Below are 62,390 nucleotides of genomic sequence, written 5' to 3' on the forward strand. Positions count from 1 at the left end.
CGGCTGCCCACGGGCCGGCACTGCCCGGGGCCGCGCGCAACGGGGAGCGCGTCCACCCTGCTCGCCCCCGGCTGGCCAGGGGCCGGGCACCCAGAGCGGGGGCGCGGGGAGCCGCCGTCCTCGCCCCGGGCCCCTAAAGGGGGGTCGGAGCTGTGGCCCCGGCAGCCCGGGGCGGCCCCGCGCCCCCCACGCCCCCCAGCCCGACCCTCCCCGGCCGGGCCCGAGCGCGGGCGAGGGATCCGTGTGCCGGGGGTCCCCGCGCCCCCGCCCCGCTCACCCCAGCGTGCTGATGAAGCCGCTCACGGCGCCCTCGGCGTACAGGGACACGATGTCCCCGATGTACAGGAAGCTGGACATCTTCTCGGACATGCTGCCGCCGGGCGCCCGCGGGCCGAGCGCGCCGGACGCCGCCCGGGCAGGTTTCCTCTTCCTCGGCCGCGCTCCCCGACACCCCGCCCCGGCCCCGGCCCGCTCCCGCCGCCGCGCGCCCGGCCAGCAGGGGGCGCCCGCGACAAACGCCCCCCCCCCCCCCAGTCCGGGAACGCGGTCCCGGTGGCGGCGCCCATTGGGCCGCGGGGCGCGGGCGCGGGCGCCGCAGCCAATCAGCACTCGGCGGTAGGGGGGCGGGGCGGGGCGGAGCAGAGGGGCGTGGCCTTGGTGGGCGGGTCTCGCCTGGGGGCGGGGTCTGTGGGGCGGGTTCGGAGGCGGGTCTGACGGAGGGCGGGGCTTGAGGTGTGTCGGGGGCGTGGCCTGGCACAGGGGCGGGGTCTGGGCGGGGCGGGGCGCGGGCGGCGCTGCAGGCCTGGCCCTGGGCACCGTCCGCGGGCGAACGGAGGAAGCGCCGCCGAGGGGAAGTGGCCACCGCCGAGGAGGAGGGGCCGGGCTCGGGACTGGCGGATCCGGGCCCCCAGGAGGTGCTGAAGCCTGAGGAAAGCAGCTAAGGGGCCACCCGGGGGGGAGGGGCGGGTGCGGGACGGCGGGAAAGTGCTCGGCTGAAGCCTCTAGTAACTGTTGCAAGGCCAGATCCAGAAATGCGTTACCTAGTAGCTGCCACAGAGGCAGCTGGCGCGGGAGGGACACGGGGCACGCGGATGGTGAAAGGGTCGGTGTTGGGACTCTGAATGCCTGAAAGCCGATCATTAATTACTTTGGCATCCATGGTAACTATGAACATTTTATTTCTTTATTAGAAATAAATAGCAAAAGCACAGCGCGTAGGGCGTTTGCCTTGCGCGCGGCAGACCCGGGTTCGATTCCCAGCACCGCCAGGAGTAATTCCTGAGTGCAGAGCCAGGAGTAACTTCTGTGCATCACCGGGTATGACCAAAAAAAAAAAAATTAAAGAAATAAACGCTGGAGATAGAGCGCTGGGGAGAGGCCAGCACCCCATGGGAGGGAGTGAGCACCGAGCTGGGAGTAGCCCTTGCGCCCCTCAGGATGTGACCCCCAAACACACGGGGAAAAGCTGGTGGTGGAGGCAATATTGGCGGTGGAAAATGGCGGCTCTCTCTCCTACTGCCATCCCGAGGCACATGTGTGGTTCACACAGCCCAGGTCACCTCACGGTGCACAGACACGCACGGACACGCACAGCCATGCACAGCCTTGCCATTTCCGAGCAAAGCCCAGGAGGACCTGCCTTCTCCCTTACATCCTGCTGTGCCAGTGAACAGCACCAACTCACCCCTACTTCAGCAAAAACAAGCCCTTACACCCTGAGAACTGCGGCAAGGGTGGGGCAAACTGAGGACCCTCTGGACAGCGGCAGAGGGATACCGGCACTGGAGTGGTGGTACAGCATGCCAATGTCAAAGCCTGGAACATCAGCATCCCCCTCCTGTGACCTGGGCTACCTCGATAAAAAATAAGATGTTAGGAGACTGGAGACACAGTTGCACAGGGCGCTTGCCTCATACATGGCCGACTGGCACCCCATACCGTCCCCCCCAACCATGCCAGGGCTGACCCCTGAGCACAGAGCCAGGAGTAAACCCTGAGCACGGCACGTGTGGCCCAAAAACAGGAAGGAAGGAAGGAAGGAAGGAAGGAAGGAAGGAAGGAAGGAAGGAAGGAAGGAAGGAAGGAAGGGAGGGAGGGAGGGAGGGAGGGAGGGAGGGAGGGAGGAAGGAAGGAAGGAAGGAAGGGAGGGAGGGAGGGAGGGAGGGAGGGAGGGAGGAAGGAAGGAAGGGAGGAAGAAAGGGAGGGAGGGAGGGAGGAAGGAAGGAAGGAAGGGAGGAAGGAAGGAAGGAAGGAAGGAAGGAAGGAAGGAAGGAAGGAAGGGAGGGAGGGAGGGAGGGAGGGAGGGAGGGAGGGAGGGAGAGGGAGGGAGGGAGGGAGGGAGGTTGTGAGACTCCAGCCCAGCCCGGCAGCCACAGGTAGAATGCAGTTCCCCACGGCCTTATCAGTGCTGGCTGCCGGTTTCTGGGCAGCAGCTGCAGGAAGTGTTCTTACCGTTTATTACCGTTTTAGCCTTCAGCTGGGCTCCTATGGCTCAGCCAGGATCCCGCCAAAACTCAGCCTGACAACGACAGCCTCTGCTCATCCACTGAGGAGAACTGGGGGCGCTCTTGCAGAGACCCCAATGCTCAGCGCTCTGCCCTAAAGCTGGGCCCCAGCCACCCCGCCCCCCGCCACCTCCCTCACCTGACCCAACTACAACCACTTTTTTTTTAAATTTTGAATCATCGTGAGATACACAGTTACAAAGTTGTTCATGACTAGGTTTCAGTCATAGTGTTCCAACAACTGTCCCTTCACCAGTGCACATTTCCCTCCGCCAAAGTCCCCAGTCTCTCTCTCTCTCCCGCTGTCTCTCTCCTTCTCCCTCCATCCTCTCTCCTATCTCTCCCTCTCCCTCCCTCTCTCTCTCCCCCTCGCTCTCTCCTTCTCCCTCTCTCCTTCTCCCTCTCTCCTCTCTCCTATCTCTCTCTCCCTCTCTCTCTCTCTCTCTCTCCCTTTCTCTCTCTCTCTCTCTCTTTCTCTCTCTCCTCTTGGGCATTACGGTTTGCATACAGATACTGAAAGGTCATCATGCATATCCCTTTACTTACTTGAAACATTCAGTTCTTGTTCCGTTTATTTTCCCTCTTGTCTTGTTTTCGGCCACCCCTGAAGGGATGTGGCCTGGGGTCTGCTCCCACCTCTGGGCTCGGGAGTCTCTCCTGATCATGCTCAGGGGACCGTGTGGTGGCAGGGAGCGACCCCACGCAAAGCCTGCACTCTCTCCAGCCCCCGCTTCAGGATGGCTGAGGCGGCTCCCCTCCACTGTGGCCCCCCCCCCCCCCCCCGACTCACACCTCTCCTGCTGAGGTGGGTTTGTGCCTGGAGCACAGAGCCCCACCAGACTGCGGCATGACAACTGCTTCACACACAATTTCACGGCCCAGGAAGGGTGCTCACGGGCCCCAGGAGTCACTTCCGGTGTGGGTTTGTGTGTCACTGGTTGGGCCAGAGGTGGCCCAAGGGCGACTGCCCAGCCGTGTGTGTTTTAGTTACTCCTGAGCAACATGTGGTTTTAAAATTCTCTCTCATTTTTTTTTTTTGGTTTCAGTTACTAGTATTTTCCTTCAACTTAATAAGTAGCTATCTAGTCAATATTTCATATTATCATTCCTATTCTTGGTCCAAAGTCGGGAATGGGTGGGGGCCGCGGGAGGGGAGAACTCTACTGGCTTGTCTAAAACACAGCCCTAAAATTAAGGTGGGCTCGTCCCCCAGCTAATCACCACTCCCGTTTATTTCTGAAGCCACTTTTGTGCTGGCCCCAGGAGCCTTTCTGAGCAGGAGATGGGCACAGCCGCCCCTCTGGCAGACCCGCTGCAGTCTCACCCGACCAGACTCATGTTTGCTCTTGCCAACAAGATGACTAGTCAACGGGGACCCAATGTGACACGGATATGGAAACACAAAACAAAGTATGTTGTCATCCCCTGACGGTGCTCCGGTAAAGCAAGTAGACAGGGACACTGAGTGCAGGTACCTGGACTCAGCAGTGAAGGATGGTGGGTCATCCCCCCGCACTTGGGCCGCACCACACCACCAGTCTGACTCTGAGGCCAAGTAACATCAAGGACGACTTAAGGAAAACTCTGGGCAAACAGCTGGTGAATCAGACAGCCCACCTCCCCCTGGCTGAAGACGAAATTCTAAAACTGCAGGTAGGGTAGAAATCATAGCATTAGGACACCAGTTCCCTTTGGAACTAGGTGCACGAAGAGGAGCTGGAGCAAGAAAAGTCTCTGGCTGAGAGACAAAAAAAGAGAGACAAACAGAGACAAAGAGAAGTGTCTGCCATAGGGGCAGGCTGAGAGGTGGCTCGAAGGGAACCTGAGGACATTGGTGGTGGGGGACATACACTGGTGAAGGGAAGGTAGACATGCTCTGGTGTTGGAACATTGTACAACTGAACCCAAGCATGAAAAACTTTGTAACTGTGTATCTCAGGGTTATATCTTGTGGTTATGTGTGTATCATAAGCTTCTCCATTAGATAGTGCTGGGAAAACAGGTTAGCCACATGCCAAAAAAAAAAATCTGAATATCTGTCTCACACAAAACATAAAATTAACTCAAACTGGATCAAAGACCTCAAATCCATAAAACACACAAAGGAAAATGTAAGCTGATCTCTGCACGAAACTGTCTTCAGAGGCTTCTACAAGGACTTCGTGCCCCTGGCAAGGAAAACAGACGACATCAAACGAAAATGGGACTCTAGCAAACTAAACAGCACCGGAAAACTTTCCTTATTGCAAAGGAAATTATGGCTAAGACTAAAAGACACCCCACCGAGTGGGAGAAAATATTTGCTCAACATACAGCTGACAAAAGGCTAATATTTAAGATCATAAAAGCACTCACAAAACTCAACAGCAGAAAAACAAGCCACCCCATAGGGGGAGGGAGATGAATAGATGTTTTTCCACAGAAGACAGACAGATGGCTAACAAGCATATGGAAAATGTTCTTTCTCACTGCTGATCAGAGAAATGCAAATCAAAACGACAACGAGGCATCACCTCCCACCAGTGAGGATGGTCTGGTCAGAAAGACAGAAAACACCAAATGTTGGTGAAGGTGTGGAGAAAAGCAACTCTGGTCAGTGTGGCAAGGAATGGGAAACGGCATGAATTTCCTTGAAAAACAAAAACTAGCGACTGGAGTGATAAGACGGCAGGCAGGGCTTGCCTTCCGCATGGTTGACCCGGGTTCGAGTCCCAGCATCCCTCTGGTCCCTGAACTCTGTCAGAGGGGTAACTCCTGCATACAGAGCCAGAAATAACTCCTGATTATCACCGGGTATAGCTCCAAAGCAACAACAAAAAAATACAGAGGGGGAAGCATGTTTCAGTGGTCTGGTTCCTAAACACCTGAAGGACCGTGTTCATAGGAGCATTGATCCGAATCACCCAGATACGGAATCAGACTCAATGCCCTGCACCAGATGACGGCATAGGAAAGATGTTCTGTGCGCAGTGGAACGTGCTGTCTTTAGGAAAGATGCAGCCGTGCCTTTGGGGACAAGACACAAGAGCCTGGGACGATGCTCAGTGGCATAACCTAGAGAACAACAGGCAGCTGGGGTGGCTTCGCTCACGCGTGAACTATGAGTATCCAAAACCAGCTGGCCTCACAGAACTCCGCTGGGGAAAGGGAGGGGATGGAGGGAGGAGGGGGGGTCCTCCTGGGGGGGAGGCCTGGAAAGGTAGGTGGGTCTTTGGGGATGATGCAGGGAGTCCTGGACACCCGGTGTCCAGTGTCGCCGAGTGCTGCGATGACCGTGCGTGTGGAAGCGGGCAGGCGGGGCAGGCCGCCTCGGGCACATGGCGAAAGGGAATAGCAGCGCGTGCTTTCCCACGGCCGTTTCTGGCGCACTGTCTCTGTCTCCAGCCTGCAGGCGCCGTCCTTGATCGTGGTCAGCCCAGGGATAGCCCTCCCGGGCACCGCCAGAAGTCCAGAGCCAGGAGCCAGCCCCGAGTCCCACCAGGTGTGGCCAGAAACCCAAAAGAAAAGCAGTGTTGTTGTTGTTGTTGTTTTAATTTTTATTGTTTATTGAATCACCATGAGGCACACAGTTACAAAGTTGTTTGTGATTGGATTTCAGCCAATGTTCCAACACTCGTCGTCTCTTCACGTGCATTTCCCACCACCAGTGTCCTTTTCCCGCCTGCCACCCTCCACCCCCTGCTACCTACTGCCTATGGCACTTTTCCTCTCTCCCTCTCTCCCTCTCTCTCTTCCTCTCTCTCTCCCTCCTTCTCTCTCCCTCTCTCTCCCTCCTTCTCTCTCTCCTCTCTCTCCCTCTCTCCCTCTCTCTCTTTCTTTCTTCCTCTCTCTCCCTCTCTCTTTCACTCTCTCCCTCTCTCCCTCTCTCTCTTCCTCTCTCTCCCTCTCTTTTTCTCTCTCCCTCTCTCCCTCTCTTTCTCTCTCTCTCCCTCTCTCTTTCTCTCTTCCTCTCTTTCTCCCTCCTTCTCTCTCCCTCCTTCTCTCTCTCCCTCTCTCTCTCTCCCTCTCTCTCTCTCTCTTTCTCTCTCTCCCTCTCTCTTTCTCTCTCTTTCTCTCTCTCCCTCCTTCTCTCTCTCTCTCTCTCTCTCTCTCTCTCTCTCTCTCCCCTGCCCCCTTCCCCTTTGGCCATCATCGTTTTCAGAGCAGGGACAAAAGGGCCATCCTGTGTATCCCGTTCCCTCCTTTCAGCATCAGCTCTTGTCCAGAGTGATCATTTCCACCTGTCATTGCCTCGGTGGTCCCTTCTCCATCCTGCCTGCCCTCTGCCCCCCCCACCACCACCTGTGGGAGCTGCCAACAGAGAACCAGCCAGTCCTCCTGGCTCTTGTTTTCATTGTCCTTGGGTATGAGTTTCAAAATATTTCTTTTTAGATCCCACAAGTGAGTGCGATCATTCTGTGTCCGGCCCTCTCCATCTGACTCCTTTCAGCATGATACTCCCCATATCCACCCATTTACAGGTAAACTTCATGACTTCATTTTTTCCTGACAGCTGCGTAGTGTCCCATTGTGTAGCTGCGCCATTGTTTCTTTACCCACTTGTCTGTTCACGTGCACTCAGGTTGTTTCCAGACTCTGGCTATTGTGAACACTGCTGCAATGGGCAGTAGAGCTGCAGACAGATTATCTGCTGTGAACTTTTGGGGTCCTGGGGTATATTTCCAGAAGTGGTATTGCTGGGTCATATGGAAGCTCAATTTCTAGTTTTCTGAGGAATGCCCTTATTGAAAACACAATGCTTTGTTTTCTTTTTCATTATAAGTTTCCTAAAACTTTATGGGTTAAAGAGTTAGTATATTTAATATTGTGGATGTTTTGGATGCTATAATAATCATAATGATACAAAGCTGCAAGAATGCTCAGGCTTGGGGCTGGAGCAATAGCACAGCGGGTAGGGCGTTTGCCTTGCACGCGGCCGACCCGGGTTCGATTCCCAGCATCCCCTGAGCACCGCCAGGAGTGATTCCTGAGTGCAGAGCCAGGAGTAACCCCTGTGCATTGCCAGGTGTGACCCAAAAAGCAAAAAAAAAAAAAAAAAAGAATGCTCAGGCTGACTCGGAGAGAGTCAAACTCTAGGGATTGAGCTGAGTTATTTATTTTTGCTTTTTTTGATAGCCTCATTTTTAACTTAATTGTTTTGTTGATGTTGCACAATACTTCCAGTTGATAACAAACAGAAAACTCCCGGACTTGATAACATTTAGATGCAAGTGAAAAAAATTATGGGCTAAATGAATAAGGGGACTTCTTCATAAATCAGAAATTAAATCATGATCTTTCAATTTTCTTCTCTGATTACAATATCATGTACAAATCTATCATGTCCTTATTAATTCTAATAACTTTAACTATGGTTGATTTTTCTAATATATAAATAAATCATCTTTCAGTCAAAAACTTTTCATTTATGAAATAAAGTTAGCAGCAGGAAAGAACTACCTATTGCCTTTCCAGAGACAAGTGCTCTAGGCATTTTGCTGTGCCTCTAACCATTGATTATTTATGTATTTTTTTATAAATAATATTCTTCTACAACAATGAGACAACCCTCTCAAAACCGTTTGAGAGCCAGATGTTCTCACTAATATCATATTTCCATTATGAATATATTTTACATGATATGATTTCCAAATTTTAATTATAAAGAATGATTTTAATTATAAAGAAATAATCTTTGGGGCTGGAGCAATAGCACAGCGGGTGGGGCGTTTGCCTTGCACGCGGCCAACCCGGGTTCGGTTCCCAGCATCCCATATGGTCCCCTGAGCACCGCCAGGGGTAATTCCTGAGAGCAGAGCCAGGAGTAACCCCTGAGCACCGCTGGGTGTGACCCAAAAAAGAAAATGGAAAGTGCTAAAGACAGACAACCTTGGCAGAGTCCAGGCGACGGTCAGCTGGCGCCAGCGAGGGTGGCAGCCCTGAGGCCTGGGTGGGGCCTTGGGGAGCCCCGAGACCCCAGCTCCAGTAGGGCTGTGGGCGTGAGGGAGAGCGGATGGGGCTAAAGGCCTAGGGCTGGCGGCCACAATGCCGTGACTTGAATGCACCCAAATCCCGACGGCACAGTGGGAATCCTGGAATGATCTTCTCCGCTCACGTGTGACCTCCACATTCTTGCCCATCTCTGTCCCAGCCTGTCCCGATTCTTCACACGCAAAGAACTCGGCTCCCAGTGGCTTCACTCAGAGCTTCTCCAAACACTCAAAACTCCCGGCTGGATCCTCAGACAGACCAGCCACGCCGCTGCGGGGCGAGCGGGGCCCCTCGGAGTCCCCTGCCCACCTGTGGGAGAAGAGGAAGAAGGAGGAATTGGTCCCTCCCCGCCGAGCTGCAGGACAGGGGAAGTGAAGGGACGCAGAAATGGGTCTGTGGGTAGGAAACACGCCAGCACCTCTCAGCGCCTTTTTCCTCAACAGCTGGGGTGAAGGACAGGGGTCGGGGGAGAAAGTGAGAAAGTTAACTGGAGCACTGTCGTAGCACTCTCGTCCCACTGCTCATCGATTTGCTGGGGCGGGCACCAGTAACGTCTCCACTGTGAGACTTGCTGTGACTGTTTTTTGGCATATCGAATATGCCACAGGGGGCTCGCCAGGCTCTGCCGTGTGGGCGGGATACTCTCAATATGAGTGAGAAAGTTAAATAAGAGTGAAATATGTGAAACAATCAAAGCGGAGAGTTCCTAGAAAAAATCTTATTTGTGAAAAGAAAAAAGCAATAGGTGGAAAAGTCACACTTCTCAAGAGGGCTGTGGGGGTGCTCTGGGTAGGGAAAGTGCTAGAACCCTGTGTTCAGAATAAAGGGATCCATGCAAAGATTAGGCAAGTAACTGGAGGCTGTGTGAACACACTGCAGGTCTGTCCTCGAAACCAAGGCTCGGGCAGGTTCATTGCTCTGAAACGGGGCAACCTGGGTGCCGCTGCTGAAGGTAACGGCCGGGTCGGGGGAAACCGGCAGGGATGTTGGCGACGGTTCCTTAAGCAAGATCATTCTCTGCTTTGAGATCCGGCTGGAAACATCCTCGAGGCAAGGAGCTCGCTGCAGACCCCAAGGGGCACACACCCGTCCAGGGACACACACAGGAGTATTCCATCAGGAAGCCGCTCTCTTGCGGACCCTCTCTGCTCACTGGCTCCCCCGCCAGGAGGAACAGGCAGAAACAGGGACCGGAGGGACACTGAGGCTCTGTCCCTGTCCCCAGCGCCTGTCACTTCGCAGAACTGAAGCCATTCCCCAAAGTCCCAGTGTGGCGTGCCTTTACCTCTCTGGGCGTTTTTCACAGCTCAAATGCTGTTCCCTGTGCTTCCCCCTCCGGGGAGAGGACAGCTCTCGACCCTGCGAGTTCTTACACCCTGAGCAGACGCGTCTCTTGGATCACGTTCCTGTTTGGTTCTGTTTCAAGCTGTGGTGCCCAGAGGGCGTTTTCCACAGTCTTCTGTAAGGAAGGACTGGGAGAAACTCGGACCTCTTTCCTTGGAAGCATGAAGTCAGATCATAGTTATTGTCGGCTGCGTATCATCTCTCGTCCACCATAAAATAATATCGCAGACGAAATGTGCAGGCAGGCAATAAGGTCCCACTGTTGATGGCCCTGGCACGGAGACGGTGCTCCCCTGAAGAAAACGTGGCCTGACCCAGTAGCCTGAGAGGCAAAAGGACTTTGCAGCTGGAGCTAAATCAAGGGTCTTGGGCCCGAGAGATATCCCAGCGGGGAGGTGCCCAGGTTTAATCCCCGGCATCCCACAAGGTCCCCTGAGCACCACCAGGAGTAATTCCTGAGCACCGAGCCAGGAGTAAGCCCTGATCATTGCTGGGTGAAGCCCCAAAACAAAAGCAAATAAAAACTAAACTAAAGGAATCATTTTTTTTTTTTTTTGCTTTTAGGGTCACACCCGGCGATGCACAGGGGTTCCTCCCGGCTCTGCACTCAGGAATCACCCCTGGTGGTGCTCAGAGGACCATATGGGATGCTGGGAATTGAACCCGGGTTGGCCGCGTGCAAGGCAAATGCCCTCCCCACTGTGCTATCACTCCAGCCCCTAAATGAAGCATCTTGAAGAGATGAACTTGCCCAGGGTTCTGGGGGGTCCAAGTGTTTCCACAGAAGGACTGTGGGGGGGGCCCTGCCTCGCATACAAGGGGCCCAGGGTCACCCACACAGCCCCCAGGAGGGAGCCCTGCAGGAGGAGGCTGCTGCCACCAGAGGGAGTCACGTGGCTGACGATCGCCAGGGCTGGGGGGGGGGGGCAACACTCCACAGCTCCTGGTCGGAACCATCGAACCATCTCCCTCTCGACTCCCCCACCCCTCTGCCGGTCATCACACGCCTCTGGCTGAAGGTCACAGCTGACCACACTCCCGGTTAGCTGCGTTGAGGCCACAACCACGGGCATGTGCCGCTGTAGCCCAAACCCTGGGTTCCCATAAACTGTGAGATCATCCCTGGCACTCCTGAGCTTATCACTCAGTCGTTACTGTTTCTGCTGCATAAACGAGATGATGGTATTTCAAGTCTTTTTTTTTTTTTTTTTTGGTTTTTGGGTCACACCCAACAATGCTCAGGGGTTACTCCTGGCTCCTGGCTCGTGCACTCAGGAATTACTCCTGGCGGTGCTCGGGGGACCATATGGGATGCTAGGAATTGAACCCGGGTCGGCTGCATGCAAGGCAAACGCCCTCCCCGCTGTGCTATTGCTCCAGTCCCTCAAGTCATCTTAACTTTGACTTCTGTTTAACTTTGCTTGCAGGTTTTGTTTTGGTTTGGTGTTTGTTTGTTTGTTTTGCTTGAGGGTCTCTTAGTGTGTCTGTTCATCCCTTCTTCCCTTCCAGAACCCTCCAGGGCCCAGTTCCTCCTGGTTCATCCAGGATGGGAGAAGGAATCACTCCAGGGAGCTTCAGAGCCCTGCGACCACAGCCACCAAGGCAAGAACTAAATGCCGCCACGGGAACTTTAGCTGCCCCTTCACCGGCCAGTGCCAGTCTGAGACCCCGGGAAGGGAAGGGCCTTTGGAGCTGGCCCAGCGGGTCACAAGTCCTCGCGTCCTGAGGCGAGTCCCACAGCGATGCCTGCAGGTAGAGCAATGTAGAAGGAAAGCAACTTAGCCAGAGCGAAGGGATGAAAATGAGTTTAGTTCCCGTGGCAGATCCTGGTTGCAAAAACATGATCAAACTTCTAAAAAAGACCCCAAACACGATGGAAACATCCGAAAGATGGTGATGGGAAGGCATGACGGTGGTGGGATTGGTGCTCGAATATTAAATGTAATCAAACATTGTGAACAACTTAAAAAAAAGTTGAAGTAGTGGTACTGCAAATATAAAACAATACCATTCATACCACTGTAAGCCATGATGCCTCAATAAAAAGAACTGAGTATTAAAATCAAAAAGAAAGACCCCAAACAATACTGGGCAATCATTTGTATTCACTCATTTCTTCATTTTCCATGTGCTGGTTCCACTTCTGGGTCACAGGTGGCTGGGGCCCATCCAGGCACCTCTGGTGAGACCGAACCCTGGACAGGAGAGCTTTCTGTCACAGGGCGTCACACACTCACACTCACATTCACACTCACACTCACACTCACAACTTATACTCACGGCCACATATACACCGTGACACACATTCACACACAACTTACATTCACACACTCATACATACACATTTGCCTATTCACACACACACACTCAGGGATCTCTCCCGGCAGTGCTCGGGGGACCACACGGGGTGTTGTGGGTGAAACCTGGGTTGGCTGTGTGAAAGGCAGCAGGCCCCAAATTTGCAAAGCTCTTGACTGACCTAAAAATAGGAACTCGAAGACTGTAACACATTTTTTTTAGTGACTGGTACCCGGGCATGGAACATTGAACTTGAGTGACTCGTTAAGAACTGACCTTCAAGAATCAGTTCCTGTGAAATGGTGCTGAGATACCCACATGCTTCCAAAAAACTGAAAAAACCATATGGAAAATTGTCTAACTTAATGTCTAACTTAATAAGTGAGTATGTTTCTTTTACAGAGAACATTGTGATTTTTAGGAGGAAAAAAAATACAAATAAGTATGTAAGAAGGACGACCAAATCCAGCACCTCTTATGCCTACATACTATCTCTTAAATACATTAACCTTGCAACACACAATAGTGGGGTTTATCAGAAATTCATAAACCTAGGAGGAACTTCAAGTTATCCCTGAGACCGCGCGTTGCAGTTACTGTCACACCTAAGCCGTCTTAAAAACCAAACCCGGGGCTGGAGAGAGCACAGGGGGGAGGGCGCTGGCCTCGCATGCGGCCAATCAGGGTTCAATCCCTGGCATCCCCCCGCACAATCCCCCAAGCACTGCTAGGAGTGATTCCTGAGCACAGAGCTCAGGGTAACCCCTGAGTAATGCCAGGTGTGGCCTCAACACAGAATCTAAAAAAGAAAAACGATTAACACCCCCCCCCCCAATCCACTAATCACCTTGCAGCCTTGCGGCCCACCACAGTCAGAAGGCACTTTCCAACACCGCTGGTCTCCTCTGGCGTGGAGGCCACACGCCCTCGTCTGGCCTCAGCGCCACACGGTACTGGCCGGGCGGTGGGGCTGGGGTGCGGCTCACTGCCTTGTGTGTCTGAGGTTCTGGGTTCAACTCCCCCGCCAGGACGGGGGGTGGCCCTGACTATAGCCCCCCATGCTGCCTGCCGGGGCACCAACACCTAGCCCTGATGACACTACGGACCACAGAAACGGCCTAATCCTCTCCACAGGGCGCCTCTAGCCCTGGAGTGTGGCCCGTGGGACCTGCTAGACCCGAGAACTGTGATGTGCTCCCGAGGGAGTGTGGTTTCTTGCTCCTCTCGTCCCGGACACGGCGGGGCAATCACCTGGCGTATGTTATGAAGCCAAAACAGACACGCAGGGCGCCTGGTGCCGGGAGGGCAAGGCCAGCAGCACCGGCCCCGCCGTCTGCTCCGCGGGCCCCTGTCCGAGCATCTCCGGCTCTTGCACTGACCCTGGAAGTCGACGGCCACTCACCGCGGCTGCCGCACGACGGGCCGGGCCCGGGCTCGTGGTCTGGACGAGGCGGCGACTTGGGAGATTCGTTATCGCTTCAAGTCACAGTTCAAAGGACACAGACTCTCGTTCTTGGCCTCGGAAAGCTCAGGGCACCGGGCGTGGAAGGACGGGTCCCCACGGGGACGGCCAAGCTCAGCACGCCCGCGTGACAGTGCTCAGAGCTCACTGTGTCCTTTTAGGGGCAGCTGGGGGCATGTCCGGGCCACACCAGCTGTGCCCAGGGCTTACTCCGGATGGCTTGGGGGACGCTACGGGGCGAGGGGCCCCCTCAGGTCTCACTTTAAAGCAGGCTTTCTTAAGTACCAGGAGGTTGACTCCATGGCTTCGAGGCTGGCCTCACGTTCCGGGGAAAGGTCAACTCAGAGAAGCGATCACCAACTACATTGTAGTCGAAGGCCATGTGGGGGAAGAGAGTTGCGGGCTGAATGAGGGCTAGAGACTGAGCACAGCGGCCACTCAACACCTTTATTGCAAACCACAACAGCTAATTAGAGAGAGAAAACAGAAGGGAATGCCTTGCCACAGTGGCAGGGTGGGGTGGGGGGGAGATGGGATTGGGGAGGGTGGGAGGGACACTGGGTTTACGGGTGGTGGAGAATGGGCACTGGTGAAGGGATGGGTTCCCGAACTTTGTATGAGGGAAATATAAGCACAAAAGTGTATAAATCTTTAACTGTACCCTCACGGTGATTCTCTAATTAAAAATAAATAAATTAAAAAAAAAATAAAAAAATAAAGCAGGCTTTCTGGGGCTGGAGTGATAGCACAGCGGGTAGGGCGCTTGCCTTGCACGCGGCCGACCCGGGTTCGATTCCCAGCATCCCATATGGTCCCCTGAGCACCGCCAGGGCTAATTCCTGAGTGCAGAGCCGGGAGTGACCCCTGTGCATCGCTGGGTGTGACCCAAAAAGCAAAAAAAAAAAAAACGCAGGCTTTCTGTCCGCTGAGGGGTCCCCCTCTTCCCTCACGGCTTGTTTCCCAGGACAGGGGACCTGCCCGAAGCCGAGGGTGGTCAACGATAAATCCAAGTTGTTCGGGCCACCACTATGGCGAGACCCCGCCATGCCTCAACCATTCTGGAAAGTTCCTGGATGCAGGAAGCGCCGCCCCCACGGCGTGAGGCACTTTCCGACGAGCTCTGCCGGACACGCAAAGCTCAGCGATGACACCCTCAGGGGGGTGCGGGCCCCCCACCCCGGCTGCTGCCTGAGGCTCAGGAACACACTCAGCAGAATCATTCTGAAGAAAACACCCCCCAGATCGTGCCCAAACCCCCTCACGGCTCCCTCAGCGAGCTCCTGCGGAGACGAGCGGGGAGGACACCCCGGCACAGCCTCGGGCCTCGCTGCATCGAGTCCCCCACCCCCCACCCCCCCACCCCGCCCGGAGTAGCAGCTCTGGGGAGAATTCCCGTGTCAGTCCTGAGCACGGTGTTGCTCATCACTTGGTGAGGAATCTTCACTTCTCTCAGTCTGTGACAGGAGAGCCCTGAGAGAACCCCTTACCACAGTGCTCTCCCCTCAGAGAGTCGCCTCCTGACAGGGGTCCTCCCTTCAGAGGGCACTCCTCCTAACCAGTGCTCTCCCTTCAGAGGGTGCTCCTCCCAACACTGCTCTCCCCTCAGAAGGTGCTCCTTCTTGTGTTCCTCCTCTCAGTGGGTGCTCCTCTGAAGACAGTGCTCTCTCCACAGAGGTGCTCGTCCTGGACAGTGTTCCTTCCCTCGGGGGGCCACTTCCCCCAGTACTCTCCCCTCAGGGGGCCACTCCCCCAGTGCTCTCCCCTCAGGGGGCCACTCCCCCCGTGCTCTCCCCTTAGGGGGCAACTCCCCCCAGTGCTCTCCCCTCAGGGGGCCACTCCTCCCAGTGCTCTCCCCCCAGGGGGCCACTCCCCCAAGTGCTCTCCCCTCAGGGGGCCACTCCCCACAGTGCTCCCCCAGAGGGTGCTGCAGACCTGGGAGAGGCAGACGAGCACAGGCACAGGGCTGCTCACCCTGTGCATTTCCGCTGGGTGCCCGGGAAAGCGCCCTGTGGCTCCCACTTCCCGGGAGGGCAGAGGCTTCCAGGAGCAGCGCAGGAGAGGGGCGTCCCGGGGAAGGGCCGGGGCAATGCAGGGCAGGCTGCCAACGAGCCTGCCCCGTGCGCCCTCCGCCCCAACAGGTACGATTTTAGATTAAATATTGCAGACCTTACTCTTAATTCTGGAAAAAATATTTTTACTTTCCTGAAGTTGCCAGTCCTTAAGTGAACAATGTATTTCCTAAAGGAATACTCTGGTGTTTCCCCCCTTTCAGATATTTTTCATAGTTTTATTTGGCAAAGAGAAGTATAAGAACTTAAAAAAAAAATTTCCAGAGGGAACATCCTTTACCGTAAAATAAATTTGTGTGATCTGAAGAAGACAGATCTCGGGGTATAGCTCCGACATATGTGCCAATCTTACGGTAGAAAAAGATAGAGTCTGTGGAAATATTTAAAAATGTAAAAACCAGTCCCGGCCACGTCACTGCAGAATCCTCACTCCAGGCTGCCCGGCCCTCGGCACGTCCCCGAGCTCACTGCCGGCTGGCCTTCCCGCTCTCTGCCGGCTCCGTCCTGGAAACGGGAGAAAGCCGGAAGATTAGAACATTCCCCGACAGCCACCTTCCCCCCTGTGTCTCCCACGGGAGGTGAGAACCGGATACAGTCAGGGCCAGAGAGGGCAGAGGACGAGGGGAGGCCGCACCAGGCCCCCATATGGTCCCCTGAGCCCTGCCAGGAGCGACCCCTGAGCACACAGCCAGGAGTGAGTCCTGAGCTCGGGGTGACCGCCAAACCATGAAAAATACAATCTACTATCGTCAAAGAACTTCACGGAAGGACTAAAGCTAGAGCCTCGGGTTACTCTAACTGCCTTACTTGCACAGAGAGAGATAAACAGTTCCAGCCCAGAGAGATGGAGCGACTTTCCCAAGGTTTCAACAGTCACTGTTCATTTCAGCATGCCTCTCCAAGCAAAACCACCTCTCCCTTCTAGCTAAGACTCTAAGGGGCCAGAGAGTCCCGCAGGCAGGCACTGGCCTTGCGCCTGGCTGCCCGGGTGATCCCTGCCATCCCATATGGTCCCCCAAACCCGGCCTGGAGTGACCCCTGAGAGCAGAGCCAGGAGTAAGCCCTGAGTACCACCAGGTATGGCCAAAAATTTCATTTACTTGTCCACTAAAATCTTTTCTCTACCAATTCATTTTTAAAAGAATTTCTTCTAAAAAAAAAAGATTTAGAACATTTTATTTTTAGTTGAATCACAGTGACCTACACAGTGACGGAGTTGTCCGTGATTGGATTTCAGCCATATCCCGTTAGACCTGGACTTACTCGGTCAGAATCAGTATCCCTGACACTAGGACCACGCAGTAAGAAATGGGCTCACACCTCTCATCTGATACAGACTCAGAACTACACGCCACATTCTCCCCGGGATCTTTCCCCGCACTGCTGCTCACTGGTCACTGAAGAAAAGCACCTCAAAGAAGTGAAAGCCTCAGGGCTGCCAGTAACAAACCAGAACTTTCACATGTAACAGACAACAAGGGGGAAACAAGGTCGTTCTGGTCTTTCTCTAAGTAACACGAGAGTTCATGCCATAAAGCGTATCAAGCCAAGCAGCAGCGCTGCTGTGATGCCTTCAAAGGTCTGCAAGCTTCCACTCTAACAGGGCAGTAAACTGACCCAAACCCTACCGAAGAGAAAACCACACAGACCCATTCTCCTCTTTCAGGTGCTGGTACAATTCCGCTCTGTTGTTGACAGAGTTCAGGCGGCCGGCGAACTCCTGGTGCTTCCTGGAATTGGCGGCGTTGATCCGGCCACTCCACAGAGCCAGCAGGGACACGGGGCCTGGACACGGGAGAGAGAGAAGAGGGACGTGATTCCCGCAAGGGTCGTCCCGTCCAATTAGGGCGGGACAACTCCCTCCTCCGCTGGGGGGGGGGGGCTGAGATGGCACCAGCGTTGAGATTGACTGGAGGACTCAGATGACTGAAGATGACGTTACCGTCCCGGTAAGGAGCCTCCGGTGGGGCAGGAAGGGGAAGGACAGAGCCATGGTCAAGCATGGCATGGGGACTCTCAGGAACAGTGCTCAAAGGGGAAGGTAGGCCGGCCGCAGAGGCAGGCCAGGGGCAGGGGGGACTACGGCCCAGGTGAACACTGAGGCAGGATGGGGTGCGGGGAGAGGGGCCCCGGGGCCCAGGTGGGCACAGAGACAGGCCGGGGTGGGCAGGAGCCCGGGGACACTGGTGGAGGGAAGCGGACACTGGCCCGGGGTTGCTGCTGGAACTGTGTGCCTGAAACTCCGTCAGGAGTCACTACGCACACCACGGGGCCGCAATGAAGGGGAACAACAACAGCCCAGAGCTGAGGCCCCGCAGAGCGCCCGCGTGCCCCTCACCTTTGGCCTTCTCTGTGGGCGGGGTCTCGTCCACCTCCAGGAGGGGCTTTTTGTTTGGAGGTTCTGGGGAGTCGGGAGAATCCTTTATGATCTCGGCTTCAGCCAACTCCTCCTTGCCGCGTTCCAGGATTCCTTTCAGCCTTTTAGAGGGAGAGAGGCGTCAGCCGTTAGGGCCTACAGACGCACGCCCAGGAGAGAGGCGTCAGCCTTTAGGGTCTACAGACCCACGCCCAGGAGAGAGGCGTCAGCCGTTAGGGTCTACAGACCCACGCCCAGCTCAGCCCACCTTGAGGAAAGCTGTTCTCACACATTCAACAGAGGAACCACTCAAAAGCACGACCAGAATTTTTGTCTCCTACTGTCATCACAGTCACGTACTAATTCAGTAATGTTTAGCCGTAAAAGATGAAAATGGAGAAAAATTGAAGAGCGTGAAATCTCAGGAGAAATTGCAATTTTAATTTTTAAAGGCAGGGTCAAACTGTGACTTCAAATCCCAAGAGGAACCCGGGTCTCTCGCCACTCTGTCCGCGAGCTGTGGCCCCGCTCCTTTCCCCGCGAGGGTTTGGGCACCCCCGGTGGTGCTTAGGACTGACCCCTGGCTCCGTGCTCAGGGGCAGTGGCCCGCCCTCTCCGGGCCCCTCTCCTCAAAGGAGCCAGCCCTGCTCAAAGTCCGACACCTCACTCGCGCTGGGCAGCGCCGGCGCCCGGCAGCTTCGGGGAACCCCACGGAGCCCCGAGCCCAGCCCTGCACCGCCTTCCCGTCACCCCAACAGTGGCGGCAGATGCACCCGGCCTTGCGGCTTTTATGTTGTGGCCCCTAAAACACTGAGCCTTGGGGCTGGAGCGATAGCACAGCGGGTAGGGCGTTTGCCTTGCACGCGGCCAACCCGGGTTCGATTCCCAGCATCCCATATGGTCCCCTGAGCACCGCCAGGAGTAATTCCTGAGTGCAGAGCCAGGAGTAACCCCTGTGCATGGCCGGGTGTGACCCAAAAAGCAAAAAAAAAAAACTGAGCCTTGACGAGACTCAAGATGAGGAAGGGGGCTCCGGGCCAGAGTGTGCCAGGCTCTGCACCCCCGGGACCCCGTACCCAGCTATGCCCTCCCGGGGACCCCGTGCCCAGCTATGCCCTCCCGGGACCCCGTGCCCAGCTATGCCCTCCCGGGACCCCGTGCCCTGTTCTGTGCTCCAGGGCCTGTATCGCTCTCTGGGGCGGCAAGACCCCCTGTCCGCTGCTCTTTCCCCATTCCTGCGTCTGTCTCTCCTGCATCACCCTAGAGTCCCCACACCGGGGATCTCGTGCCAAACACCTGGCGGGTCTCAGCTAACAGTCACTGCACAGAACGCTAAGACTGCGCTTTTGAGTTCCAGCACACACACAAACACTGATAACAATAGCAGGGAGCGTGGCGTTCAGAAACTACTTAGAGAAAACTAAATACTTCCTTGCCCCTAAAAGGAAAAATAAATGCCTTCCCCTTTTTATGGTGATTGTTTTTGGGGGGCCCACACCCAGCAGTGCTCGGGGGTTACTCCTGGTTCTGTGCTCAGGAATCAATCCCGGCGGGTTCAGGACCAGATTCGGCGTTGGAGATTGAATCCGGGTCAGTCAAGGGCAGGGCAAGCGTCCACCCACGGACCGTCTCTCCAGCTCCCGAAAATCCTCTTTAAGTCCCAGAGGTGGCCTTTAGACTTAAGACTGAGACTGCAGGGGCTGGACCCACAGCACAGTGGGTAGGGCATTTGCCTTGCACACGGCCGACCTGGGTTCGATTCCCAGCATCCCATATGGTTCCCCGGTCACTACCAGGAGTGATTCCCGAGTGCAGAGCCAGGAGTAACCCTGCGCAATGCCGGGCGCGACCCAAAGAGCAGAAAAGAAAAGAATGAGACTGCAACCACGCGGTGAAACACAGGAAGTGAGCTACAGGGCGGGCGTCGGCGCACACGTCACCTCTCCGAGTCCTGCCAGGGCTTCTCCTGCTCGTAGTCCTTCATGGCCTTCTCGGACTTGTCCTCTTTGTCCTCCCTCTTCCTCCCGCGCTTCTTCCGCTCTTCCTCCTCGGGGGGTTTGCTCCGACACGCCATCAGGCACTCCAGGACTCTCTGGTGCTTCTCCGAGTTGCTGGTGTGGGCCCTGACGAGGGTCTCCAGCTCGTTCCACATGATCCGGTACTGCTCGTCCCTGCAGCCAAGACCACCAGGCCCTCAGACGCCGGGAGGGGCGAGGACCCCTCCCCGCCGCTGAGCAGGACGCCAGCCTGACCAACGCCCTCCTTCCCCACTCAGCAGCTTCCGGTGTGGCGCCCACCCGCAGGGACCCTCTCCAGGGACCCCGACCGCGCTGCTCCCTCTCGCCTCTCCCGACTCGCACCCCCTCCCCCGCAGACCCCTCTGAAGCACGGTCTCGGTACACACACGGCCGGGAACGAAGGGAAACTACCTCTTGGGGCCTTTTCCTCGCGTGCCGACCGTGGAGATGGGCAGAGGGTCGTTCTTCCTCTCCATGTCCACCAGGTTGTATATTGTTTTCTGACAGTTCAGCACGTCCTCCTCTGTCAGAGACTCTTTCACAATGACACTGGCTAACGGAACCACCTGCGACGGGCGAGGAGGAGAGAAGCCCTTAAGCAGCCGGCCGGGCACCCTCGGCCCACACGTGCCCACGCTGCTGTCGAGACCGTGTGGCCGGGTCTCCGAGGAAGCCGACACTCACCGCTTGCATGTTAAAAATGGTGGTTTGTGAGATGATCATGGGCCAGTAACGCGTGTGTTTTTCTAATTGATCTTTCGCTCGTTCCAAAGGGATCTCAAGACTTCCGTCGATTTTATATCTGGGGTCTAGAAAAGGAGTTAATCTGTTTTCCCTCATAAATTCACCAAAATCCTAATGATAACCAAATAAGATACAATTAGAAGCTATTTCCTACTGTTTCAGCATGGATTACATGTCATAATCTGTCTCCCTGGCGGCCTGTCTGACCCGTGGGGAGTGACCGTACTCCCCCACCCGCCCGCCCCCGCCCCGAAACATGCGACAGGAGAATGCACGGGTCGCACAATGAGGCGGAGAGCACCCCAGCACGAGGACTCTGGGTTCTCCCACTATGTAAGAGCCAAGGGACACTTCCCCCCTTCATTCCCGTAACTGGCCTCTTTTCTATATGTTGGTAACAGAATGAATGATCACATTAGAACCTTAGCTAACTTAAAACTATCTTCAGCAGATAATCAAACCGTTAACTTTAAATGATGGAATTAAGATCATTTTAGTCTTAGTATTTAATTTTCTATATTTCCTAAAATTCCTACTTATTTTTCCCTCTAGCTAAAAAAATATGTAATAAGAATCCTCCTCCCCCCCACCCCGGCCTAATCAGATTCTTTATCGAATACAGAGTGTCAGGGTGCTTTAAAGGAGCAGTCAACAGGGCCAGAGAGAGAGACGAGGTGAAGGCACTCGCCTTGCACGCGGCCGGCCTGATGGGCCCCTCGCACCTCCCAGAGTGAGAGGCGGCCGGGCGCAGGAGCAAGCCCCGGGCACTAGCAGCTGCGGACAGACCCTTTCCTCTCCACCCGCATTTCAACTCCACGATCACCAGAGGGGCAGGTGCGGCTGGCCTGGGAAGCATGTCTGAGGGGGGAGCCCTGGTCTGACCACCTCTAGAAGCAGCCCCTGAGCACTGCAGACTATGGACCCCCTAAGGAAGCAGACAGCCATAAAACACTGATTATAAAAAGAGAGCAAGAGGGGAAAAAATGAACAGAATTTCTACTCAAAAAATTTCCTTATGGTCAGTCACCTTAATAGAAAAATTAAGTGCTTCAAAGTAACAACTCAGGCTGGAGCGACTGTCCAGCAGGGGGCGCTGCCTCACATACGGCCAACCTGGGCTCAATCTCTGACATCCCATAGGGTCCCCTGAGGCCACCAGGAGTGATTCCTGCGTACAGAGCTAAGAGTAAACTCCGAGCACCGCGGGGTGTGACCCAAAGACAAAATAAAACCAAAAAACAACTGAGGAGCGGCCACTCAAACGCTTCTGCCTGTCTTTTAATTCACTAGAAATGAAGCCCACTGAAGTATCAGTTGGGCTCAGTCTCCGTCCCACCCTGCACGGGGTCTGCCTGTGCTTCCAGAGACGGCGCGGTGGGTATCTAAGGGCTCCAGCGAGAACCTTTCTCTCTGCCGCAGGACGCTTCCCAGCTAAGGCCAACAAGCCGGCAGTGGCTCAGAGCCACCTTGGGTGACAGCTTGGCACTGAACTGCCCCCCCCCCACCCCAGCACTGAAGGAGACAGACCGAACACACGGCGCGAGGAGGGCTGTTGGCCTTACTGTGATGCGGTAGTCCGTCACTCTCCCGCCACACCCCTCGCTGATCGAAGGGGGGTCCTCCAGAATGGACCGAGAGCTGCTGAGGACGTGCAGGAAAATCTCTCCTCCGTGGCTACTGAGCATGTGGCTGATGACTTTGGAGCCTGACTTCCGTGGCTGCTCCAACAGGACCGAGCGGCCTGCCACAGGCGAGAGGTGGGTTAGGCTGGGACCGCCCAGGCTCACTGTCCCCCTTCACGTGTGGCCCTTGACTTGTGACTTAATCCCCATGTTTTCTCCAGCAAGGCTGACCTACTACAGGACACTCCAGCCCCAGTGCTCTTGATACGCCTCCTCTCATCTCCCCGGGCTTTCAAAGTGCCTCTAGCATCTTCTGGCTTAGAGATTTTCAACTATGATTTTATAGATAACTTTCCTCCTCAGTGCCAGGAAGGAAAAGGAGACAGGTGCTGCAAAGCCCTCCCGTGATCCAGCAGTCTCAATTACTGCCACACCCCCACCCGCCCTCTGACCGAAACCACTTCCTGTTTCACAAGACTGAATGTTATTTTATCTGGACTTTATATAATAAAAATTGTGCTTCCTACAAGAACGCAATCAGCCTTATGCTAGAGGCAGCCTGCCTGTTCTTTGTTCAAAGTCTAGTTGGTCAGGAGAATCACCAAGGGAGATTCAGCAAATTGAACCCAATTATTTGTCACAGCAGATTTAAGGCCAAATGCCTAAGAATCACGTAATAGTAAAACGTACTATAAGAAAGGTACAATGGTCCAGTGAAATCAATCCACATCAGTGTATCACTGTCATCCTGTTGCTCATCGATTTGCTCGAGTGGGCACCAGTAACGACTCCATTTTGAGACTTGTTACTGTTTTTGGCATATCGAATATGCCACGGGGAGCTTGCCAGGCTCTGCCCACTTACGCTTTGTGATTCATGTGCAACAGATCAAGACAGATGGGCGAGGAGTCATCCACTAAGAAGTTCAACCTGAGCTCTAATGTTCAGAACTTTTAAGTGAAAACACAAAAAAACACACTTGTGTTACTCATAAGTGCAATGATCTACAAGACCTGAGTTTATTTTAGGCGTCAGTGAAACGGCTCTAGGCTGATCACCGCGGACCCCGGTGCCCGGCCCTGGAGTTGCCATGCCGACATACTCTCCGAGCTCTCTCGGGCACTGAGCTCGGAGTCAGTAACGAAAGCCGAGGGTTACCGTTCAGCAGGAAGTTGGTGAGGCAGGAGGAAGGCCTGCTGTTGACGTCCACGGGGGAGATGCGGTAGGCGCCCGTGCAGTAGTGCAGCTCTGGAACGGAAGCGACACCGAGTGGCAGGGACAGAAGGAACAGGCCCCAGTTACAAAACCTTGTTCCTCAAACCCGAGATGACTCAGAGAAACGCATCCCTCGGCGGTGCTTCTGGCACCTCAACTGCCTCTCTCTCCTCTCTCCTCTCCCTCTCCCTTTCTCCCTCGCTCCGTCCCTCCCTCCTCCCCCCCTCTCTGCTCTCCAGCACCCACCGACACCCACCGATGTTGTTCGTCCTCGGGGTGCACCACTTCAGTGTGATGGTCTCCTTAAAGGAGCCTTCTCTGCTGCTACCACCGACGTGGGAGTCACCTTTGAAAGCAAGCCAGAGAAACAGCGACTTGACGCTCCGTCACACCCACAAGTCCCAGCAGAGGGTGGGCTGGAGCAGGAAACACTTCAGGGAGAGCATTTGGGAGACCCTCCTGGGGAAACATCGACTACTTCAGGTATCACTTATGTGAGAGAAATACTTTATTCGCCTCCAACTTGCCTACTCGACGGCTCCAGCTGGTGGAACAAGGAGGGGCAGAAGGGACCCGGCCTGGAGCAGCCGGAGACGAGAAGTGGGAGTTGTCTGTGGGGCGGGGAGACAATTTCATCTCCTTGCAGGGAGCTCTAAACCGGAGGCGACAAGACGGGGAAGATGTAACGGCAGAGCAGATGCACGAGGCTCTTCGACGCTAACCCCCGGGGCCCGGAGAGAGCACAGGTGACCGGGCGCTGGCTGCGCACGCCACGAGCCCGGCCACATCCCTGCACTACAAACAGCCCCTCAAACTCCACCAGGACTCAGCCCTAGTACTCCCTTAGAACTGGGCCCGATACCCCAAATAAAGCGACAGAATCCAGGAACGATGACGGATATGTCTCAAAGCTGCGACGTAACAGAGCCGGGTGGCCAGCAGGGTCCCCAGCCAGAGCCCAGGAGGGCAGGGCTGCCCGGTGCCCCCCAGACACCCTCGGGCAACTCCGCCCTCACCCCCACAGCCTCCCCAGAGGCCTCGCCCCTGGATACAGCAGCAAGTGCCCACAGGCAGCCACGGCTGGTCCAGCAATGGCCGAGAGGTACCATGACTCAGAGCTGTTGTTAATATTCTTCAGGTTTTCAGGGGGAAACAATCTGTATTTTGCAAACTGATGCTATCTCACATGTTATTCTATGATTCCAAAAGCAACTGCTGCTTTATTAAACATCAATACAGCCATTTACCTCAGTTTTTCTCCTGTTATACTTCGTATGGGGTGAATTCCAACATTCCTAACGCGATAATGACTGGCCCACGGTATAAACTTCAGAAACACACGACAAGGTCAAGGTAAGTAGGCGGATCTGGAGACTTTAGTTCACAAAGGAAACATTCTAAAGCCAAACATGAAAGGCGCCAACCAAGCCCCCGCCAGGCGTCCACCGCCCAGAGACCCCACCCCGCAGAGCGCCCAGCCTTCTGGGTCGGGAGGGCCCAGCGCCCCCACGGAAGCTCATCCACTGGCCTTGTTCCAGAGACTCAAATCTCAAGAGATGACCTCGACGCACACATTTCTCGGCCCCTGCTCCCAGGGGAGACCTCTGGGGAACTCTGGGCGGGGTCAGGCAGCAGCTCCCACGCCCCAAAGCCACTGCCCAGTTAGAAATTTAAGTCCAGGGGCTGGAGCGATAGCACAGCAGGGAGGGCGTTAGCCCTGCGTATGACCAAACCAGGTTCGATCCCCGGCATTCCACATGGCCCCTGAGCACCGCCAGGAGTAATTCCTGAGTGCAGAGCCAGGAGTAATTCCTGAGCATCGCCTGGTGTGAAAAGCAAAAAAAGGAAAAAGAAAAACTTAACTCCAGCTGGACTGCCCAGTTAAGAATTCTAGACTTTTCTGGCACACGCAATCAATATCTCTAATCTCTCCAACACTGACACCCCAGTAGAGGATGAATGGGTGTAAGGCAGAAAGCAACCGACGTCGGCTCACCAGAACACCACCACGAAAGGCGTAACACGCAACAACAGCTCAGGCAACCCCGGCAGGACTCAATCTCCCCATGGTGAAATACAACAATCTTCACAAACTTTCCTCTACAGAAATATTTTTTGATCATTCTGTTAGCCATTCAGGGAGAGCAAACAGTATGAAATACGTGCCTATGGCCTGCGAGGGGCCGGCACGCAGGGGGCCTGGAAAGACAGAGACAACGTGGAGGGAAGGTGACAGCGGTGCTGGGGCTGGGGTAGGGAGCTGAGTGTCCGAAACAACCATCAGGAGCCACACTGTGAACGACAGTGCTGAAGGGAGGCGGGGCGGCGGGGAAGGAAACTCACACGGCCTGGGGCTGGAGCAAGGGCCGTGGGCAGGGCGCTGGCCGCGCACAGGCTGACCTGGGTCCAATCCCTGGCCCGCCAGGTGCTGCCCTGAGCGTCATCGAGACTGACCCTTGAGCACAGAGACAGGAGTAACTCCCGAGCACCAGGTGAGCACTGGGTGTGGCCTCCCAAAACAAAGCTTTAAAGACTGTCCTGAAGTTTAGGAACAACGGACCGACTGACGGTGCCTCCGGCCCAGCATCCTCGTCCGCAGCGAGCGCGCAGGCCAGCAGCAGAGCGGACTCACGCCCGGCCCCTCTCTGCCACCTTCCCCTCGCGCCGGCTCGGACACGTGCACAAGCCAGTTCTGGAAACAAGCGCCACGGACTCAAATAATTCTTTGAGGGGAAGAAAATCAATTTCAATTTTAAAACAACTGATTTCTTAATTGTCTGTCTGGGGCAACCCCCAGCAGTGCTCAGGGCCTACGCCTGGCTCTGTGCTCGGGGATCCTACGGGATGCCGGGAACCAACCCCCGGGGGCCGCCTGGAGCAAGCGCCTCGGGCTGCACTACTACCCCAGCTCTCGAACACTGACTCTCATCTCCCGAGTTCTGAGCCCATCGCTCTTCAGAGGCAGCGTCTGATCTGTTCCCGTTTCCGAGGGGGCTGGTGTGCCAACAGGAAAACCAACGGCTCCTTCCTCAAGCAGATGCTAAGCACTGGCCCCGCGGCCACGCAGGACGGCGACCGGCAGGTGAGAAGGGGCGGGTCTAGGCAGCCAGGTGTTTCCCGAAGCATTCAGAGGCGCGTGGCGCACGCACTAGGAAGTGTCACTCACCACTTTTCAAGAAATCCACGTGTGCGTCCTTGTGGTGGAGAAGCTCCACGTCGTAATTGGCAGACGTGTTCGCGTGCTGTTCTTCCTAAAGTCCAAGTTTGAAGATCTTAGTTTTGCTTAAACGTTACACACAAAAGGGGTCTGAGCAAAGTTACAGGCTTTCCTGGCACGTGGCCAACCCGGATTCCACCCCTGGCAGCCCATGTTGTCCCCCAAACCCGCCAGAGACAGGAGTAAGTTCTGAGCATCGCCAGGTGTGGCCCCGAAACACACACAATAAAGAACCATTCGCAGGTACCTAGGCGTATGGGCACACTTGGCATACACACTCGGCATGACATCTGATAGACCAGCAACTGTTGGTTGCAATGATGGAAGCAATTCTGTCCAGACTTAACCTAAATTTTAACTATTTAAAGACGCAAATTTTACACGAACTGTTAGAAACCACTGCCTGGGGGCTGGAGCTACAGCACAGCAGGGAGGGCATGTCCCTGAGTTTGATCCCCCGCATCCCGATGGTCCTCTGAGCCGGCAGTAATTCCTGAGTGCAGAGTCGGAAGTGAGCCCTGAGCACTGCGGGGTGTGACCCAAGAGCCAGAAAACCAAAACCAAAACCAATGTTTATATATAATAAGAGATTTTCTTTTATTAACAGATGACTGAGCTAGAAACTTCAGAAACTTTCCAGCATAGGCACTGTCTTGCCAATACTCTTCCTATACTAAAACAATGTAATTTAAATATTTTATGTGAGCTGAGATTGGAGTTTAAACAAAATAGCATCATTATAAATACTGTTGGGAGGGGCCCCGTGAGCACCTTTAAATACCCACAGGGCCAGAGTGATAGATAGTACAGCGGGTAGGGTGTTTGCCTCGCACACAGCTGACCCAGTTCAATCCCCAGCACCCTTTATGGTCTCCTGAGCATTGCCAGGAGTGAGCACAGAGCCAGGAGCAATACCTGAGCACTACCAGATGTGTTGGTAACCAAACAAACAAAAGAGTCCAATAACACAACTGTTAAGAATCACAGAAAAAGTAATCACATTAAGACAAAGATTATATTTTTATGCAAGTAGTGAGAAGATAATTAAAATCAAAAAGGTGACTAAGTGTTCTCTTCAGAAAGATAATTACAGCACTTTGTTCTGTGGTTCTGTCTTTTCGCTTTCTAGAAATTACGGCCCTGGTCAGACAGAGTGTGGACTAGTAAAACAGGGACTCTCATCTGGGGGAAGTTGTTACGGTTCAAGGAAAATAAGTGACGCACGCCAAACAAATATTTAAAAAGCACTCAGCCCCCTCCACAGAGGAGGAAAAGAACGGCCTACCTTCATCGGAATATTTGTAATTGTTGTTGACGCCAAGTCGAAATGCTGCTGGACTAGAATATTTAACTTGGTAGCCAAATGCCGTCCTGCACGAACGCTGTGGACCTCGCTGGTGAGAACTGGAGACAACTGCGAGGAAGAAGCAGAAAGGAACTCGGCAAACACGAAGGGCTTGCGCTAAGCAGCTCACCTGCGACCCTGGGAATGGAATGTTCTTGCGTTTTAGAAATTAGGGGAAAAAATGGAAGGTCCATAAAGTACCCGTGATGATCGCTTTAGCAACAAGTGCTCACTCAGGACTGAGCACCCTCTGGGCTGGACGGGCACTCACTGGGAACCGGGTGGCGGAGCAGTGCTTCAAACGGCTCCCAACTCAGCGTGGAGCCTCCCTGACACGGATGCACAGGGCCCTGCAGAAGGAGGGTCCCCTGAGAGAGACCAGCCCTGAAGGTCAAGTCAGTCACTACGGAAAATGTGCAAACATCCTGTTCTAGGACCAGGAGACGCATTAAGGCCACAGAAAGTAGATTACAACAAGGCAGCACAAACTGTACTTATTAAGATCAATATTTACTGTAAAGATTTAAAAAAAAAAAAAATTCTACTCAGGATATTTTAGGGGCTAGAAATAGTACAGCAGGTAAGGCTCTTAGTTACCCGAACCCTGCCGGTGAGTGATCCCTGAGCACAGAACCAGGAGAAAGCCCTCAGCACAGCCAGGTGTAGCCCAAAACAACAACAAAAACAAAATCATAATTACACACTGTAAAGTTAACACCTGCCACTTCATCAAAAGAGATAGCAGCGCTCACCAAAAACAGGCTTAGCCTGGAACCCAGGAAAATGATAGTGATACAAAGGAACATTTAAATTACAAATTTAGGAATACACACTGCAGTTTTGTAATATAATCAAAATGTCAGCAGGCAAGCAAAACAATACAATTTAAAATTCACAATTATAACCTAATGACCCGATCAAGGTGCTTTCCATAACTGGTTGCTCTGCAAACTGCATTTATTCTTGGCAGAAAGTCGCTGGCAATGTGCTGCGTTTGCTTTAGCGTTTGCTTTAGTGTCTCTTTTTTATTCTGCTTTTTGGGTCACACCCAGAGATAGATGCTCAGGGGTTACTCCTGGCTCTGCACTCAGGAATTACTCCCGGCGGTGCTCAGGGGACCATATGGGGTACTGGGAATCGAACCCGGGTCGGCCGCGTGCGAGGCAGACGCCCCGCCCGCTGTGCTCTCGCTCCAGCGCCTGCTTCAGTGTTTCTGGCGGTGGCTGGGTCGGCGCCCGCACTCACCTCCTTCTTAGGCCGGTCAGACACGAGGCTGTCCTCGCCGACGGGGTAGGTGTGGATCAGGACCAGCTCACACTTCTGGATCTGCATGAGACTGAGAGAGACTTCCCATTCAGAACGCAGGAATCCACTCCAGGCACAGGGTTCAGGACAGGGGGCCGGAGCGAGAGGACAGCGGGGAGGGCGCTTGCCTTGCACACGGCCGACCCGGGTTCAATCTCCGGCATCCCATATGGTCCCCCGAGCCCCACCAGGAGTGATTCCTGAGTGCAGAGTCAGGAGGAAGCCCTGAGCATTGCCGGGTGTGACTCAAAAACAACAAAAACAAACAAAATCTGTAAGTTCACGCATTATTTTCTCCTTCAAGTCACTTTTCCTATGAGAAAATAATGAAGCTGCTTCTAAAGTGAAAGGGAAAATGGGGCAAAAAAGGTTTCTCAGCAGCCATGTATTTTCAGTAATTAACAGGGCTGTGCAGAACTCAAAGGAACGCTACCAGTGATCTCTGAAAAGGTTGGAAATCACGGAACACATGACTGAGAAACGGCCAGTTTGCCACTGAGGGGTCACACCCGCTGATCTGAGGGGTGATAACTGCTGATCTGAGGGGTCACACCCGCTGATCTGAGGGGTGATAATCGCTCATCTGAGGAGTCATACCCGCTGACCTGAGGGGTTACACCTACTGGTCTGAGAGGTCATACCCGCTGATCTGAGGGGTTATGCCCCTGATTGAGAGGTTACACCCACTGATCTAAGGGATTATACCCCCTGATCTGAGGGGTCACAGTCACTGACCTGAGGGGTTATAGTCACTGATCTGAGAGATCATACCTGCTGCTCTGAAAGGTTACACCCACTGATCTGAGAGGCCACACTCTCTATCTGGGGGTTACACCCACTGATCTGAGGGGTTACACCTGCTGACCTGAGGGGTTATATCCACTGATCTGAGGGGCTATACCCACTGACCTGAAAGGTTATACCAGATTATCTGAGGGGTCATACCCACTGATCTGAGGGGTCACACTCTGATCTGAGGGGTTAGACCCGCTGATGTGAGGGGCTATCCCCAGTGATCCGAGGGGTCATACTCACTGATCCGAATTTGCCGCCAGCTTGTTGTGCTCATGGATTGTCTCCTGGACACAGTCCTCCAGCATTCGCACATGGCTATCACTAAGATAGAAAAGATGCGACAAACGTAAAGGACAGTCGCTTCCCCAGTTGTGCCCTGTGATCGGTACTCAATATGGTCATCGAAATGAGCAGCTGAATGGGCGTAGGGACGGTCCTCTGTGGACTCCTTCGCTGAGCCAGTGAGGAAAGCATTTGCACTGACCCACACGGCGGCAAGGGAAGGTTTGCTCTGGGGGAGTCTTTGTGTTGGAATGAGAGAACTAGCACTTAATACCAGCGAGGCCACCTGCGGCCTACCTGAAGCCGAGAGGAGGACCTGCGCGTCTCACAGGAAGAGCAGGAGCCTCCGGACGCCCCGAGCGAGAGTGGCAGCACCCAGCGACTCACCTCTTTGCATTCGTGATGCAGATGATCCGTCCTCGGTTTCCTACCCGTTCTGCATTCTCCATGAGCTGGGTGCGAGCCTCATGCTGGTACTCTGTGATTTTACAAAGCGTCTCCACAGCGGCCACAAGTCCGTGCAGGATACTGCAGCATTCGGGGTCTGCCCGAGGGTTGGGGGGCCCGACACCGGCTAACGCGGCCATCAGCTAAGCAAGAGCAAAAGGACCACGTTGCAACAAGAGACACCGTGAGGAAACTCAGGCCAGTGTCTCCCACACAGGGACCCCCATACCCCCTGACACGCGAGCATACTGACTCCAGTGACAGAGAAACAAGCCACACGTCGTGCCCAAGCCTGACCCAGCCCCGGAAACGCAAAGTTGATTCGACATCCAAAAGGTAATGGCTTTTCGGTTTGCTTTGTTTTGGGGGTCACACCCAGCAGTGCTCTGGGCTTACGGCGGGCACGGTCTGAGTGGAACATATGTGACGCCAAGGGCTGAACCCAGGCTGGCCGTGTGCCAAGACAAGAGCCCTACCCACCGTACCATAGCTCCGGCCCCAAAAGTTAATGCGAAAGATGTCTTCCCCCACAAACCCCCAATTTTCAGTTTTTGTTTTGGGGCCACACCTGGATGCTCGGGGTTACTCCTGGCTCTGCACGGCCAGGAATTCCCCCTGACACGTTTGGGCCGTCTTATGGAATATAGGAGATTGACCCAAGATCAGCCATGTGCAAAGCAAAACCCCCCATCCGTTTTTTAAAAATACATATCATCTCCAAAAGGCATCTGACAAAAATCTAAGATTTTATAAAACACACTTAACAAACAAAATTTTCTCAAGCAAGTAAAAGACATTAAAACAAAAAAACTACAGAAAAAAAATTGTACTTAAGGATGAAAATTAAATGTTCCCTGTTAGATCAGGGGCAGAAGGCTGTCCAGTTTCACCACTTCAATTCCACATTGTTGTTCTAAAGGGGTCTAGCAGGAAAATTAGAAAAAAAAAAAAAAAAGAAAAAGAAAAGAAACTAAAGAGGAAGTAAAATATATCTATGTCACAGATGCCATGATCTCTCTCTTTTTTTTGCTTTTTGGGTCACACCCGGCGATGCTCAGGGGTTACTCCTGGCTCTGCACTCAAGAATTACCCCTGGTGTTGCACTGGAATCAAACTCAGGTCGGATACGTGCAAGGCAAATGCCTTACCCGCTGTGCTAACACTTAAGCCCCCAGATGCCATGATCTCATACAGAAAAAATCCTCAGGGGCCCAATTAAAACTCTGAGGAATAATAATAATCAGGCTAATCACCTGTGTATGTATATACACTTGAAAAATAAAATTAGTAAAGAAAAATCGATTTGTAAATAGCATCAGAAAGAATAAAACAGGAAAAAGAGAAATGCAAACCATCTGCTCTGAAATCTACAAAGCAGTGTTGAAATACAATAAAAATCCAAATGATGGCTTCAGAGTAATAGCACAGCAGGGAGGGCATTTGCCTTGCACATGGCCAACCAGGGTTTGACTGGCATCCCAGGGTTCCCCCAAGCCTGCCAAGAATGATCCCTGAGTCCAGAGCCAGGAGTAAGACCTGAACAGCACTAGGTGTGGCCCCAAAAACCAAACCAAAACGACTGGAAAACGCCTCACGCTCCTGGAAGGGAGACAGCATTATTAAGAAGGCAACATCAGAACTGAATCACAAACCCAACAGAACCCGGGTCTGAACTGCAATGGGTCTTGTTGCAAAAACGAACAGGCTATTCCTAAACTCCACGGTATGAAGCCAAATAACAACAATCTTGGAAGGAACCAAGCAGGAGTTCTCTGCCTTGAACGGGCATAAAGATGCTGTGAAGACAGGCCACGGGTGAGGGGGGCACAGGGCAGCCAGTGCTGATGGGGTGAGACGTGCCTGGTGGCTGTGCCACAGGGGGACTGAGATGACTCGCATTTCAATGCAAAATCAAATCGGAATCACCAGACAGGCCAGGTCAGGCCAGGCCTGTGCCTTCTCCTCTGGCTCAGGGAAGGCCGACAAGTCTCCTGCACACGGGAAGGACCTGGACCTCACCTACCCGCGGCGTCCGTGAGCAGGAGGGGACCCAGCAAAGCCTCTCCCGCAATCCCCTGTCCACAAAATGCAGCCAGGAGACCCCCCAGTCTGCCGGGCCGCCGTATGACTCGTGGTGCAGAGGAAGAGGCAGGCAGAGCAGAAAAATCCCCACACAGAGAGGGAGACCCAGATAGCAGGAGAAATGTCAAACAAGACACCGCAGATTTAAACCTGCACGCCACTGAGACTAGGACAGGACAAAAATGGGCATAATTGGGATGCACGACACTTCTCAGAAACGAGAGACACAGAAAGGCTAAGCAAGTAAATGAGACAAAGCATGAAAAAAAGATGGACCAATCGAGGAGACCCCATACCCCACCAACGGGACGCAGACAGCCAGAGAACAGAGACAAGGGCAGTCTGGCACGGCTGTCATGGCCAAGTCCAGGGCACAGGGCTGAGGGGGCGGCCGGAGAGAGCCGGGAGCACACGGACATCCTCATTCGGAGGGAGAGGAACTACTTCCAACCACTTCAAAGGAAACCTCTACATTCCAGCCATAAATAACACTTCAGCAGATGTCATAAGGCACCTGTGGAATTTTAAGCAAACCTAAAGTTTGGATCTGTCCACACAGAGAACGTAAGGGACAGGGCATGGTGGCAAAAGGTAAACAAACCCGCACAGACAATAAGGAAAAATAGCTAACGTTTAGATTTCAGAATATTTTGTAAACAACAGTAAAAACAGATTTAGAAATGTGGAAGTAAATATCAGAAAAACATAAGCGTTGAAAACGTGTTTCTAGGAGCAGGGGAGAGACCAGGATGAGTACAGCTGTTTTTCTTTCGGCATTACAAAATAATATTCGAATATTAGGTTGGTCAAAAAAATCTTTTTAATATTTAAAAACAATGTTCCAACAGATAATTCTCAGAAATGGCTGAAGCTTAAACGCAGACCATACCTCTTGCAAATTTTGGTCTTCTTGAGTCCAAGAATTTAACACATGAGCTCCTGAGTCACTCACAATGAAATTCACCTAGTGGATGTCAAAGAAACAATTAGTCTAGTCAGTATTCAATGCCCGCTACAATGTATCAAGTTGAATTTTAAAAACATGCATCCCTGCAAGAAACTGGTCTGAGGGGGGTCCCTTCCCTTAGCTAAGGACAAAGATGCCTGGAACCGCCTCTTGCGTCTGCCAGCGCAGCAGGACTGGGCACGAGGGCCCCAAACAGCTGTTGTTCAAAATGTGAAGACAAGCGAGGGAAGACAAGCTCCTTTCCCGAGTGGCACGAGCCACGGCGGGAGGGGAGCTTGCCACACACCTGGCAATGGAGAAGCCGGGAGCACACACTCAGGGGCGCAGGGCCAGGCCGTCCAGCACACAGAACAGCTCCTCACCGGCCTGCTGCAGGCTGCAGGCTGCAAGGGCTGGAATCACTGACGCAGAGGCCAGAGTGATAGAGAGGGCTGGGCTCGTGCTCTGCATGGGGCCCGTCCGGGTTCGAGTCCCCAGCATCCCACACAGTCCCTTGAGCACCGCCGGGACTGATTCCTGAGGGAGGGAAGGAAGGAAGGAAGGAAGGAAGGAAGGAAGGAAGGAAGGAAGGAAGGAAGGAAGGAAGGAAGGAAGGAAGGAAGGAAGGAAGAGAACTGGATCCAGGGCCTCACACGTGAGAGGAAGCCGAATTCCCAGGACTCGATCTAAATCTTAAATAAAATGCCAGCAAAGAGCTTTCATCATGGGAGATGCTGCTGCCAGCAAGGAAGGCACTGGCCAATATATGAAACGGCGACCTTCCCTCTGGGGGCAGGTCAGGCCATGCTCCAGAGGATCTAACCTGTACTCCTGCTTCCTAATATCAAAGCACTTTCCTTCCCCAGGAAATGTGATCACTGATGCCATCTCACTGGGACCTTCTGAGGCCCACAGGAAGGACGCACTATGCTTGCCTGGAGGCTTGGAGAGATTAGCAGATCAGAATCACACTGCAGGCGGCAAATGCCAGGGCTGATGTGGAGCCCCACGCCTCAAACCAACGCATCAGCCCTCCTCCCGCATTACTCGCGTATTTACTCTATACAATGCCCAGGAATTCACAGGGAGACTGAAAATTTCAGACCGTCACTGGTGTGTCTCCGGTTCCCCACAGACTCTCCAGGTCGCCTGACCTTCCTGCCCTGCCTGTGTGGCCTACGGGCTGGTGGGTTCGAGTCCCAGCAGCTCGAGGAGAATCAGAGAGTGAATCACCCAATGCAGCCAAGCAGGCGACTTTCCCAAACAAGCAGCCGAGAGTCTGAAATCCACAGACAAATTTCATCCTTGGAGGTTCTAGCAAGCCTTAGTTCCTTATTTATCAATAAAAATGATTGCTGCCCAGCACTCAGGAGTATTTTAAATGCGGCAAATCCAGTACTTTAGCAGACTTTCCACAAAGCCAGACGCAGCAAGGCAGCTTGCATTCTGCCGATAGCTCGGTGACTGAGGGCGGGTTCTCTCCCTTCACCTGAGTGTCTGCACCCCGTCCTGGCAGTCCGACCGGCAGCCGCTCATCAGATGGCACCACGTCCCCTCCCCGGCTGGCAACAGTTCTCCACAGTCATTCTGCTCTCGGCTGGCTATTATGTATTCCAAATACTGTCCCAGTAATTTTAGTATCTACAACATGGTACTGTTACGAGAGTTAGCCAAGTTAATAAATGGGAAGCGCTTCCCAACGTGCCTGATACATGTGGGAGCCCCATAACAGCTATTATTGTTGGTGGCCCTGATCAAGTACTCATCATAATACATTCACTCCAAAGGGACATTCTACAAAACACACACACATTTTAATAACAGTTAACAGTTTTAAGACAGACCCTTAGCAACTTCGCACGTAAATAACAGATTTGGTGCTGGCTTCGGCAACACACTAGTAAAATTGGGCCAATACAGAGAAGAACAGCATAGCCCCTGTGCAAGGCATCAAATCTGTAAGTGTTCCACACAGATATTTTTTAATGTGGCTGACTGGCACTGAAGTATACCCTTCCAATCATAAGTACGCATGAGCTGGTGATATAGGCTCAGGAACAGAATCTGCCTTGCAAGTGGGAAGCCCTGGGTTCCATTCCCAGCACTGCAAACAAGCCAGTTAAAGCAGAAAAACACAACCCCAGAACACCAAACCGTGAATCTGCATGACCTTGGCACTCACCAGCTTTTTGAAAGGAAATATATCATACATTATTCTACAATATTCCATGGATGATTCGACTGAGCAAGTCCACAATGATTTAGAGATGGGGGCCAGAGGGATGATTCCCTGGGTCCTGTTCTTCACCAGCATATCGAACTCCACATGCTGTCTGCAGGATTCTGCCATGTATGGGCAGTGATCCACCACAAACACGGTTTTATGAGACTCCGAAAAAATCTTCATTTTGCTTCACCCTGAAAGGGAAAATGCACAGCAGTCAAGTAAGTGTATGGTGACATTTAACGGTTTTGTATTTCTGTTCTTTCTAGCGAGTCCTTCCCGAGACAACAGGCCGGGAGCATGAAGGAGCAAAATGTATCCAAAACAGGATAAGAGTTAAAGACGGCAGGAATACAAAGTATCAATTCAAGGGACGCACTGAGGCTGACGGGGCTGGTCTTCCAGAGCCATCATAGGCGTCAGTTCATACTTTCCATGTTTGCTTTTTGGCATACATTTTCAGGAAGCATTTTTACCTACAATTCTGCCTGACTCTTACACACTTCCAAATATAATAAGTGACAAATACTACTTAAATGCAACTTCAGTGATCTCTGCCGATACCAATGATCTCTAAGCCCCCAAACTAACCCATCTGGTTTAGTCTTATAAGTCTTATAACCTTCAAATAAGTCTGAAGATGTTATTTGAAAAAATAAAAAATAAAAACTTGGGTCCGGGGAGAGGACACGGGTCGAGGTGCTTGCCTCTCGGGAGGCTGCGGGGACGCGGCCCCTGGGCACCCGAGCGCCCGTGGGCGTGGTGGGAAGGACCGACACCGGCAGGCGAGGAGGAGGAGGGGGAGGGGGGGGAGGAGGAGGAGGAGGAGGGGGAAGGGGCGGGGGTGGAGGGGGAGGGGCAGGGGGAGGGGGAGGGGGAGGGGGCGGGGGCCGGCAGAGGCGCCCCAGCGCGGGGTCAGCGCGCTCGACGCCGGCCCTTGCGCGGGACAAGGCCCCCACGCTCCCACGCCCCGGAACACGCGGGTGAAGCCGCCGCCCTCGCGGGGAGGGGGCAGCGAGTCCGGCCCTTCACAACTCCCCCCTACAGCAGCCCCGCGGGCCCGGCCCGGCCCGGCCGCCCCCGCCTCGGCGCCCGCCCGCCCCGGCCCGGCCCGGCCCCGCGACCCGCGCGCCGCGGCCTCCCCGGGGCCCGGCGGTACCTGCGGGCCGGGCCGGGCGGGCGGGCGCTGAGCGGCTCCCGGAAGACGCGGCCCGATCGCACGCGGCGCCCCCGCCCGGTCCCCGCTCGGGCCGGCTGCAGCCCGGGTCCCGCGCCGCGCCCGGGGTGTCGCGAGAGTCGCGAGCGCCCGCCCGGCCGCCCCGCCCCGCCCCGCGCGCAGGCCCGCTGCGCCCGCCCCGCCCCCGGGCCGCGCGCCAGGTCTCGCGAGACGGCGCGCGAGGAGGCGGGCCCGCGTCACGATGGCGGCGGCCGCCCGCTGAGGCCTCGGACCCGCGCCCGCCGCCGCACTCGCCCCCGCGGACCCGAGAGCCGGTAAGGGGGACCCCGCGCCTGCGTGCCGGCCACCTGGGACCAGGGACGCCCCCGCGCGGTCAGGGGACCGGGGACGGCCCCGCCCTGGCCAGGGGACCGCTCGGACCCGGCGCGCTGCTGGGCCGCCCGGGGTTCCGAGAGAGACAGGCGGGTGGACCCCGCGGGCCGGACACGGGGCAGGGCAGGACCCGCCGGCCGGGCAGCGCCGCGTCCCGAGCCCCGCGCGTGTCCCCGAGACCCCCGGGCGCCGCCCCCGCTGCCCGGCGCGGTGCTCCCACCGCTGACCCCGCTGTCCGGCCAGGGGCTCCCACCGCTGACCCCGCTGTCCGGCCAGGGGCTCCCACCGCTGACCCCGCTGTCCGGCCAGGGGCTCCCACCGCTGACCCCGCTGTCCGGCCAGGGGCTCCCACCGCTGACCCCGCTGTCCGGCCAGGGGCTCCCACCGCTGACCCCGCTGTCCGGCCAGGGCCTCCCACCCCTGACCCCGCTGTCCGGCCAGGGCCTCCCACCGCTGACCCCGCTGTCCGGCCAGGGGCTCCCACCGCTGACCCCGCTGTCCGGCCAGGGGCTCCCACCGCTGACCCCGCTGTCCGGCCAGGGGCTCCCACCGCTGACCCCGCTGTCCGGCCAGGGGCTCCCGCCGCTGACCCCGCTACCCGGCGCGGTGCTCCCGCCGCTGACCCCCACTGTCCGGCCAGGGGCTCCCGCCGCTGACCCCACTGTCCGGCCAGGTGCTCCCGCCGCTGACCCCACTGCCCGGCCCGGGGTGGTCCCGCCGCTGACCCCCACTGTCCGGCCAGGGGCTCCCGCCGCTGACCCCGCTGCCCGGCCCGGGGTGGTCCCGCCGCTGACCCCGCTACCCGGCCCTGGGTGCTCCCGCCGCTGACCCCCACTGCCCGGCCAGGGGCTCCCGCCACTGACCCCAACTGCCCGGCCAGTTGCTCCCGCCGCTGACCCCAACTGCCCGGCCGCGGGGGAGCGGCCCCGGGGACCCGACGGCAGAGCAGGACCGTCCCCTCTGTCCGCCCAGAGACGGCCGCTCTGCAGGGACTCCTGCTCGCGCAGCCGGGGCTGTCGCTGTCCACCCACGGATTGCTTCCCAAATGCTTCCCAAATGCTTCTACCTTCAGATTCTTTTTTTTTTTTTTTTCCTTTTCGGGTCACACCAGCGATGCTCAGGGGTTCCTCCTGGCTCTGCACTCAGGAATCTCCCCTGGCGTGCTGGGGGGGCCCTATGGGATGCTGGGAATCGAACCGGGTCGGTCGCGTGCAAGGCAAACGCCCTCCCCGCTGTGCTCTCTCCAGCCCCTCTAGTACTGTCTATCTTTATAGCTTCAGGTTTAATGGGCACACAACCGTTTGTTAACTTTAATTGTGCGGGAACCGAATTTTGTGAACACTACAGAAGAAACGGTTTTTTTTCTCCAAAATGCTGTTATCAACATAATCGTGTTTCTGAAAATAAACATTTTCAAGAGCGTTCTAGATTTGCAATCGCCGGAGCTCACAGGGCAGTGACATATCAGGGATGTAGAAACGACCTCTGTTTAAGCCCGACCTCCTGTCAGAATAATGCTCCGGCTTGTCGCGCTGTAGCGGCAGCCCAGTCTTTGCTTTTGTTTCTGTGGGCCATACCTGGTGGTGCTCGGGGCCCACTCCTGACTCTGCTGCGGTGGCAGGCCTGGTGGTGCTCAGGGGGACAGACGGGTGCCAGGGATACAACCTGGGTCGACCATATGCAAGCCAAGTGCCTCATTGCTATGCTATCTCTTCCTCCACCCCACATTTTATTTTTAAATAGCTCTGGGATTTATAATATTTTTTGTGAAATGCTAAAGAATGCAGTTGTCTGAGACGCTTTGATTTGTAAATAAAATCAAAGAATTTGTATTAAAAATCACCTGTCATTTGGATCAACTTATAGAAAGTATTAGAAATACACCGTGATTAGTTAAGACAAGCACCACGTAAGTTTACAATTCTTTTTTTCAGGAGTCCTTAAAAAATTTTAATGTGAGGGGGCTGGAGCGATAGCACAGAGGGTAGGGCGTTTGCCTTGCAAGCGGCCAACCCGGGTTCTATTCCCAGCATCCCATATGGTCCCCCGAGCACTGCCAGGAGTAATTCCTGAGTGCAGAGCCAGGAGTAACCCCTGAGCATCGCTGGGTGTGAACAAAAAAGCCAAATAAATAAAATCTTTTTTTAAAACATGAAATGTACTGTGAGGAGCTGAAGAGATTCATGCAGCCCGCCATGCCTCTGGCATACGGTCGGTCCCCAGGAATGGTCCCCAGGACTGGCCACAACTGGGTGTGCTCCCCAGAACGGGGAATTTTTTTAAATCTGTTAGAGTGTGGAAAATGATCATCTTCCTGCTCACTTGCCTATAGGGCTGGGGGCAGTTTACACAGGTTTTTTTTTTTTTTTTTAAATGGCAAGGTAAATGTGTACAACGAAACATTTTTAACTTTTCTAGAGCTGAGAACTAGTATAGCGGCAAGAGTACTTGCCTTGTGCAGAGCATATCCAGGGTGGTCCCCGGCACCCCACACACTCCCCCAAGCCTGCCAGGAGTGATCCCTGAGCACCGCTGGGTGTGGCCCAAAACCAAATATATATTTTTAATTTTTCTGTGGTTTCATGTACAGGAAATGAGCATGCAGTTTCCTCGAAACTGTGTCACTGTTTTTTCCTAAGTGCTATTAGAATTAATGCCTTCAGTTGTCTGTAATTTATAATTCCTTTCCCTAAGCAGGTATGTTGCAGTAAAGACAAATTTAAATATAGTTAATTTTGATAGTAGTGGGCTGGAGCAATAGCACAGCGGTAGGGCGTTTGCCTTGACGTGGCCGACTTGGGTTTGATTCCTCCGCCCCTCTTGGAGAGCCCCGCAAGCTACCGAGAATATCTCACCCACACGGCAGAGCCTGGCAAGCTACCCGTGGCGTATTTAATATGCCAGAAACAGTAACAACAAGTCTCATGATGGAGACGTTAATGGTGCCCGCTCAAGCAAATCGATGAGCGATGGGATGACAATGACAGTGACAGTGTTTCCTTGTGCAGTGAGAGATTCTGTTTGGGGCCACATCCAGCAGTTATTAGGGCTTCTTCCTGGCTCTGTGCTCATGGATCATTCCTGGTGGTGCTTGGGAACCATATTGAACTGGAATTGGCGTGTACAAGATTTGTGCCCTACCTCCTATATTATCTCTCTGGCCCTAGAGAAGGTTTTTTTCCCTTCTTTTTTTTGCTTTTTTGGGTTACACCTGGCGATGCACAGGGGTTAATCCTGGCTCTGCACTCAGGAACCACTCCTGGCAGTGCTCAGGGGACCATATGGGATGCTGGGAATCGAACCTGGGTCGGCCGTGTGCAAGGCAAACGCCCTACCCGCTGTGCCATCTCTCCAGCCCCTAGAGAAGGTTTTTTAAATGGGTGTTTTAACTGTAACATCTAAAGCCTAACATTGAGGTTCTCTGAATGCAAATAAGACTTTTACTAAATATTCCAAATGTTATTTGCTCATGCTGTTTTTGTCTACCCGCCGATTTATTTTCTATTGCTGGTTTCAATTGTGGGTTGCCTTTTTTTTTTTTTAATAGCAGTCCCAGTGGGAGATAAGATCAGGGGATTTGCTTTGTTTTTCCACCCAGGGAGACCAGAATGATTTTTGTGTCGGTAGGGCTTATGAACGGGGGGCCAGGCAGCATTCTGGTTGGCTCAGGTCTTACCCACCTGAGTTTCAGTGTTCATGCTGTATTCTCCACCCCAGAACAGCAGACCAGACTTTGTGTATAGTGCAATCTTCCTTTTTAGTTGACATGATTTTACTGGTTTATATGAGTCCCTTGCATAAATAAGGGCTTGCAGTCAAAAACAATTCTTTAATTTTAATATTTTTTTGGGGGGGTCACACCTGGCTCTGCACTCAGGAATTACTCCTGGTGGTGCTCAGGAATTACTCCTGGCGTTGCTTGGGGACCATATGGGATGCTGGGAATCAAACCCGGATCGGCCACGTGCAAGGCAAACACCCTACCCGCTGTGCTTTCACTCCAACCCCAAATTTTAATCTTTTTGGTATGGGGGGCTGCACCCAGCATTATTCAGGGTTTACTTCTGACTTTTATGCCAGGAGATCACACCTGGTGGGACTCAGGGGACCATATAGGGTGCTGGGGTTTGAACCTAGGTCAGCCAAATGCTCGGCAGCCCCCCTATCCATTGTACTATCTCTCTGGCCCCGGCCCCGAGATTTCTTTTTTGGGGGGGGTCACACCCGGCAATGCACAGGGGTTACTCCTGGCTCTGCACTCAGGAATTACTTCTGGCAGTGCTCAGGGGACCCTATGGGATGCTGGGAATAGAACCCAGGTTGGCCGCGTGCAAGGCAAACGCCCTCCCCGCTGTGCTGTCGCTCCAGCCCCCCAAGATTATTTTTAACGGAATTACAAAAATTATTGACTATTAGACCCTTTGTTTAGCTCTTCTTAAAACTTCTTTGCAAGGTTAGTAAGCCGCACCTGGCAGGGCTCTGGGGGTTACTCCTGGAGGTGCTGGGGTACCGGGATGCCAGCCCACGCGAGGCAAACGCCTACCCTCTGTGCTGCCTCTGCAGCCCCAGGCGTTCTGTTTGTGGTTTGTGTTTGGGGCCACAGCTGTCAGCGCTCGGGTGTTGCTCCTGGGTCTGTGCTGCTGGGGCTCAGCCCGGCCCACATGCAAAGCACCTGGTCTGTGAGCTAGCGCTCTGCTCCTCTTGGGTGAGGTTGTTACTGTTGTTTTGGTAATATACCAGAAGTTTCCCACACTGAAGAGTGTCGCCTAAAAGCAGGATCTATTTGACCAACCGCCCCTTTAAGAAAATAAGCCGCTCAGCGCACCCAGCTGGAAGAGAGAGCAAACAGGTGCACCTGAGGCGACCACCTGTCTCTCTCAGGGTCCCTTCAGTGCCCCCAACCCAGACAGTATCGGAGAATCACTACTCTCAAGTGGAATGTTTTATTTTGACACTCACCGAGGAAACTGTAAGAGTTAGATTGTATCAAACTTCACCTAAGAAGCAGATGTTCCTTGGGAAGAGGCTGGCGCTTAGAGTGACTCGGGCCCCTGGAGCCAGCCTGCTGCGTTGGTGAAAGTCTCAGGAGGGCCTCTGGGCAGAGACGGGCCGCCACGGGCTGCAGGAGACAGGTCGCCAGCCCGGCAATGGGGATGCGGCTAGAGGTGTCTGGCCAGGGGCGTGGGCCCCAGGACCAGGGAGATCGCTTAAAGGTCAGGGATTCAGGGGCCCACCCCAGGGTCCCGAGCACTGCTTCAGGAGGCTGTTCTTGTGGCCCCTCCCCAAGAAGCTAACGTGAGAGGACGTGTGGCTCTGTTTGAGCCTTGATTCTAATTAATGTCCGTTGCAGGCAGCCTCCAGAGATGACTTGCACAATCGAGAAGGCCCTGGCTGATGCCAAAGCCCTGGTGGAACGGCTGCGGGACCATGACAACGCGGCCGAGTCGCTGATCGAGCAGACCACGGCGCTCAGCAAGCAAGTGGAGGCCATGAAGCGGGTGGGCACTCTCCTCCCTTGGCCATGAAGCGGGTGGGCACGCTCCTTCCTTGGCCATGGAGCGGGTGGGCACTCTCCTCCCTTGGCCATGAAGCGGGTGGGCACTCTCCTTCCTTGGCCATGAAGCGGGTGGGCACGCTCCTCCCTTGGCCATGAGGCGGGTGGGCACGCTCCTCCCTTGGCCATGGAGCGGGTGGGCACGCTCCTTCCTTGGCCATGAGGCGGGTGGGCACGCTCCTTCCTTGGCCATGAAGCGGGTGGGCACTCTCCTTCCTAGGCCCCAGTTTCCAAGTCGACACGTTCACATGTTGCGTGAAGTGTGACGTTACGCTCGATTGGTAGTTTCCTCTTTTAACTCTCTCTGAGCTTCCTCGGTGGCTCGCACGAGATGTTTTCTTTGCAGGGAGGCTAAGAATGTAATTTTCAGGGGTGGGTTGATAGTACAGTGGGAAGGGCACTGCATATGGTCCCCCGAGCGCAGAAGCAGGCGCAAGCCCTCGGCCTACCTGTGTGGCCCCCAGACAAAACCAACAGCAAGTTTTGGGAAAGATACGGACACGTTGGAGCCATCAGGGACTAGATGCGAATGCCAGTGATACGGCCGCTTTGGCAGCTATGCTGCACAGCCTCAACACACACACAGGATTTTTGTTATTTGGGGGCCACATCTGGCCGTGCTCAGTTTACTCCTGGTTCTGCTCTCAGGGGTCACTCCGTGGGAAGTGTGGCACCATCTAGGGAGCTAGCAAACCAAGCCCCTGATTTGCTGTGCTGTCTCTCTTGCCCAGCTGATGTTTTTATGGTTAAGGTCATCCTGGCGGTTGTGACGTTTTATCGCATTGTTCCATTGTTCCAGAGCTAGAGTGAGCGGCCAACCTGGGTTCGATTCCCAGCATCCCATATGGTCCCCCGAGCACTGCCAGGAGTAACCCTGAGCAAAAATAAACAAATAAATAACTTTTTCCTCAAAGTGTTAAGCATCTTCTCAGGAGTTTATTCCCCCTCTTTAAAGAAGTGTGCCCTTTGGTTTGGGGTGGGGGGTGTCACCCAGCTCTGCTCAGCGCTGACATCTGGTCTGACTCAGGGATCACTCCTGATGGGGCCGGGGCTGACCACGGCGTGTGCGAGTCAGACTCCATTCCCACGGGACTATTCTGTGGCCTGTTGGAAGTATGTCTTTTTTTTTTTTTTTTTTTTTTTTTGCTTTTTGGTCACACCCAGCGATGCTCAGGGGTTACTCCTGGCTCTGCACTCAGGAATTACTCCTGGCGGTGCTTGGGGGACCATATGGGATGCCGGGGATCGAACCTGGGTCGGCCGCGTGCAAGGCAAATGCCCTCCCTGCTGTGCTATCACTCCGGCCCCCTGGAAGTATGTCTTTAAAGCTTTTTCTCCTTTTTTCCTCTCCCACTTCTATAATTGACATATTATACTCTAAATTAAAGGTGTGAAACTGATGAGTTGATACATGTTCAGGTACATGTTGGAAAGTGATTACCACAGTAAGATTAGTTAACACACCTGTCGCTTTACGTCTGTGTGGATGATAATATTTAAGGTCAACTCCCGTCCAGAATGCTTGATTAGTTCTTAAAGATGGAACTCTTCCGCCCTTTGTTTGAAGTCTCGGGGATGTTCGGACGGGACATGGTTGTGGTGGTCAGAGAGGCAAGTGGGAGTGACGGGGAGACAGACACACACCTGTGAAACAAGCTCTGTGTTTCACAAGGTAGCTTCTCTCCCAGCCCGTTCTGTGAGCTGAAAACATACACTTACCATATACTTTAATATTTTCTCTCCTCGTGTTCTTTTTCGATCTTCATTCTAGTATCAGGAAGAAATTCAAGAACTGAATGAAGTCGCAAGACATCGACCACGGTCCACGTTGGTTATGGGAATCCAGCAGGAAAACAGACAAATCAGAGAGCTGCAGCAGGAGAACAAAGGCAAGATACACTAGACTCCCTCAGCCGAGCCAGAGCGAACCTTAGTGGGTAATCTCAGAAGTGGGAGACGGCAAGCTAAAGTTTACTTCGGAATTAATTTTAATTCCACATGCCTGTCACGTTCATTCTTCCTTGTTCTACCCTCCATGTGAGTGTTTGCCTTGCTTGGAGGTCGTCCCGGCTTCTGGCCCTCAGCCGTCAGTCTGCGCGCGCCCTCTGCGGAGCAGCTGGCCCCCTGCCCCGCGCCCGCCGTGGCCTTCCCGCTGGCCTGCGCGGTCTGAGGCTCTCTCCCTGCGCCTCTTCCCAGCCCCTGCTCCTTACAGGCGTCAGATTGATTTTCGAAACTGCATTTCGTCATGTTTTTGCTTCAGAGTTGGCTGTGGGCCCGAGAGCTAGTCCCGTGGGTGGGTGAGCCCCCTGTGTGCCCCCCCGGGGTCCGGCACGCAGCCGGGTGACCCAGAGCCCCAGCCTTCTGCTCTCCATGCAGGTACTCACGCGGCCGCCTTTCCCTTTCCAAATCCGTTTGAGCTCTTTATTCCATGGAACGCTGGTGCGTGTCCTCCATGCGGGTGCCCGAACATATCCTCCGGCAGCCGGGCCCACCCCTGTGTGGCGCCCTCTCCTACCACTCTCTTCTCTTCTCCTCCTTCTTCTCTTCATGGTTGTGGTTTCGGGGGTCTGGCGGGAGGCTGGCCACGCCTGCAGCACTCAGGGACCCCTCCTGGCGGGCCTGGGGGTGCTGGGGGTGGAGCCCGGGCCGGCGACGTGCGAGGCGAGGCCCTCCCCGCCGTGCTCTCCGCCAGGCCCGGTGTCTGTGTGCGAGCAGTGCCCCTCCTGCCCCCGTACTTGGTGCTTATGAGCTGTTTGCCCCACCGGGTTGGAAGCTCCGTGACCTTCTGGTATTCCTGCTGGGAGCGTTGTCCGATCATTGGTGCTCAGTAACTGTTCGTTGAAATGATGCTCAAAGAAGCGTTTAAAATGGTCATCGAAAGAGCGAATATACAGTTCCGTTTGGTGTTCTTGACTTCTGCATGGCTGCATTTTTCGTGTAGTGTTGTTTTCAAACCCCCTGTTTGGGCCAGAGGCGTGGCTCAGGGGCCGCGTGTGCTTCTCGTGCAGGGGCCCTGCCTTCAGTCCCAGCACGTCAACTGAAGCGTTTGGGGTTTGTTTTTTTCTTCCTTTTTTGGGTCACACCCGGCGATGCTCAGAGGTTACTCCTGGCTCTGCACTCAGGAATTACTCCTGGCGCTGCTCAGGGGACCCTGTGGGATGCTGGGAATCGAACCTGGGTCAGCCGTGTGCAAGGCAAACGCCCTCCCCGCTGTGCTATCGCTCCAGCCCCACCGAAGCGTTTTCGAGACCATCTCTTGTCACCTTCCCTTTCCTTGTGACCAGGGGCTGCACCCACCCTCGGCTGTGGCGCTCACACACGCACAATGCCGTTTCTGTAGTTGTTTGTGGTAGAGGCGATGTGGAAGAGGATGACTCACTCGTGTGAATAAAACGTGCTGTTCTCCTGGCAGAGCTACGCACGTCCCTGGAAGAGCACCAGTCCGCCCTGGAGCTCATCATGAGCAAGTACCGCGAGCAGATGTTCAGGCTGCTCATGGCGAGCAGGAAGGACGGCCCCGGCATAGTGATGAAGCTGAAGGAGCAGCACGCCAAGGTGAGGCGCCCCGCGCTGACACGGGCGGGAGGAGGGAGCGCCGGCCACTGTGCTCTCTGTTGGACCACAGCAGCAGCGTCACAGCTGGCTCTTCGTCTCTTTGACATTTCCTACCTTTCCTCATTTTTCTCATTTCTTGTTATATATCATATACTGTTAGTTTTTTTCCCTTTCACTCCCATTTTTCCTTAGTAGCCTTAATGTATTTTATGAAATAAAATTTATTTGGGAAGTAAAGGTAAGTATTCACTTCAAAATAATTTTTATATGGGTATTTGTTTTTAAGAAATTGTTCTAATTTGTATTTTGATGTAAAATTTTGAAACACTAAACCTGTTTAAAACTCTGAAGGTAGCTAAATATAGATTTTTTTTTGTTGTGAGGCTAATTACCCAGATTCTTGCCTTTTGAATATAATAGAAAAGAACCAGTCTGCTAACATTTTGTCCTCTGTTCCCAAAACATGTTATCAGTTAACAGCATTTTATAAAATAACTGAACCAGTGAGAAGCCAGTGTTTTTTACCTACTGTTCATCTGATCTGACTTCATCCCCATATCTGTAGTTTTAGTGTTTATCTCATGTTTGCTACAAGTTCTTTTTTCTATTTGTATTGAATCATAAACTGAACTTAACTCCTGACATGACATAAAAGTATCAGAACTGGTTCATCTTTCTTAATTATTAAAGTGCTTTTTCCTTTTTGGCTTTTTTGGGTCACACCCGGCAATGCTCAGGGGTTACCCCTGGCTCTGTATTCAGGAATTCTTCCTGGCATGCAAAGGATCGAACTCGGGTCTGCCACATGCAAGGCTGACGTCCTCCCCACTGTACTAACACTCTGGCCCCCGCATTTAAAATCTAAAATTTTTTTCTAGTAAATCACAGTGCCGTATAATTTTTTAAAAATAACAGCTAGTTAAGTCTTGTAGAAATCCCTTAGGTCAGAGTGCAGGTGCTTGTGTGCAAGGGCCCGGGTTTGATCCCTGGCCCTGTGGCCCCTCCCCCAGTAGGACAGGGTCACCCGGCCCGAGTTCTGACCCGGCCGGCCCATTTGGCTGTGTACTGCTGAACATCCCCCAGATCACTGCTTTGGAGGCTCCCCAAAATAAAATATTTCTTCCATTTTAGAAGTTGGTATCAGAAGCCTTGTGCCGGGTAGGCGTGTAACAAATGCTGTTTAATGGAACCCACTTATGCAGTTCATCTCCTAAGCGGATGAAAACCTTGGGTAATTGAAGTGGGAATCGTCTGAGCATAAAATTTATCAGCTGTTAATAAGACTTACAAAAGCGGGGCTGGAGAGATAGCACAGCGGGTAGGGCGTTTGCCTTGCACGCGGCCGACCCGGGTTCAAATCCCAGCATCCCATATGGTCCCCTGAGTACCGCCAGGGGTAATTCCTGAGTGCAGAGCCAGGAGTAACCCCTGTGCACCGCCAGGTGTGACCCAAAAAGCAAAAAAATAATAAAAAAAATAAGACTTACAAAAGCATTTTGATTTAAACTGGGTGCTTTTTAAGGTACAAAAATTAATTTACTTTGCAACCAGATAGTACAGCGAGTAAGGCTCTTGCCTTGCACGCAGCCAGCCTGGGTTTAATTCCTGGCATCCCCCAGCCCTCAAGGAGTGATCCCTGAGTAGAGAGTCAGGAGTGACCTCTGAGTGCCACTAGGTGTCGCCCCAAAAGGCCAGTAATAATAAGAATGTAATACTTGATTTAAGGTACAAAGATTGACTTAAATTGGTAAAATAATGTAATCTTAGGAAACTCAAAACCTTTTGTTCAATAACTTAAGAAATAAATGTATTAAGGTGCAGAGAAAAGATACCCTGACTAAGCATTTTATTTTACAATTCATTCATCAGAGCTGGTAAAGTGAAACTTTCTTAAGATGTCAACCGTCATATTTCCCTTAAGTAGATTGAATTTTTCATGTAAGTGCTGGCCCTTGCCCGCCATGGAAGTGACTGTTCAATTACTTGTTATTAATTCTAACTAATACATGTTAATGTTTGTGATTTTGATTTTTGCCAAAAAGGAGACATTTCAGTTCAATTACAGACTCATTGGCACTTACACTGGCGTACTTCTCATTAGAATAAGGCGCGGGAACGAATGGGTCCCACCACTCGCCATGCGCACTTGGAGCGTGGCGGGCGACAGACACGGGCCAGAGGGTCTGGTGTCAGGTAGCCGGTGGTGGAGCCCAGAGCCGAGGCGGTGAGTTACTACTGGGCTGTGGGGAAGCAGAATCGGTGCTCACAAAAGGAAGGGTCAGGAAGAGGAAGGAAACCCCTCCTGATCCTGCTTTGAGTTTGCCGGGAAAGCTGTGAGGACGGAGAGCGACTCCAGACTGCGCGTGCGCCCGGGAGCCCGGCGCGCCTGCTCGCGGAGGCCCTGTACCTCTATGCTAACAGCATTCCGAGGGAACCGTCTTCTGAGCTGCTGTGGCCGAATCTGCCCCCACTAGAGGTTTTTGTAAACCTCTAACATGTAAATCAGTGAATCATTCAGAGAAGTCATTCTCATCCAAATATTTGTTTCTACATTATTTTTGAAGAGACGCCTTTTTGGAAATGTTAAAAGAACAAACATTTCAACCAGTTGGCTAACACGCATGAACTAACCCTCACTCACGTTTGCGGATGCCGGCTGCTGTCCGTATTAACATTGTAACGGCTCTGTGCTGCAGATTGCCAAGGCACACCGGCACAGCTCCGGAGGGACCTTCCTCGGTGCGGCCCGACACGTCCTGGAAGCGCCTCAGCACGGACTGGAGAGGAGGCACATGGAAGCGAATCAGAATGTACAGGAATGAGACACTCACGCGGGGTGTGGACGGAGCGGGGCCCTCTTAGAAGTTGTTTTCCATTGAGTTTTCCTCCCAGACTAGCTCAGGAAATGAGTTTCAAAGGATGCTCTCGGCGTCCATGCCGAAACAGTCGTGTCGAGACTTGCAGTCTCGTCCTCATTTTCCGTGTTTAATACATGGCCTGTCCGAGAGCTGTTGGCTTGGGGGAGCTGTTTCTCCACCGCTCGTTTAGGGGGGAGCGGAAGGCGGGCCTGCGTTGCTCAGGGCTCAGGCTGGCTCTGTGTCAGGGGCGTCCAAGGGGGCCTGCTGCGTGCAGAGCCAGCGCCTCCGCTCCAGCCTGAGGGGGCGGCTTTCCGTTCGGTCGCTGTGTGAGGCATTGCTGAAACCCTGGGTAAGCTTCAGGGCAGGGAAACAGCTGAGGCGCCATGTGTGCATGCTTGGTATGCCAGAGGCCAGGGCCGGGCATTGTTGGGGACCCTCACTCCACAGGGAGTGGCCCCTGAACCGGGAAAGAAAATCTCGGTGAGCTCTACACAGTAGTTCTCTAACCGCGCCTAAACTGAGAAATAAAGTCTTGACTTACATAGTCATTCTGTAACGGCACATCAGGAGATACTGAAGTGTATTTTTTGAAATGTTGTTTAATCCAACCAACTAAATGGACAATTTTAAGTCATATTGAGAGTTTGTAGTCCTTTAAATGGAGTTTTAACACAAAAGAATTCAGGTGCCTTCTCCCCCTCCCCCGCCAGCTTTTTTAAGGTTATAGTTCACCCCTCATTTTCTTTTTTAATCTGTGATGGCAGGTCTCTATTAAAGTTGAAATAAACCTTAACGAAAATTATACATGAAAAGCATTTCACCACAGTTCTAGGGTTACGTGCTACCGTTTCTTTATGGCAGTTTTGAAAGCACAGGTCTAGGCCGCAGGCTCCCTGAAAGGTCTGTGATCATTCCCTCGAGGGTTTATTGTATTAGTGGTGAATCATCTGTGAGCTGGCCTCTAAAATACTCCGCTCTTTGAACTATTGGGTTCTTTTCCTCGTGATCATTTTATTAGGAGACTTGTTAAGAAAAAAGGTAGTGAGCAGTGCCTTACTACCCTCTGTTTAAACATTAAAGACCTTCAGGCTCCTGCCTCTGGTCTAACCTGATCAGGGCCCCAGGGCACCGGGTCATAAGCTGCGCGGGCTACAGGTATCGGAGGGGATTCTGTTTGGCTCCTTCGTGGGAGATCCTTGGGCCACATGTGGTCACTCCCTGCGGGGTCCAGGGGGCCTCACAGTCCAGGGTCTCGCCCGGGCCTCCGGGAGTCTCACTTCAGACCCTGCTCTGGTTGCCATTGCAAAAATCAGGCTCCCTCGCCAGGGGAGCGATTGCATCCATGAACCGCGGCAGTATTTAACATTAGTCTTCAGACAGCATTTGGTGCCATAACATAAACAAGCGTTGCCATTTTGAGCTCTTGACGTGAAGGCAGCATTCTTTTATTTTCCCCCTTTTGGGTCACACTCAGCAATGCTCAGGGGTTACTTCTGGCTCTGCACTCAGGAAATACTCCTGGCGGTGCTTGGGGGACGCTATGGGATGCTGGGGATTGACCCTAGGTTGGTCTCATGCAAGGCAAACACCCTCCCCACTGTCCTATCGCTCCGGCCCCCAAAGGCAGTCTTAGCCGGGCCGTCCACCCAGAAGCCACCAGCTCCAGGGTGCCACTGAGAATGTGAAGGGTCACTGGTGCTGCTGAGAGTGAGATAGTTAATTATTAAAGAGTAACTGATAAGGGCTGGGGCCATGATACAGTAGGTAACACGGCCATCCCATATGTCCCCTGGTCACGCCAGGAGTAATTCCTGAGTGCAGAGCCAGGTGTGACCCAAATGCTAAACAAATTAAGTATCTGATCTTAGGTAAGTTAGTTTAAACTTACAGTATCTTTTACTTTAAATAAAGCACTTTACTAGCACACACCAGTCCTTGTCTTTGCAGCTTCTACATACTAGCGTGGGAGAGGTTGCCCCATCGGTGGCATGTCAGGACCTGCAGTTTGGTGGTCAGGCCGTGCTAAACATGACGCTCGCTAAAGACCTTCCTGTAGTTTTAGTAGTTTTATAGTTTTGTAGGTTTTCAAGGATTCAAATACTTTTTACAAATAAAGTATTTAAACTTAAGCAGGTACTTAAAAAGATTTAATGTTTGTAGGACTACTATGTGTCCGGGTTTTGACCTTGATAAAATAACCCTCAATTGCCCGTAAATAATGGTCTGTAGAAAGAATTCACTGAAAAAAAAAAAATCATTCTCAGGGTCAGAAATAATAGCACAGAGGTAGAGCACATATGTACCTTCTATGTCTGGTGTCCTGGTCAGTACCTGGCGCCAGAACAGTAACCTCCTTACTTGCCTTGCTCGTGGGCTGTTCGGGTTCAGTCCCTGACACCTGCCTGGTTCCTTAAGCCAACAGGGATCCCTGAGCAGAAAACAGCCTCCCCCACCCCCAAATCCTGTTCTCAGGTTTCTGCTGTTGGACCTTTTTGTCTCTTCCTACCACTTGACAAGCTCTCTGAAACCAGGGAAACATGTTAATAGGCTTTGTTTTCCTATTAGCTTACACAGTGCCTAACACATTGTACAAAAATAAAACGGGCTGTCCCAACAAATGTGCTCTATTTCATACTGAAATTATATTTTGAACAGTGATGCAATAAGGGCTTTAAATATTTTAATGTTTAAAAGCAGAGCTATTCTGAACACTGAATAATTTAAAACATATAAATTAGAGAATTTCTGCTCTCCATTGTAAGTGATCATAAAGTAGAAAAGGTGCTAGATCTGTCTCAAGACCAATTTTTAGGATTGAATACATATAAGATTTGTAATTCACAAAGACTTCACCAAGGAAAAGATAAAAATGTGTCGGCAGGGGCTGGAGTGATAGCACAGCAGGTAGAGCATTTGCCTTGCATGCGGCCGACCCGGGTTCGATTCCCAGCATCCCGTATGGTCCCCTGAGCAGCACCAGGGGTAATTCCTGAGTGCAGAGCCAGGAGTAACCCCTGTGCATTGCCAGGTGTGACCTAAAAAGCAAAAAAAAAAAAAAATGTGTCTGCAGTTGATATCTTTCTCATTTCTTAGAAGAGAGGCATATGCAGGAACAGACAGACAGGAACGTGCTTCCCCCTTGTCGTGAAAGGAACGTGAAATCTGAGGATTATGCTTGTCAGGGGGTCAGTTATATTGTGCTCTTATCTGAGTCCCGGCGGGAATCTAACGTCAGTGCATATCCGTGATTAGTCTGCGTGCTCATAAACGTTAATATATTTCATTCATACTAAGTGCCTGTGCAGGTTGTGTGGAAAGGAGAGGATCCAAGAAGTAAAGTGAATGACGTTCCTCCCTGATTCTCAGCGCCCGCCTCTTCCTTCCCCCACCAGGAGTTACAGGCGCACGTGGACCAGATCACGGAAATGGCGGCCGTGATGAAGAAGGCCATCGAGCTCGATGAGCAGCAAGGCAGCAAGGAGCAGGAGCGCATATTCCAGCTGGAAGTGAGTGTCGTGAAACCTGTCGATACTGAGGTTTATGCAGGAAAATGCATCCCACCTGTAGAGTGTACACGAGTGGATATGTATACAAATGTCTGTGCACACATTCTCTGTGACATGAAGACTGGCGGTATGTTTTCTTCACCGGGACGCATGTCTGATGCAGCACCATTTCCTGGTAGCACATGGTCTGTGACCACTGGGTTCCTCACACAGGAATTGAGAGAGTGGACTTAAGAATTTCTTTATTCCATAGACATTACACTGCTGCGCTTGGGCTAGCTTCATCCGTAATAATATTTGGATGCTCATTTTTCTGAGGATCATAGAAGCTTTTATCTGGGCCAGAGCGATAGCACAGCAGGGAGGGCACTTGCCTTGCACGCTGCTGACCCGGGTTCCATCCCTGGCCTCCCATATGGTCCCCGTAGCACCGCCAGGATTGATTCCTGAGTGCAGAGCCAGGAGTAATCCCTGAGCATTGCCAGGTATGGCCCCTCCCAAAAAAAAAAAATCCCAAGAAGCTTTTATCTCATCTGTTCTTTATCTTGAAGTGATAAAGTTACTGCAGAGTAAATTAGGAGAATAGATTTTATGCTTTGAAAGTTTCATTTGAAATATTCTTGTGAAATTTATCAAAGGCTAGTACTAATTTTTCTCTAAATATACAGTATTCTCTCATTCTTTCAGTAAACTATTTACTATTTCTGATACTATTTTAGGCTTTATCAGCTGTTCACTGTTGCAGCTGCTCAAAACATTACACAAAAGCAGCCAAACATCTTTTTAAACGATTTTATTGAATCACTGTGATAAGCCCTTACAAAGCAGCTCGTGATTGGGTTTCAGTCGTGCAGTGTTCCAGCACCCACCCCTGCACCAGTGCGCCCAGGGTCCCTCCCGTCACCCCACTCCTGCCTGCCTGTTTGCAATGTTGATACACGACTAAACATTTTTAAAGGAGTTTGGGCTCACTCTGTTGAGTGAAATCCAGTTTGCGGTAGCGGACTGCCGGCTGGCCCGCTGCTGTGTACCATCGAGACGCAGAAGTGAAGACTGAGGACAGAGTGGCAGGAAATAATAATCCAATTGTCCCTGAATGTCTGAAGGGAGGGGGGCGGGGAACACTGTTGCCCGGGCTGGTCTTGGTCACTGCTTTGCGCGGACACGGGTGCCTGCCCCTCCGAGGGAGGCAGACGCGTTTCCTCTGTGGGCCCGCCCAGGCCGCGTCCTGAGTCTGACCAGTCCCCGTCCCTCCTGTGCCCGTGTCTGTCCTGTGCCCGTGTCCTGGGCCTCTCTGCGGCTCACCGGTGCTTCCGTACTGGACTCTCACGGGAAATGTGACGGCGTCTTTGCTTTTGTTTGCCTTGCAGCAAGAGAACAAAGGCTTGAGAGAGATCCTGCAGATCACGCGCGAGTCCTTTCTGAGCCTGCGGAGGGATGAGGGGCCGGACGGCGTGTCGGCGCTGTCCCCGCTGGTGACCGGCAGTGACCTGCGTCTGCGCGAGAGCTAGGGCACCGTGAGCCCCTCGCGGCGCCGCTGTGGGCAGGGCACTGGCATGGGTGGTCTGCGGAGTCTTTCAACGCCAAGGTGCCTCGGCACATGCCAAACCACCGAAGTGTAGAGACTGCACCTGTGCTCCCTGGAGGTCAGCTGAGTGCGGCCGGGGGGTCCGGGATGCGTGAATAAATGTGCATAGCCCCTGCGAGTGGGCGAAAGCCCGTAAAGTGACCCCTCCCTAAAATAAAACGTGGCCACGGTTTTATGAATGGAAGATCTTCGTGCTGACGTCATCCTTACGGTGTCAGGCGGCCTGGAGCTTGTGTGCCACGTGACTGCCTGTAGCGATTGCCTGTGTACCTGTCCATTCCAGTTTCCGTCCAAAGAAAATTCCATTTTAGAGACTTCAGAAAGGCGTATGTACCTTAAGAGGTAACTTAATTTTGACTAGTCGATTATAATACTCGGTTAGCAATTGTCCACAGCTGATTTGAGTATGTGAGATATTTCAGGAATGAAAGAGAAGGAATGCTTTCTAAGAAAGATCTTCCATGCAGTAGGTTCAACTACTCCTTTGAAAGAATAGGCTCTGGTTCTCTGCTTGATGTTTAAGGATATTTTGTAGCGGGGCTAGCTAACAGAATTGTAATGTTTTATCTAGAAAGTTACGGTAATTTCAAAATCCTTCAGCTCATAGAACCTCTCTACCCCCTCCCACCCCACTTTTTTATAGTAGTGGCTCAAGCGATATGGGGAAAATAAGTCAAGTTTTTAGCAACTGGGGGGAGGGCCACACCTGACAGTGCTCAGGGATGGCTCCTGGTGGGGCCCCGGGAGGACTGAACCCCGGCTGGCCTGAGGCAAGGCAGCACCCCACCCGCTGGTCCATTGCTCCGCCCCCTGGACCTGCTCCTAAGCTCCCTCCGGTCCTCACAACCCATCAGAGGGAGAAAACTTAAGGATTTTTGCGTATGTTTAATGAGATCTATATCCAGGGCTGGAGATGTAGCTCTGGCCTTGCACAGACGGAGGCTGGTGGGTTTCTGGCACCTCACGTGGTTTCCGGGCCACCAGGAATGATCCCTGAGCACCACTGGGTGGAGTCAGACATGGAGTGTGCAAAATCTTGCAGTTCCCCCGGAAATAGAATTGTGCTTTAACAGTAGAGAAACCTAACATTTGCCTCTAATTTGTGGTGATTATAGAGGGATATTTGTAAAAATTATCACAATAGAGAAATTTTGCTTTTGTGTATGTAATTTGTTAAATATTTCACAAGGTAATTTCTATGTATAATTTCGTATCTTGGTATACTTCAAGACTCCTTTTCACTTCAGAATTTTTCTACCAGTTAGGGGAGAGTGGGGGGATGGGGCTAATAGCCCAGACATGAAGCTGAGTTTTTTTTCTCATTCAGAGGCCTTAATTGGTATTTTATAATGACAGTTCTTGTTTCTAAACTTTTCTATTATTTTTTTGGGCAAGTATCCCCTAATTTGACAGGACATTCATCTATATGGTTTTTAAACCCAAGTCAGCATAAAAATAAGCTACATAGTTGAGATTTAAGTCCAAGGCAATTCATTAAGGCACCTTTATTATAAAATATAAAACCTTACTTGATAATTATTTTTGTAAAAGAATAAGTTAATTTATTCTTGGTCTTGCTTGGTGTTTGAAGATGTTTACTTTGTTATATGGTGACTCTTTTCCATCCCATACTTTTTTTTTTTTTTCAGCAGAATCTTAAACTTGTGTCTGAGAGTATGTACTGAGTAGGAGCTTATTTCTGCAATAAAGATGAGGTCACAGTTGGTGTGGTCTTGAGTCCATACGAAATCGCCCGTATCTTTGTTTTTGGGATTTCAAATCTGTTCTGGGCTTCTGGTGCTTTGTTTGGGGCCCTACTCTGGGCTTGCGTCAGCCTCAGGAATTGCTCCTGGCCGTGCTTGGGGACCTTACGGGGTGCTGGGGGTCCAATCCCGCCGACCTGTCGCTCGGACCCTTACCTCCTTCCTGCAAGGGACAGTTCTTAGCAGTGACCTCTGTTTTGTAGGGACTGGCCAGCAGCCCTAAGCCAGTCCGGCGGATCTCGTCCTCTGGAGGGCCGAGTGTGCCCCGCGCCCAGTGTGGTCAGGGCCTGACCGGCTGTGACCCGCTGTGCTCTCGCAAGGGGCCGGGCCCTGGCTCTGGTGGCGTTTTTATAAAGGGGGTTTGAAACAGGGAGGAGAACGTCGGGTGAAGACGGGAATTCTGCAAGCACGGAATCCTGACGGCTCTCCTGCCCGGGCAGCAGCGGGAGGCGTGGTGTGGGCATCGCCGCTCAACTGGCCTCCAGTAGCAGGCGACTTCCCGAATCCTGCATTCTAAACTGTCCAATAGCAGGCGACTTCCCGAATCCTGCATTCTAAACTGTCCAATAGCAGGCGACTTCCCGAATCCTGCATTCTAAACTGTCCAATAGCAGGCGACTTCCCGAATCCTGCATTCTAAACTGTCCAGTAGCAGGCGACTTCCCGAATCCTGCATTCTAAACTGTCCAGTAGCAGGCGACTTTCCGAATCCTGTATTCTAAACTGTCCAATAGAGGCGACTTTCTGAATCCTGTATTCTAAACTGTCCAATAGCAGGCGACTTCCCGAATCCTGCATTCTAAACTGTCCAGTAGCAGGCGACTTTCTGAATCCTGTATTCTAAACTGTCCAATAGAGGCGACTTTCTGAATCCTGTATTCTAAACTGTCCAATAGCAGGCGACTTCCCGAATCCTGCATTCTAAACTGTCCAGTAGCAGGCGACTTTCTGAATCCTGTATTCTAAACTGTCCAATAGAGGCGACTTTCTGAATCCTGTATTCTAAACTGTCCAATAGCAGGCGACTTCCCGAATCCTGCATTCTAAACTGTCCAGTAGCAGGCGACTTTCTGAATCCTGTATTCTAAACTGTCCAATAGAGGCGACTTTCTGAATCCTGTATTCTAAACTGTCCAATAGCAGGAGACTACCTGAATCTTGTAGTTTAAACTATTCAATAGGCGACTTCCTGAACCTTCTATTCTAAACTAGCCAATAGCAGGCGACTGCCCGAATCTTGTATTCTAAACTGCCCTAGGTGGGGTTTGGGGGAGGTGTTAGAGCACCTCCTGCCCGCAGCCCCCATTTCAAACCCTGGCACCCGACACTGTCCCCCAACACCCTTCCAGTGTCCTGCCAGGAGTGGGCCCTGAGCACAGAGCCCAGAATAAGCCTAAATTAATAAACTGCCTGAAGGGATAGGAGAGCACAGGTTCAAAGCAATTCTTGGTGAGCACTGCGCCTTTCCTCGTCTGGAGCTGGGAATTGAACTCTGGGCCCCACGCATCTGAGATGGGCACTGTTCTGCTGAGCCACAGCCATGCCCCCCGACTGCCTTTTTGGACAGAGTAGAACAGGTCATTTTCACATTTATGTTTTTGGAGGGGGAGGGCTGGGTCATACAGCAGTGCTCAGGGGTTACTCCTGGTGGTGCTGGGGCACTGTATGGGACGTCGGCTGTGAGCAAGGCACACCCTCCCCACTAGACTGTCTCTGGCCCCGGCGCAGAACCGGACATTTGTTAACAAAGTATGAGTCGTTTCTCAGGGAAGCAGTGCCCTGTTCCTCCCTCGTTTGCCTTCACACCTGTGTGGACGTGCCCAGTGGACGTGCCCAGTCCTGCTTCCCGTCTGTATCTGTCTCCTGATCTCACTCCACCTCGTGACGGCAAATACTGCGTGACACCGCTGGGCACTGCAGTTTATAGCCCGTTAACTCGACTTATCCGCTGTGACTAGCCATGAGTCAGGTTCCACCGGAGCCCAAACCCGGTCTAAGTCAGGGCCCTCCCCAGCCCTCCGGCAGTTGGTATCTGTCCCATCCAGCCCCCTGGCAGCTCCTGTCTATGTTGCTCCTACACTGATCAGACCCTGCCATCTCTCACTCCCTCGACTGCTGCTCCTTGTGAAAGCTACAATGTGGTCAAGGGTGAGCAGATTAAATTTAATGTACAATAGGAAAAGTCCTCTTAATGTTGCTAATCACCCAGGAGTTAGGGCTCCTACTTGGTGCAATTATGTACTAGGCTAATTCTATCTACAGGAAGGAAAATGTGTGCCGAGATTAGCTTAATTTGCATAACAGAAGCTTTCTAAATTGTGCGCTGCCCGTCAGCTCTGTCAAGATAGTGCACAGGGAGAAATGGCTAGTGCACGGCCACCGCCGTATTCCTGTTGGTTCCACCGTTCGTGTGAAAGACACTGAGTTTTTACTACTGGTATGGGCATGGCAGTTTGTGGGGGGTGGGGACACACTGGCAGGCTATGCCAGGAAAGCACCCTACCACCGCACTCTGCCAGCCCTGGAGCATGAAACTTCATTCACCCTTTTCCCCTATTGGTGGGTGTTTCGATTTAGAGGATTTGCAATTTGGGGGAGGGTCACTGCAGACCGTGCTTAGGGGCCACGGCGTGTCGAACACTGAAAATCAGGCTTCATGCAAAGCCCGTGCCCGGGCCATGAAGCTCCGAGGTCCTGTTGACTGTTTGTCAACCATATTGCAGGGCTGGAGGCTGGAGCAATAGTACAGCAGGGAGGGTGTTTGCCATACATACAGCCGACCCGGGTTCGATTCCCAGGATCTCCTAGGGTCCCCCGAGAACCCCCAGGAGTAATTTCTGAGTGCAGAGCCAGGAGTAACCAACCCCTGAGCATTGCCAGGTGTGACCCCCAAAAAACAAAACCAAACCTCATAATGCAGAGCTTAATTCAACACCCATTTACGCTGCGTTATGATTCCTGGCGTCTGCATTCCCAGAAGTGCTAGTTTATGTTCATTTCTATCATTTATCTTTTACTGTCACTCACTGTCACTGTTATCCCATTGTTCATCGATTTTCTTGGGCGGGCACCAGTAACGTCTCCATTGTGAGATGTTGTTACTGTTTTTGGCATATTGAATACACCACGGGGAGCTTGCCAGGCTCTGCCATGCGGGTGGGATACTCTCGGTAGCTTGCCGGGCTCTCCGAGAGGGGCGGAGGAATCACCCTACCCGCTGTGCTATCACTCCAGCCCTTTATTTATCTTTTACATAAAGGGAAAATAAGTGTACATGGGTCTAAAATTCAACATTCAGAAAAGTGTACCTTTAGGAAAGTTCCACCCCCGCCGTCCCCCCCAACCCCACATACCTGTGTTCTCCTCAAGGTGTGTTTCATGTCGCTACTAAGTCAGGAAACCTGTCTAGAAACATTTTAGTTGTTTTGTTTTTTTTTTTTTTTTTTGCTTTTTGGGTCACACCCGGCGATGCACAGGAGTTACACTCAGGAATTACCCCTGGCGGTGCTCAGGGGACCATATGGGATGCTGGGATTCGAACCCAGGTTGGCCGAGTGCAAGGCAAACACCCTACCCGCTGTGCTATTGCTCCAGCCCCCTGTCTAGAAACATTTTAAAAGCACATATAAGCACAGTGGGAATCTCAGTGTACGCCAGTGGTCCCCACCTTAACTTTTTCTCAGAATACTCTGCAGTTCCTTTCTCCACGTGAGCCAAAGGGAGGCCATGGATCAATTGCTTAGAGTATACAAAACCGTGAGAAAAGTCACCATTGAAATCAGTACCAATAAGGGTCAGACAGATCCCACATGGCTGCCCGGGTTTGATCCCCAGCACCCCATAGGGTCCCCTGAGCCCCATCAGGAGTGGTCCCTGAGTGCAGAGCCAGGAGTCAGCTCTGAGCACCCCTACTGTGGCCCCCAAAACCAAACAACAACAACAAAGCCAGTATCAATAGGGGTCACCCAGATAACAAAAATGCACCGACCTTGTCGCCCAGGACACACTCGGGAGTGGCAGGAACTGACCGGGCAGCCCTCCGCAGGCTTGCCGTACAAGTGGGAAGAGCACTGGGTAGCCCCGGCGTCTGAGAGCCCGCCTCGTCAGGCCTGCCCAGCCCAGCCCAGCGTCTGCACGTACAGCTGCAGGCCCGAGGCTCCTTAACTCGCTCCAGGAAGGCTGGAATGATTGTCAGTGGGCTCTTGCTTGCACACGCTGACCTGGGTTTGATCTCTGACACCCCTGATGGTCCCCTTGAGCACTGCCAGGAGTGATCCCTGAGTGCAGAGCCAGGAGTAAGCCCTAAACATCACCAGATACGGCCCCAAAATGTAAAACACAAAACAGAAGCTGAAGACCTGCCCATTTTGCGAGTTCCATCCCCAGCGTCAACACTGCTTAGTCCTAGCCAATCAGAGGCTGCAAAATGAAGGGGTTTCTCAGACACTCACTTCTTGGGCATGTGTCTGCTCTAGGAACCTCTTTCTGGGGCTGGAGCAATGGGTTATTGGGAAAGGCGCTTGTCTTGCACACAGCCACCCTCGGCTCCATCCCCAGCATCATGTATGGTCCCCTGGGCCCTACCAGGAATGACCACAGAGCCTGGAGTAAGCTCTGAGCACTGCCAGGTGAGAGCCCTCCCTCAAAAAAGGAAAAAAAAGAAACCTATTTCAGTGGCTGTACGGCTTCCATGGCCCTGAGGTTTCGTGGCTACTTCAGTGGCCGTAAGACCCCGGTAGCTCTCAGGCTCCAGACACCATCCAGAGCTGGGCAACAGGGCCTCGGGGTGGCGCCACAGGCAAGAGCACGTGCTTCGCATGCAGCAGCCCCAGGTTTGGTCCTGGGGCCTGCAGAGGCCACTGAGCACTGCCAGGAGTGACCCCTACACCCCCATCCTTGCCCGGCACCCGGCTGGGAGTAGCTCCTGAGCACCGAAACCCAAGCCAAACACACCCACATCTCTCAGCGGGAAGGAAGCTCCCGCTAAAGCACTGACGCTCAGGAGGCCACTCACCAGCCCCCCACACCCCCATAAGCAGAGCTTGGGGGCCCACCCCAGGAGAGGGGGGCCGGGCAGTCACTGCAGAGGAAATAAGCGTGAAGGTGACGGCTATGGGTCCCCGGGTGCTGCCACAGCTGCCTGGGAGAAACGATTAAACTCAAAGACACTGGCGGAAAGGAGAAAGGGAAGGACGGTGAGCGGCTGTGCCGGGCTGTGGCGGGCGGCACTCGGGGCAGAAAAAGGCGCGCGCCACAGCGGCCAGGGCCAAGGAGACGGGACAGGCGAAGGTCTTGCCGCACAAGCTGCTGACCCAGGTTCCATCCCCAGCCTGAACCCTGCTGAGCAAGCCCTGAGCACCACCAGGTGTGGCCGACAAAAGACAAAACCTGGGCTGGAGTGATAGCACAGCGGGGAGGGCGTTTGCTTGCACACGGCTGACCCGGGTTCGATTCCCAGCATCCCATATGGTTCCCTGAGCACCACCTGGCGTGATTCCTGAGTGCAGAGCCAGGAGTAACCCCTGTGTATTGCCGGGTGTGACCCAAAAAGGAAAATAAAAAGACAAAACCAGCAAAGCCAGAGCCGCAGTGTCCCAGCAACACCAGCCTGGGTGGGAGAACGGTCTAGGGCGGCCGCTGCTTGTGGCACTCCGCACAACAGTGAGCACCATCCGGGAGCACCTCAGCGCCGGCACTGGGTGAGAAGATGTGGCATGAAAATCGGCAGGTGAGTCCTGGGCTCACTCTGAGAGCTGGGTCAGTGCCGTGCGC

General features: G+C 53.2%; 3 protein-coding genes and 1 non-coding gene across 8 annotated transcripts in view; 2 read left to right on the forward strand and 2 right to left on the reverse strand.

Annotated features, from left to right (window-relative positions):
• ITPR2 (inositol 1,4,5-trisphosphate receptor type 2) overlaps window positions 1-439 on the reverse strand; it is a 317,220-nt gene extending 316,781 nt beyond the window's left edge. The window contains 1 exon segment of the mRNA XM_055118479.1: window positions 278-439. Coding sequence (XP_054974454.1) covers window positions 278-369 — 92 coding nt within the window. The 5' untranslated portion in view covers window positions 370-439.
• A 15,310-nt stretch (window positions 440-15,749) lies between these two features.
• INTS13 (integrator complex subunit 13) lies at window positions 15,750-37,422 on the reverse strand. Of its 4 annotated transcripts, XM_055118039.1 has the most exons (18): window positions 37,405-37,422; window positions 36,204-36,439; window positions 33,965-34,039; window positions 30,934-31,136; window positions 30,505-30,585; window positions 29,598-29,714; window positions 29,410-29,500; window positions 28,105-28,233; window positions 26,769-26,853; window positions 23,859-23,948; window positions 23,546-23,635; window positions 22,328-22,506; window positions 20,706-20,876; window positions 20,433-20,587; window positions 19,944-20,174; window positions 17,986-18,125; window positions 17,297-17,432; window positions 15,750-16,151 (listed from the first exon to the last, which is right to left on the reverse strand). In XM_055118039.1, exons 2-18 carry the CDS (start codon window positions 36,426-36,428, stop codon window positions 16,112-16,114), a joined length of 2,238 nt encoding a protein of 745 aa, XP_054974014.1. In that variant the 5' UTR covers window positions 36,429-36,439; window positions 37,405-37,422; the 3' UTR covers window positions 15,750-16,111. The 4 variants fall into 4 exon arrangements, with proteins under 4 accessions (XP_054974014.1, XP_054974015.1, XP_054974013.1 ...); XM_055118040.1 differs by lacking the exon at window positions 37,405-37,422 and having other exon boundaries at window positions 29,598-29,669; window positions 36,204-36,541; XM_055118038.1 differs by lacking the exon at window positions 37,405-37,422 and having other exon boundaries at window positions 36,204-36,541.
• On the forward strand, window positions 35,900-36,005 carry LOC129399199 (U6 spliceosomal RNA). Its single transcript, XR_008626982.1, has one exon. It is a non-coding gene; the product is annotated as a U6 spliceosomal RNA (small nuclear RNA).
• Window positions 37,423-37,623: 201 nt separating the features above from the next.
• On the forward strand, window positions 37,624-56,579 carry FGFR1OP2 (FGFR1 oncogene partner 2). Of its 2 annotated transcripts, XM_055118041.1 has the most exons (7): window positions 37,624-37,736; window positions 43,145-43,292; window positions 45,120-45,237; window positions 46,761-46,903; window positions 49,600-49,713; window positions 53,154-53,267; window positions 54,638-56,579. In XM_055118041.1, exons 2-7 carry the CDS (start codon window positions 43,158-43,160, stop codon window positions 54,776-54,778), a joined length of 765 nt encoding a protein of 254 aa, XP_054974016.1. In that variant the 5' UTR covers window positions 37,624-37,736; window positions 43,145-43,157; the 3' UTR covers window positions 54,779-56,579. The 2 variants fall into 2 exon arrangements, with proteins under 2 accessions (XP_054974016.1, XP_054974017.1); XM_055118042.1 differs by lacking the exon at window positions 49,600-49,713.
• The last annotated feature ends 5,811 nt before the right edge of the window (window positions 56,580-62,390 follow it).

The sequence above is a fragment of the Sorex araneus genome, chromosome 10 (assembly GCF_027595985.1).
Source record: "Sorex araneus isolate mSorAra2 chromosome 10, mSorAra2.pri, whole genome shotgun sequence".
NCBI classification, from domain to species: domain Eukaryota; kingdom Metazoa; phylum Chordata; class Mammalia; order Eulipotyphla; family Soricidae; genus Sorex; species Sorex araneus.

What these genes read in the sequence shown, in the direction of transcription:
- INTS13 (XM_055118039.1), bottom strand. Translation starts at nt 36,428, where the DNA reads ATGAAGATTTTTTCGGAGTCTCATAAAACCGTGTTTGTGGTGGATCAC. An exon ending in CGTGGATTTCTTGAAAAGTG is followed by an intron (nt 23,949 to 26,768) that starts GTGAGTGACACT and finishes TTGCTTTCAAAG; the next exon opens with GTGACTCCCACGTCGGTGGT. An exon ending in CACCAACTTCCTGCTGAACG is followed by an intron (nt 22,507 to 23,545) that starts GTAACCCTCGGC and finishes CGCCTGTGGCAG; the next exon opens with GCCGCTCGGTCCTGTTGGAG.
- FGFR1OP2 (XM_055118041.1), top strand. Translation starts at nt 43,158, where the DNA reads ATGACTTGCACAATCGAGAAGGCCCTGGCTGATGCCAAAGCCCTGGTG. An exon ending in AAGTGGAGGCCATGAAGCGG is followed by an intron (nt 43,293 to 45,119) that starts GTGGGCACTCTC and finishes TCTTCATTCTAG; the next exon opens with TATCAGGAAGAAATTCAAGA. An exon ending in TGAAGGAGCAGCACGCCAAG is followed by an intron (nt 46,904 to 49,599) that starts GTGAGGCGCCCC and finishes TCTGTGCTGCAG; the next exon opens with ATTGCCAAGGCACACCGGCA.